Below are 72,089 nucleotides of genomic sequence, written 5' to 3'. Positions count from 1 at the left end.
ATCCCACAAAATAAGCTATATCATGTCTAGTACAACCAATGGCAGACTGGAGCCTGCCAAATATACTAGCATTCTCTGATTGTCTTACTTTGTCTCTATTATTCTTAAAAAGCTTTTAGGTCATAAGGTGTGCATCTAGGTTTACAATCAAAGTAATTATATTTCTTTAGAATCTTATCGATATAGTGAGATTGATCTAAAAAATTCCATTTTCAGACTTAGTTATCTAGATGCATGATGGCGTGCCGTCTAGTGTAGTGTTTTCTACGACAAAATGTGTATTATGATAAGTGCGTTACGACTATGGATGTGATCTTTCTAAATGCTCTATCTTTACTAGACGTCACTACTTAGGGGCAAGTGTACCCCGTCGTATCAAGTAATAATCCGGTTAAGACCGAGTATCGAATCCACGGGATTTATAACTACAAGTATTAGACGACTCGGTTTTATACGTTATCTAAGCGATGAATATTTTAGGTTGGTTTGAGGGATAACTACAAACTACTCCTAAACTATTGGTGAGACAGATTTATGTAACGGAAAACTCCACGGAATGATATGGGTGACGATAAGTTATAAGTATAATAAACAACAACTCCGAATATATTCGATTGATGATTTACTCTTGCAAAGACGACTACGTGTAGTTCGACCGACCCGTGAAGTGTTTAGACTACGTGGTTCCTAGTCAATGCGTGTCTAATGTTGGGGATCAGAAACTAGGGCCCGTAAGTTTCGTGGCTTGTCAATTCCTATGGTTTCCGGAGCGTCACTTCCAGTAAGGCAACACCTATATGAATCCCTAAAGATAGCCCGAATGGCGTCGAAAATCGCGTTCCCCTACACAATAATCAATTACGGGTATCAAAACAAGCAATAAACATCAATACGTATATAGAATCGGAAATTGCAAATCATATATTATAAATATGGAAAGCGTAAATGCGGAATACAACCAAGCCTAGTACATAGGAAGAGTACAAGCTAGTTAGCGAGTAGAGAGGGAAGAATAGGCCCTCGGGACTAGCTAACCGGACTCAAGGCCGTCTCTTAGGTCTCGGAGGTGGAACTCTCGAGCTTGGTGAACGAAGATGGAACGGAACTTTGACGGAATGACGGGTTAAACGAACAAGCTCTCAAGGTGATAGAGTTTTATTACATAAAAACTGGATGTAAAACTATTTATGAAAATCTTTCTATCAAAAAGTGTTCTCCCCCAAATGGGTGCTAACCACCCTTATTTATATACATCAAGCTAGGGGCAAAATTGTAACTTCACAAGGTACAAGCATGGAACAACATTATTTTTTTCAGAATTCCCATGATATGCCTCGCGTAGGGTGTAGCACGCCCCGCGTATTGGCGCATTTCTTCAATAATTTCCTGCATGTGGACCTAATCCAGATCTTGTTGTCTCAACCACGTCCCGCGTATGTTGATGTACATCGTGCGTATTTGAGCTTCTGGCTAAAAAGCGCTTGAATTACACCATGTACACCCTGCGTATCCTGAAACGCGCCTCGCGTAGACAGTTGACTTCGGGGGACAATGCAATCTGACGTTTATGATTGGGCCAATTATTGCTTTCTACGCCCCGCGTTGGTTGGGGTACGTCTCGCGTACCAGTGGTTAGATCCCACGTGGTGCCTGCGGATAAGGCAATCATTTCTGACTCCATGTCTTACGCCCTGCGTATGGGATGATATGCCTCGCGTAAGTGCATGATTTTTGCTCCTTGTTCGTACCTGAAATACAATTCTTGAGAGCCGAGTTGGCTTGACGTTTTATTTTCTAAATTCAAATCAAAAATAGGAAAAATTAACCGAAAGTACAGAATTTATTTTTATTTCGTTATTTTATTTAAAACACTCTATTTTTGTAATTAAACTTATTTATTTCATCTAAAACTAAACCGTAAATCACGCTAAAAGATAGGGGTAAAATACCCATATCAAACCTCCTCGGACTTTAAAGTTTTACTTGTCCTCAAGTAAAAGAAATCGAAAGACAAAGGATTGAAATTATTAAGAAACAAACCGTCGGTTGGTTTTACCAAGTGCGTGATTTCAAAGTTAAAGTTTTATGCAAAGTTTTTGGTAAGCACCTACGTAAACAATCGAGTGACCAAAACTTGTTTGAAACCTCCATGATCAAAATTAATAGGCAATATTAACGGGGGTCGATTATCTTTTGAGAACCCGATAGTACCTCACCAAGGGATTTCACTCTTACGCTCAAACTTTGGTAGGTCGGTGTTTTAGCACTCTTCTTTGCACTTACTCGAGATCACTTTGAGTTTGTATTTTTATCCGGGTTTTTCCTCCTATGTTATGGCTAAGGCAATATTAAAAATGAACCCGGAGGGGGGTTGTAATGTGGGTGGCTTTTTAGTGGTTAATTCTTTGGAAACTCGAGTTCAAATACCATTTTGATGATCGCACCGCGTTTTTATTTTGGCCTTAGTAAGTTTGTATAACTCGAAATTACTCGGGTGGAGCTTGAGAATGCCTTTTGCTCTTTATTGTGTTTTTTCTTTTTCTTTTTATTTTGAGAGCGGCACAAAAATGATTTCGAAGGCTTAAGGTGCTTATTTATCAAGGCTTTGGCTTATTTCGGGTGCGATTTGATTTTTGTTGGTATTTAAACAAGAGGAAAAAGGGTTAAATGTTAAGAAGGGTATTAACAAAGAAGTTGGTTAATAGGCTCAAGGGGGGATTCCTAGAGGTTAATGAAAACGAGAAAAATAAGTTCAGAAAAGAATTAGACTAATTGAGTTCGTTTTATCATCTATTGCCAATTTAACCAAAATAAGTGTACTAAACCCGGTATTAGGTGCAAACTCTATGAGTCGAGTGAGGTCAAAGCTCTCGAAAAAATGTGAAAGAAATAGAGTTCTCGTACGAACTCTTTTAGGCTCAAAAATACCTCACAAAAATTCGGGTTTAAATTGTGTACTATCGAGTCTTCGCTAAACTCTCAAACATCCCGTTTTTATTGCCTTTTTAAATTTCATTATGGAGATGACATGTGGGTTAGGACTCAATGCTTTTATTTAGTACGAACCTAGGCTTTGCATAAATTCTAGAACTTCAAAATTAAGACTAAAAATTCTTACTAAAACCGATCCTTTGTGTCGACGTCTTTTTATTTTAAGGACAAATAACAGAACTGTTAATCTATTTCCGAGGGGGGTAGTGTGTCGGAAAAATTTTAAGAATCGATAAATTAGTTCAATTATTTTGTTGTTTATTTGATTTTTATTTTTGTTTTTGTTAGTGCAAAACAAACTGAAAGTGCGGGGTTGCACGACCCTCCGCGTTATTAAAATGACGTCTATTCCAAGGACGTCGCAAAAGAGAAGAAAAACAAAAACAAAAATAAAAGAGAATTAAAATTAGACCCTTGTAGGTCAGGTCCTACGCGAGGCGTGCCCAGGGGGGCGCCCCGCGTAGGAGGTGCATTGTTAGCTCGTTTTGGGTCAGAGACTCAAATACGCGGGGCTCAGTAAGAGGGGCGCCCCGCGTGTTTGAGTTTCTGAGTTTTTAATGGCAGAAAAATGACTGGCACGCGGGGCGTACCAGGGGGTACGCCCTGCGTGAATGTTATTGATAGGGGCACAGAATAGAGGAAAAAGAACACAAAAAAGAACGGAACATAAAGGTAAATTAGATATATATTAAAACAGAAAGGAGAGTACAATAAAAAGATAAAAAGGCAACAAAAATAACAAATGTCATACCTAAAACAAAACGAACTAAAATAAACACGAAAAAAGAAAATACAAAACAAAGGAAAACATAAAGGAGTGGAAACTATGGTGGAGGCGGAGGAGGATTTCCATGGATGTTGAAGTGGGTGTAGAAGGCGTTAGTGAAGGCGTCGAAGCTGGCCCTATCCGCTTGCCTTTGGGCCTCGGAGGCGTCGAGGCGAGCGTCGAGGGAATCGAATCGGGAGTCGAAGTGGGCCCGATCACGACGTTGGTTGCCCTCCAAAATATCCAACCGGGCATAAAGGGAGTTGAAGTCGTGGAGGGGTGGTGGACTGAAATTGAGGCCCATATCCGAATCCGAGCTTTCTTCTTCGTTGGAGTGGGCCGCCCCTGAAGTTTCACCCGGGCCGGAGGTTGAACGCTTGAGAGACTTAAAGGCGTTCTTTTCCACGGGCCGAGGCAAAAGGCTCGGGAGACGAGCAAGGGCGGCTTCGCCGAGAGTGGTGAGGGCAAAGATGGTGATGAGGTGGCAAACCTGAGCTTGGCCCGCTTTCGGATGGGCGTGGAGTGGAGGTAGATGGCCACATGGAAGGAGAGGTCATAAGTGAGCCCGTTGGCACAACAGTAGAGGGCCAACAGTTCATGCTTGTTGACCTTGGTGGACTCGAACTTCCCCAAGAAGTAGAATGAGATGAAGCGGTGGAGAAGTTGGAGGATAGGGTCGCGGATGCAAGCCGGACGGAGGTTGGAGACGTCGTAATCTTCGGACCCAGTGATGGAGGTCCAAAAGTCTTGGGCGGAGACACCATCGGGCCAATGGGCGATGCCTGCCTCCGCTTGGTGAGTGAAATGGCTGCGGAGCCATTGAATGTCAATGGAGAAGGGGTGGTTGTGAAGGCGGAAGTTGAAGAGGGCGGCTCCGGGGACCCCATTGGAGGTGAGGGTGGTGAAGAACTCCACCACTAGTGATGGGTACACCCGCCGGTGCGTAGAATAGAGATCGTACCAACCGAGGGTGTGGAGGCGAGCTTCGAAGGGATCGCCGAGATCATAATGATCAATCCGAGATGTACGGGAGCTCCTTGACCGTGGCCACGCAAAGATTTTCGTAATTTTGGGCCTCCTCCTCGGTTAGGAGATGAAAAGGAGCCCGGTATTGGCGGGTGAGTGGTGGAGTTCCCTCCCGTTCGGGTGATGGTGGTTGTTTATTTTGGGTGGAGCGGGAGGAGAGAGCACGAGTGGCCCATGGGGGACGCTCATTGGCGCTTCGTTTGCGTGCCATGGTGGTAGTGGGTGATTTAGAAAGAGTAGAAGAAGAGTTGGGGAAGTAGGAGTAAGTTGTGGGGAAGAGAAAGAAGGAGAAGAGGGAGTATTTATAGGAGAGGGATGGGAATCCAAGTAAAACTCGGATTCCCAGTGGGGTACGCGAGGCGTGAGGGGGCCACGCCACGCATATCCCACCTTCTGAAGCTATTTGATGCAAAAAGACCCCTATACGCGAGGCGTGTCCGATAATGCGTCGCGCGTAGAGGGCAGAAATTGAAACAGTTTTTTCGATTTTTAAGGGGCTTTTCCATTTTTTTATGATTTTAATGTGGTGTTTTATGATTTTATTAATGAGTTTGTAATGGTTTATTATTTTTAAGTGTAATAAAGAGGGTAGTTTAATGGGATTAATGAAGAAGGAAGGTGAAAAGTTTTGAATTTGAAATGGGGCGAGGTGATTGGATGTGAGAGGAGGTGGAGTGTGGAAGTGGGAAAGATATATGGGGAAGAGGGAAGAGTGATGGGAGAGGTGGTGGAAAAAACTGTCATGGGGAGTTGTAATTCACAACTCCCCAAGGATACGCGAGGCGTGCCCTGGGAGGCGCCTCGCGTATCCCATAACGCAGCATTTATTTTAAGAGGAGCCATGGTCGGTGTTTTACGTGGGGCGTGGTAGGGTATACGCCCCGCGTAACATGCTCTTTTTCTGTGAGAAAAAGGGCAGATACGCGGACGCGCGGGGCGTAGAGGTGTATGCGCCCCGCGTGGCTTTAAAGAAAAAGAGATGAAATTTTTATTTTTCTTTTGGATTCAACATGGGATTTGTTTTTCTTTTTGATTTTTATTTAAAAGAAGTGACATGAGTCGGTGGGAAAACGAAATGCGGAAAATAAAAGTTGGGAAAGAAAACTCCCTTATTCGAGCTTGGGTTGCCTCCCAAGAAGCGCTACTTTATAGTCGGTGAGCTCGACTTAGAATTTCCTCCTAGGTGTATGCTTCCACTCGCGTTAGAAATGCAAATTCTTGAATAAACAATCCGTACCTACAAAACGGGTTGTTAGTTTCAAAGAAATTTAATGAAAACCAAAAGCTATATTTAAAGAAATTATTGAAGAGTTTAGTTTGCTCCCTTTTTGACTCCCTTGGTAGTTCAAAAAGAGTGAAATATTCCGAGATAGAAGGAACCTCAAACTCTTCTAGTTTTGGATTCATTTCCATGGGCCCGCACACAACCGGCTCATCGATTAGGATTTCCGGTTCCCCGTAGTTGAGACAGTCTACATAATTTGGGGACTCCTCTTGAGAAAGCTCGATTAACTCGAGCTCTACATCTGGATTGGTGTCTCTAATTGATTCGTCCGCGGTTGAATCGAGAGGAGACTTCAATCTGGCAATTAGATTTCCCAAATCCCTACAATACGTCTCAGTGTTAGATAATCTTTCATGAATGTCTTTAAGCATAGAGATTACCACATCGAATTGCGAGGTTGGGTGTTGGTGCGAACATTCGTCCTCCATGTGGTCATCCCACATATGACGAATATGAGGCATCATACCATGGAAAAAATCATTAGTAACAACAAGAAACAAAATAAATTATTCACAAAAAGAAAGTAATATCTACAAATGCTTAGACTAACAATAAAACGCTTTTGTCTAATATTATAAGAAATTATAAATCACCAGCAATGGCGCCAAAAACTTGATGGCGTGCCGTCTAGTGTAGTGTTTTCTACGACAAAATGTGTATTATGATAAGTGCGTTACGACTATGGATGTGATCTTTCTAAATGCTCTATCTTTACTAGACGTCACTACTTAGGGGCAAGTGTACCCCGTCGTATCAAGTAATAATCCGGTTAAGACCGGGTATCGAATCCACGGGATTTATAACTACAAGTATTAGACGACTCGGTTTTATACGTTATCTAAGCGATGAATATTTTAGGTTGGTTTGAGGGATAACTACAAACTACTCCTAAACTATTAGTGAGACAGATTTATGTAACGGAAAACTCCACGGAATGATATGGGTGACGATAAGTTATAAATATAATAAACAACAACTCCGAATATATTCGATTAATGATTTACTCTTGCAAAGATGACTACGTGTAGTTCGACCGACCCGTGAAGTGTTTAGACTACGTGGTTCCTAGTCAAGGCGTGTCTAATGTTGGGGATCAGAAACTAAGGCCCGTAAGTTCCGTGGCTTGTCAATTCCTACGGTTTTCGGAGCGTCACTTCTGGTAAGGCAACACCTATAAGAATCCCTAAAGATAGCCCGAATGGCGTCGAAAATCGCATTCCCCTACACAATAATCAATTACGGGTATCAAAACAAGCAATAAACATCAATACGTATATAGAAACGGAAATTGCAAATCATATATTATAAATATGGAAAGCGTAAATGCGGAATACAACCAAGCCTAGTACATAGGAAGAGTACAAGCTAGTTAGCGAGTAGAGAGGGAAGAATCGGCCATCGGGACTAGCTAACCGGACTCAAGGCCGTCTCTTAGGTCTCGGAGGTGGAACTCTCGAGCTTGGTGGACGAGGATGGAACGGAACTTTGATGGAATGACGGGTTAAACGAACAAGCTCTCAAGGTGATAGAGTTTTATTACATAAAAACTGGATGTAAAACTATTTATGAAAATCTTTCTATCAAAAAGTGTTCTCCCCCCAAATGGGTGCTAACCACCCTTATTTATATACATCAAGCTAGGAGTAAAATTGTAACTTCACAAGGTACAAGCATGGAACAACATCATTTTCTTCAGAATTCCCATGATACGCCTCGCGTAGGGTGTAGCACGCCCCGTATATTGGCCCATTTCTTCAATAATTTCCTGCATGTGGACCTAATCCGGATCTTGTTGTCTCAACCATGCCCCGCGTATATTGATGTACGCCGTGTGTATTTGAGCTTCTGGCTAAAAAGCGCTTGAATTACACCATGTACGCCCTGCGTATCCTGAAACGCGCCTCGCGTAGACAGTTGACTTCGGGGGACAATGCAGTCTGATGTTTATGATTGGGCCAATTATTGCTTTCTACGCCCCGCGTAGGTTGGGGTACGCCTCGCGTACCAGCGGTTAGATCCCACGTGGTGCCTGCGGATAAGGCAATCATTTCTGACTCCATGTTTTACGCCCTGCGTATGGGATGATACGCCTCGCGTAAGTGCATGATTTTTGCTCCTTGTTCGTACCTGAAATACAATTCTTGAGAGCCGAGTTAGCTTGACGTTTTATTTCCTAAATTCAAATCAAAAATAGGGAAAATTAACCGAAAGTACAGAATTTATTTTTATTTCGTTATTTTATTTAAAACACTCTATTTTTGCAATTAAACTTATTTATTTCATCTAAAAACTAAACCGTAAATCACGCTAAAAGATATGGGTAAAATACCCCTATCAATGCACACCTTATGATCTGTAAACCTGGATGCACACCTTATGACCCTAAAAACATTTTAAGAACACTAGAGACCCTAAAAGCATTTTAAGAACACTAGATGTCAAGTATGACACTTTCTTCTCCTAGATCTTTCATGTCAAAGTTATCACATAGCAGAGATTTCATAGCATTCACAACGTGAATATTAGATCCAAAAACCAGCAAGTCATCAACGTATATACATATAATAGTGCAAACACCACTTCATATTTATAGTAAATGAATTCATTATTTTCATTCACTTTGAAACCATGTGAAATAACTAGATTGTCAAATTTTTCATAGCATTGTTTAGGTGTTTGTTTGAAATCATACAATGACTTGTCTAATTTACACACTCTATGGGGATGATCAGGAATTACAAAGCCCTCTCCTCACACTATACCATTTTTTATTTTAATGTTTACGTATGTAAAATTATCGGCTCGAACTTGTTGACATTATAACGAGCTGAGCCTGACAAATCAAAACTCATCTCGGCTCGATTATAGCCTTAGTCAAGAAAACTAATGGTGGAATGAGAAAAAAGTGTTTGGGGTACAATCGAAGCATCCTCTACACCCTCTTTCCAATCAGGATGGTTGGGGTCTCCATTTTTTTTTATAAATAAGAAAGGAAACAACAAAAAACGAAAAAAAACTAAGGCGGAACCATTCTTGGAAAGCCAGCTCCCACGAGATCATCCAGCAGCAGCCTTCGAATATCAAACGGCGGGAGCAAAAGATGAGTAACACCTGGTTCAAGAGCTTCAATCCTTTCAATTCTTTATGAGCTTCTATATCTGTTTGAATATTTTTTTTTTATAAAGGGTTAAGGTGTAAAAATACTCCTAACATTTTGGATCACGGTCAATTTTACTTTTAACGTTTGAAATTGTGCAATTTTACCCCTAGTATTGGAAGCCAATAGCAAATTTACCCCTAATGTTGATAAATTGGGTCAATTTTAGACACTATTATAAATCACAGATATTTTTGTTTCTTATTCTATACCAATTGCATAACAATTCGTTCTAAAAAATGATTTCATATTTTTTATAATTTAATAATAGAATTTGAGATTAATATTTATAAATTTGGTGAATTTTTTAATTTTTTTTGTCTAATTCGTACAAAAAGACAATATATATATATATATATTTTTATTTTTTTCACATCCCAATATATGTTTGTGATTTGTTACTGATAAAATGACACACATGTGAAATTTGATGACAAGATTCATGACTGAGAACACAGTTTGATGAATTATTTCTCAAATTAACCCAATTTATCAACGTTAGGGGTAAAATTGTTCTTGGCTTCCAACGTTAAGGGAAAATTGCACAATTTTAGATGTTAGAGGTAAAATTTCTCCTGGCTCAAAACATTAAGGGTATTTTACGCCTTAACCCTTTTATAAATTTTGTCATACTCTTACCACTTTTTTAATTTTTTATGACAAAAGTATATAATTTTTTAAATCATGTGTTACTTTTGCTTGGAGACATTACCAAACCAAATCCATTTTATCCATATCCTTGAATGTAGTTGTAGTATAATGTCAATAAAAAAATCTATACATGTTAATGCAACGAGTATGATTGGAGGTAGTCTATAAGTGACCAATAAATAAGAAAAAAAAAATCATTTGGAATTGGATTTAAAACTCTATAGGATGACATATAAGATAAGATCATGGTGTATATTGATATTAAGGAATAGGGTAAATTACACCTATGGTCACTGAACTTTACCTATTTAACATTGTGACCACTCAACCTCAATTCTTAACAGTATGGCTACTGAACTTTACACTTTTTAACATTGGTGGCCACTCAATGCCTCAAAACGACCGCTGATGGTCTGGAAAAAAAAAATCAAAGAGTTAATCATATTGTATGAAACTTTAATTCTTGAAAATTTTCGTTTTGGAGTCATTTAGGTATTGTTTGGTTAGGAGCGAGAGTGAATTTTTAGAGAGACAAAGACCCAAAAAAGGTGATTTTGGAAAATAACAATTGTGGTTTCATGGTAAATGTCGTTCTGAACAACTTTAATTCTTGAATATTTTCATTTTGAGGTCGTTAACAATCATTTTGAGGACTTGGTTAAAGTTGAGTGGCCACCAGTGTCAAAAAGTGTAAAGTTTAGTGATCATACCGTTAAGAATTGAAGTTCAGTGGCCACAATGTTATAGTTCAGTGGTCATTGGTGTAATTTACCCTTAAGGAATATATTACAACTAGACATCCCAAACCTATCACATGCAATAACAAGTTTATACAAATACAATAATACATTCTACTTTTTATTTATTTGGATTAAAATACTATTTTATTTGTCCTATCTATAAATGTTGATTGTTTTTTTTATATTTAACTTATCTAGAGGCATATTTGTTTCAGCTTTTCGGATGAGCGTTTAGCGTTTCACTCCAAACCGCAGGAAATATAGCGTTTGGTTAGATTTATATAACCGCAACGTTTAGCATTTTCTCCTGCAGTGTTTTAGAACTTTTTATAAACAATTGTTTATAGTTATTTGTTATTGACAAAATTATCCTTTTTATTTTCACAAAATATATTTCTTCTTTAACATTATTTATATTTCTACAATATAATTACAGGAAGAACAATGTTTTGTTGTGTTCAATAATTTTTTTATTTTTTTTATAGATTATTTTTATTAATTTGTGTCACATTTTTTATTTGATAATAGGATAAGGTGCAAAAATTTTCCTAACGTTTATAGCTAGGAGCAATTTACCCTTAACGTCTAAAATGGTGCAATTATACTTTCTAATGTTGGCAGTCAAGAGCAATTTTACCCCTAGTTCATCAAATTGTCTTCTTGGTCATGAATATTCTCATCTACACTTCACATATGCATCATTTTATCATCATAGTAACAGATCACAAACATAAAAAAAAAAAATTGTTGATTAATTTAAAACATGTCCATATTAGACATTTTAAATCCGAACAGCAACAGTTCAATATAATTTTACCAAACACTAATAATTAAATAGCTAATAACGAACAGCTAACAACAACAACTAACAGTTTACTGCAACTGCAAACAGCTAACAGTAATCGTAACAGTTATTAGCTAACAGCTGAACCAAACATACCCTAAATGTTGATTTTCCCCTCATCTATTTATATTATTTGATCGTATTTATTTTTTCACCTATCAAACTCACCAATTGCGTAATTTGATTGTGTCCTCCACCTCCAGAGTTCTGACCACCCAATAACGTTTGAATCTGAAGAAGAAGAAAAAACTCATTTTTTTTTTCAATTATATTGGAAATTGCATCAACTAGTAAACATTGGGTTAAATTTAACTATTTTATACGCGAAGTCTAAATTTACTCTCCCTTAAAAGCCATAATGCTAAATTTGTACCATATCCAATGAAAAAAACTTATTTTCGATTAATAAAGTTCGAAACTAATGGAGTGTTTGGTTGCTCCTTTTCATGTTCATGTTTGCCTTTTCATTTCAAAAGGAAGAGTTTTAGGTGTTTGGTTAGTGACATCCTGTTTGCCTTTTACACCCGAAAAGCGGTCTTTTACAAAAGTAGAAAATCTCTGCTTTTTGGAAAAGTAGTTTTTTCCAATAGCAAACAACAAACCGTAACAGCAACAACAAACAGCAACAGCAACAACAAATAGTAAACCGTAACAGCAACAACAAACGGTAGGTAAAACAAACGGTCCCTAAACCTTTAGTAAACGTTAAACTTAAAATTATATTATTTTATAGTGATTTTATTTTTCTTGCTTAATAATTATAATAAGCTATCTCTTTGAATAGATTAGACATTGTGGGTTAGTTTTGCTTGGAGAAATTGTGAAGCCAACCCATTCTATCCAAATGATAGTTGTATGATGATAACGTGAGTTTCATGCAAAGATTCTTCCATGGTGGGGTTAACAGTTTTAACAGAATTGACATAACATTATTATAATTAATATTATAAATCTTTTATTCAGATACAAAGCGATTTGATTGGTTACAGATGTGCCAAGAATCTCTAAGTTAGCCTAACTGTTTTTTTTTCTTTATTTAAATAAAAAGGACCCAGTTCCACATCATCATTCTATATCCATATAGTTTTCTGATAACATATATCCAAATACTTGCATGGCAGATGATTATTCTTGGATATATCTACCTGTCATACTCATTCTTATTTTTTCATTAACTAATATCAACTTTTTATTTAAAAAATGTTATCCTTCCTCAAATAATAATAAGAATTTTTGTGATATTGATAATTAAGATTTTTGAAAAATTACGTACTATTTTATTAAAGAGGCAAAAAAAAAACCCCCAAAAAAAATACTATTGAGATATTGAGTTCTTTTAAAAATGATATTTTAGGAATCAACAATATTACAAGAAAAGTTAAATGGATTAGCTTTTTATCTATTAATAACATGATTTACTTATATGTACCGATTATAAGAGTTAATTGGTGATTTTGCTTCAAAACGTGCGAGTAAATCTATTTTTACTTTATTTTTTATAATTAAATTCTAAAATATTATATTTTTGTTTTATTAGTAGCAGTGCGGGAGAAGTTGGATCGGTGCCTGTGTACGGACCTGTGGGCAATGCTTTTCCCTAACTTCAGCAGCTTCAACGCTATTGCGCCTTCGTCTGATCATTCACCGATTTTTCTTCTTACTAAGTCGGACATACCGAGGGACCATAAACAGTTTCGGTTTGAGCAAAAGTGGTTGAGAGAGGCTGATATCAGAGATGTTGTGGGATCGGCTTAGGTTTCGGCTGGTGGTGAGTCTGTTACTGGTAAATTACACTATCTAGCTGCGGAATTGGGCCAGTGGGGCAGAATTAAGAGAAGGGAAGAGAGGAAAGCTATTGCTACACTTCAATCACGCCTACAGATGCTAAGGGGTTGTACCGAAAGTAGGGAGGCTGATCTGTACGAAGCTACAAGATCAGAATTGGTGAGAGGGCTGCTTAAAGAGGAGGATTACTGGAGACAACGGCCAAAAGTTCTATGGTTACAGGAGGGGGACAACAATACACGGTTTTATCATTCCTTTGCAAATGGGAGACGTAAGCAAAATTGTATCGTCAGGTTAAAGGATGAAGCAGGGGACTGGAAGTATGACAGTGCAGACATTGGTGAGTTAGCTCAAAACTATTTTTGTAATCTGTTTTCGGAAAGCAGTGGCGACTGGGGACCTGTAGTGGATTGCATTTCGACTCGCGTTACTGGAGATGTCAACAGACAGTTGTTAAGACCTTTTAGTAAAGAAGAGTTCAGAAAGGCCTTATTTGAGATGCATCCCCAAAAAGCTCCTGGGCCGGACGGTTTTAATCCTGGCTTTTACCAATAATTCTGGGATTTAATCGGGGATGATATCTTCAGAGCTGGGACCTCATGGCTTGATCAAGGTATGTTACCTCCTGGGCTAAATAACACTATTATTTCTCTAATCCCAAAATGTGAGAATCCGGTTGACATGACTCAATTAAGACCAATTGCACTTTGTAATGTTATTTACAAGATTCTGGCTAAGGTTTTGGCCAATAGGTTGAAGTCTATCTTGCCATCTTTAATCTCTGATGTTCAATCTGCGTTTGCCAATAATGTGTTAATCGCGTTTGAAATGATCCATAGCATTACTAGTAACTATGTTAAGAAGAAGGGTAATGTGGCTTTATAAGTAGATATGAGCAAGGCCTATGACAGGGTAGACTGGAATTACCTTCAGGCCGTAATGCGAAAAATGGGGTTTGATGACAAGTGGGTCAGTCTAATTATGTTGTGTGTGAACTCTGTTGAATATATGGTCAAAGTTAATGATAGGCTGGTTGGCCCTATCATTCCGAAGAGGGGACTGAGCCAAGGAGACCCGTTGTCCCCCTATCTCTTCCTCATCTGTGTGGAAGGGTTGACGGCCCTGTTAAATAGCGCTGAAAGTAGAGGTGAGGTTCACGGGTGTAGAGTCACCAGAGGGGCACCGTTTGTGTCCCACTTATTATTTGTTGATGACGCCCTACTTTTCTGTCAAGCTTCTATCTCGGAAGCTCGGACTCTAAAAGACTTGCTCCATACCTATGAAAAAGCTTCTGGCCAAGCAGTGAACTTTGAAAAGTCTGGTATTATGTTTAGTAGAAATGTTGCTCATGAATTGGCCGAGGGAATCTCAGCGATACTTGGGGTGAATAAGGCTTTGAATACTGGTAAATATCTGGGGCTGCCTTCACTGGTTGGTAGGATAAAAAAAGCAATTTTTGCACATTTTAAAGACAGACTATGGACACGTCTGCAACGTTGGAGAGGGAAAGGCATTTCAAAGGCTGGGAAAGCCACTTTGATTAGAGCAGCAGGTCAGGCTATTCCTATGTACTTCATGAGCGTGTTTCTTCTTCCTGTCTCTACTGCTGACGAATTGCAGAAAATGCTGAATTCTTTCTGGTGGGGAAATAAGAAGTCTGGAGAGAGAGGTCTGAACTGGATGGCCTGGGAGAGATTGTGCGCACCTAAGTTGTTTGGAGGTCTCGATTTTAGAAATTTCACGGCATTTAATCTTGCAATGCTAGGAAAACAGGGATGGCGGTTATTCTCTAATCCATCTTCACTGGTCAGTAAAATTTACAAAGCCAAATATTACCCAAAAGGGGATTTCCTAGGAGCCGTGTTAGGGCATTTACCCAGCTTCATATGGCGAAGTTTGTGGAGTTCACAGTTAGTGATTAGAGAAGGCGTTAGATGGAAAGTGGGAGATGGTACCCAAATTAATGTCTGGAATGACAGGTGGTTGCGAGAAGGGTCGAATGGTTTTATCCAAACACCAAGGATCGAGGGTCTGGAGAATCTGAAAGTCTGTGACCTGTTTATTCCAAATTCACGAGATTGGGATATTGAGTTGTTGGAGGAATTATTCGAAAACAGGGATATACAAGCGATGAATAGTATTCCCCCACGGTTGGTCAGTGCTAAGGATTGTATATTATGGCAAGCACACCCTTCGGGGAGATATACGGTTAAGAGCGCATACCGAGTGGCGGTTGGGATGGAAGGTGGGGAAAGACACCACGTGGAGGGGGCGTGGAAAGCGTTGTGGATGGCTGATGTTCCGTTTAAGGTCAGATATTTTGGCTGGCAGGTTGCTCGGGGCTGTTTGCCACCTCGTGTGAACCTTCAAAGACGTGGGATTCAGGTCCCGACGGAGTGTGTGGTCTGTAATGGACAATGGGAAGATGATTGGCACCTCTTTATCGAGTGCCGAGAGGCGAGGAGGGTTTGGCAGCTTGCGGGCTGGTTGGAAAAAGTGGTGGAGATAGCGGATTCTTCAACTAATCTAGCTGAATGGTTTTGCAGGTACCTATTATCTCACTCTAGTTCAGTGGCGGAAGGCTTTTTGGTTCGCCTTTGGAGCTTATGGTGGGCTAGGAACGCTCAGGTATGGGATCACGAGACAACTACGGTGGAACAGGTTACTTCTGTTGCTATCAACTGTCATGGGGACTCGAAAAAAGCCCAGTTGTTACGCCGGGAAGCAGGAAATGCAGCGGGAGAGCCCCGTGCTTGCATCTAGTGGCACAGACCGAACCATAATAGGTTATCCTGCTGTACTGATGTAACGACATTCGAATACAGCAGAATGGTAGGCATCGGAGCGGCAGTACGGGATTCTGAGGGGCGTTTTATCTATAGACGAGCGGAGGCAATTAATTCGGCTGCCCCGGACGATTCGGAGTTCGGTGACTTACTAAATGCGATGAAATGGTTTGGCGAACAGGACATTCAAGGTGTTACATTCGAAACAGATGCAAAAACTATCGTCGACGCGATTAGTTCGGCTGCCCCGGACGATTCGGAGTTCGGTGACTTAATTGCACAATGTCGTGCAATCCTGATTACAAATGACACTTACTCTGTCAAGTGGATACGGAGACAAGCTAACGGGTTGGCTTATGCAATTGCAAGGTCTTCTCACTTCATGACTTGTCCCTCATTCTTTCATTCTTTATCGAGTTTTGCTTCTAATGATTTGTTGAACTATTGCCGTATGTCGGCCCATTAATTCATTCATTCTTTATTGGTTCAAAAAAAAATTAGTAGCAGTGCGATGAAGTCGAGAGAGGCGAGAGAGGTGAGATGTGCGATTGGGGACCAGCGAGATCGGAAAAGTGAGGGGGAGCAGAGGGAGCAGTCGAGGTCGGGTGGAGGACCGGTGATGGAGGCAGCGGTGCGGTCGGCCCTTGCGGCGGAGGAGGCGAGGTTTTCCTTAGCTGGGGCAAGGGTTTTGGATCCGATCGGGAGGCAGGGATTTGTTGCGAGTTCTGGTGAGGCGGCTACCGACAGCGCAAGGGAAGGGAGGGTGCAATCTGTGGAGGAGGGTTCGGGCGGCGGTCTGTTGGTGGGGGCGCCGGCTAGGGTAGACTGTTTAGGGGGCATTATGAACACGGCGATAGGTATGGCTATGCCGCCTGTGGCTGGTTCTGCCGTCTTTAATGGCATCAGCTCTGGCGGTGTTGCCGGTGTGGGTATAGGGGATGGGGTCGGGTTGTCCGACCAATCGGATTTGGTTTTATGTAATGTGTATAAGGCTTCCGTGGGGATCCCTACGGAGGCAATTAATTTATCGTTGGACTCCCGTTTTGCTCCTAAATTAAGGGGTAGGGAAAAAATGATTAATGGGGTGCAAGGAGGTGCGCTTCCGGGTAATATGAAGATGTCTTGGAAAGATACTATATTGGGTGTTGTGGAGGAGGATAATTCCCTAAACGGAGGGGGGGAGGAGGAAGACTTGGAGGGGTTTTTATCTGAATCGGACATGGAGGATGAGGAGCAAGATGATCCTTTGTGTCATGTGATTCGTTTGTCCTTGGCTGACAAACGTTCCCTCCGCTCTAAATGGAAATTTTCCTTAATTGTAACGGTCCTAGGTAAAAAAATTGGATTTAGTTACTTTGCTCAGAGAATCCGGTCTCAGTGGGCTAAAAAAGGGAAAATCAATAGCACTGATTTGGAGAATGACTACTATGTAATTAAGTTTACACAGACTGAGGATTGTGAAGCGGTCATTAATGGGGGCCCCTACATTATCTCTAATCATGTTCTTGCCATAAGACCTTGGGTCCCTAACTTTAATCCTAAGGATTGCTCGGTGAATAGGATTTTGACTTGGGTAAGATTCCCGGGTCTCCCGATTGAGTATTACAATGAAATATTTCTAAAGAAAATTGCTGGGCTTGTTGGAAAAGTTCACCATGTGGATAAAACCACTATTGGAGCTGAAAGAGGCAAATTTTCTAGAGTATGTATTGATATCGACCTAGCGAAACCTCTTCTGTCTAAATTCTGTCTTCAACATACAATCTATTATATTGAGTATGAAGGGATCCATAATATCTGTTATGAATGTGGGATGTTTGGTCATACGTATGAAGGATGCCCTAAAAGGAAGAAGGTAACTGTAGAGTTAGGGGAAACTGTCAAGGCTAGGGAGGAGGATATCCAAATGGATGTGAGGAATTTCGGCCCTTGGATGGTGGCAAAGCGTTCTGGGAGACGAAGGACTCGCGCTCCTGTGACCCATAATCTCCCTCCTGACATTATGAATGAGCAGATCCTGATCCAGAATGATTATGGAAAGAAGGAGATTTCCAATCCTAAGGTATGTGTGGCTACTGACATTCCTTTGGAGGTATGTGCTGGATCTAGATTTGGAGTTCTTCCTGTGGAGGGTGATCAAGACCCTGGTCCTACTAATGATCAATTAGAGTTGGAAATGCCAGACTTAGAACCTGCAGATCCTATAGAGAACAATGTGGAGACGTTTAACCCTTTGTTTGAGTCCAAAGAAGTGTCCCAGATTTGTCCTCAGATTCAAGTTCCTCAAAGTTCAGAGTTGATAAAGAGGTTAGTTTTTATAAACTCAGTATTGATGCTAGAAATGGGAAAACCATGAGGGTCAATAAGATGAATATGAAGAAACTCAAGGGTAGTCATAAGAATAGCCAAAATGCTAATAGCATCTTGGAGAAAAGGGGGTCTGCAGGTACTGCTTCTAGGCTCTTAGGAGCCCCAAATAAATACCTTGTTTAGTTTGGTTGGGCCTGTGTTTGCTGTCCTCTTTGATGGATTTGTTTGTATGGAATGTTAGAGGAGCGGCAAGCAATACGACCCGTATCCATGTTAAGGATTTGATTAAGCAGTTCAACCCGTCTTGTTTTGTTTTACTGGAAACTAAGATCAGTGGAGCTAAAGCAGATGAGGTGGTTAAATTATTTAGAAGTTGGAGGTGTGTTAGGTCTGAGGCTACGGGCCGTGCTGGTGGTATTTGGCTTTTTTGGAAGCCTGATCTGGTTCAGTTTGATATTGTAAAGATGGATAAACAATTTATTCATAGTAAGGTTACTTACCCTGGGAATAAATCCCTCTTTATCACTATTGTGTATGCTGATCCTATTCTGGCTAATCGTAATCGTCTTTGAGAGGTTTTGTTTTCTTTAAGTACAAGTATGGTGGATGCCTGGTTTGTTGCCGGAGATTTTAACGATATTGCTTTCATGAGTGATCAAAGAGGGGGAGGGAATCACTATATCAATAGGTGTCTTAATCATAAGAACAATATGGATTTGTGTGGTCTAACTGACCTTGGTGCTGTTGGTCACAAGTTTACTTGGAAACGTAATAGTACCTTTGTTCGGTTGGACAAAGCCTATGCTAATATTGTTGCTCAAAGCAGGTTTCCTGAGGCGGCGGTGTTGAATCTCCCCTTCCGTCATTCTGATCATTGTCCTATCCTTGTCAGGCTGCTGAGAGGCCCTCGTCCGAGAGGGGAAAGACATTTTAGGTATCTTGTGAAGGAAAATAGACAAGCATAGGCGCAACGGAATAATAAAATTTTATCTATTTTATCTATTTCCCTTTTTCAAGATCTGTTAATTGTTATTTCATATAAAGAGGGATAGAAAGTAATACCTTTGGTGAAGAACTATCTACGGTTGCAAACGAAGTGCCCACAACTCTTAATCCGTGTATCACGAACAACAAAAGAAACAACACAGAAAAGATAACTAATCAGTAATCAACCTTAATAATAGCAATCGCAATGATTGCCTCTAACAGAAATCGATACGAGATCAAAGAGAGAGTAAGAAATAATGTAGATTAGCCGAGATGAAGACGGAACGGTTCCTCCTCCTTTATTATTGTGTTGGCCGAATTTATGGGGTTAGGGAGTCTATTTATAGACTTCTCTAAACCCTAATCCCAGTTGTGTTAGGTAATTAAATAATTGGAATCTTATTCGGAATATGATTCCTAATTAGATAATTAAATAAACACTTTACTATTATCTAAATAATAACTAATTATATCTAGATAATTATTATTAATCAAATTAATAATTAATTAATGTTAGGGATAATTAATTAGAGTTTCAATCACATAAAAACTTCTAATTAATATTATCAGATAATCCTTTAATTTAATTCACAACCATAATCAAATTATAATTATTAATCAAATTAATTTATCCCTAATTAATCTACAAATTTCGGCCCATATATATAGTGTCTCACTAATTACATTTTCGTCCTCCGATTCCAAGTCCCATATGCGACCCATTAGGTTCTTTATTGCCACTAGCCGTATATATCCGTTGAAATTATTCATCACGATTAATTCCAATATATATATAACGGAATACCGTCGCGAGCTGTTACTAGCAGAACCTATGATATTCCCCCAGAGCAATTAAGAAGTCAGGTTGATAACTGCCGTTAACCTTTCTGCATTGGGTACAGTATAATACGATCCTTCATCAACTATATCATGTCGGTCAATTGCTTATAACCATGGAACGTGTCAAGGTTACATATAACGAAGAGTCCGGTTTTACTTGTACAGGTTGAATTCACCCTAAAAGATAAGTTAAGTGAAATGTTCATTTCTACTCTTAACTCTATCACCTTGCAAGGATTTCAGTCAATTCACCACAAGCGGCCATTTGGATATATCTCCCACTTATCGGGAGTGACGAATGCTCAATCTGACATTAACTATTCTGCAATTACTTTGTGTGATACCCAACCCTGCTCTCACACACCCCAGGCTCTCACTTGTTGGATCGTGCTCGCACAGAATCAAAGTATCAGACTCCATAATCTAGAATCACTAATTAACGAATGTTTGAGTCTGAGGATTAGTTATACCTACTAATACCAATGAGATGAACAGTTGACACATTAGATAAATCAATCCATTCTGTTATCTCAAGTCGGGTCCCAATCCTAATGAACTCCTTCACCGGATCCATGTAACTGTCTAGATATCTGAATATCTAAAGCTTGTGAGATCAGCTTTCTGTCTCGACAGAAAACACTGTTACATGCAAGTCTCAACAGTAATATGCCAACCCCTATAACATATTACTTGACTTGGGTTTACTTTAAGTCTATTGGTCTATTATAAAGTACAGTCTCACTTCATGCTTGTATGAACACTTTATAACTACTTAAATAAACTTAGGATTACTTTCTTTATGAAAGATTTGTGCCTTTATATATAGTTACATTTTAATGCTATATATCTGATTAAACAAATGGTTAAATAAACAATTTATTCATTAATATTTATATCCTAAAACAATTGTCTTTAGGACACTAAACTCCAACATCTTGTGGCTTGGGAATCTCACCCTGAGTTTAAGAACTTTGTCCATGATAATTGGAAACCCCATTCTAATGTTTTAATGGCTGCAGAGGGTTTTAGAAGTAATGTGGTGAGCTAGAACAAGAACATCTTTGGCCATATTATCAAGAGGAAGCAAAAAATTCTGAGTAGGATGGAAGGCATTCAACGTATCTTGGAAGTCAGGTTTGACCATAGTTTGAGTTGTCTTCTTAGATCCCTCCAGAATGAGTTGGAAGCCGTCCTTAAACAAGAGGAGTTACTTTGGTTTCAGAAATCAAGGAAAGCGTGGATTAGAGATGGCGATCGTAATACGAGGTACTTCCATCTTTCTACTATAATCAGAAGGCAGAGAAATCAGATTGATGCTATCAAAGATCCTAATGGCAATTGGGTTTATGAGGATGAAGATATCCGTCTCCTGGCCCTCAATTTCTACAAGGAGTTATTTAAAGAAGATCCGGTGGACTTGGATGGAGCTCTGTCTAGGTCTACTTTTTCGGAGGTTAGTGAGGATAAGACTATTGAAGCTTTTCACCCTGTTGATCAGAAAGAGATTAACCAGGCGGTTTTTAGCATAGGAGCTACTAAAGCTCCGAGGATTGATGGGCTCCTGGCCGGATTTTATCATAAGCATTGGGATACTGTTAAAGAGGGAGTCTACAATTTTATAAAAGGGGTTTTTGATGGGTCGGAGGATATTAGGCTTGTGAATAAAACTCTTTTGGTCCTGATTCCTAAGGTGGAGAAGCCTTCCTCTTTCTTACATATAAGACCTATTAGTCTGTGTAATGTGATTTATAAGGTGGTTACCAAGATCGTGGCTAATAGACTTAGGTGTATTCTCCCTGAGATTATTAGCCAAAATCAAGGCAGCTTTGTCCCAGGGAGACAGATGATGGACAATATTGTTATCGCTCAGGAGATGGTTCACTCAATGAAAATCAGAAAGGGAAAGCGTGGTATTATGGCTCTGAAAGTGGATCTTGAAAAAGCTTATGATCAGATTAACTGGAGCTTTCTTTTTGATTGTCTGGAGAAAGCTGGGATCCTGGATAATTAGAGGAATTTAATTGAGGCTTGTATTTCTTCTCCTGTCTTCCAAGTTTTGATTAATGGGGATTTGTCTGAGGAGTTTACTCCTTCCCGGGGTATTGATAGGGGTCAAAAAACCCCTATCTTTGGGTACAGTTTTAGGACGGTTTTTAGCGTTATTTCATGAATAAGCGAGCAATTCTCGCATTTATATGTTTTTGTGTGAGTTAGTTAGAGATTGGATATGTTATGTTTACTTTTCGTTGTTTAGGCTCGTTTTCTGGTTATTTTAGGCAAATATGGCCAAATTGGCATGTACATTAAATTTCCATTATCTTTGATAGCTAATTGATCCGCCAAAAGTCGCACCAAACGGAGTGTTTACTCAAAATGAGCGAATGGCGGGTCAATTTAGCCTCGGAACTAATGTTGTTTGGAGTTTTTGTGCATGTGCAGGCTAAAACAGGAACGAGTTCGGGTGGAAGTTGCATTTCGGGACATCCAACAGTCGCGTAAGGCGTTTCGGGCACTCCTGCTCGTCGAATTGGCCTTTTTGGGGCCGGATCAGCGAGCTGGCCCTTAGGGGCCAGCTCGGGCGAGCTAGAGGCTAGCTCGCGACGAGCTGCCCTGCGCAGGCCAGCTCGGCGAGCTACCCTGCGGGAATCAGTCAAAAGACTGATTCCTGGTCCCACGAAGTCACGATTGACCCCACGACGTCCCACCTACAAAAGGATACGAATTAGGTCAGAAAGAGGGCCCGAACCGCGTCTATAAATAGGAATTTCCAATTGTAAATTAGATATCTTTCATTATTGTAATTACTTTAGCCTTCACCCTTGAAGAATCCTCTCCACCTCCTCCATCTCCTTCAACCTCCATTGAAGCACCTTCGAAGCTCCGTCCACCGAGGATTATTCAAGGTCCGTCCTTAAGACCTAGAAAGCCGGTTGCAGGGTAGACAGGTTCCCTGAAAGGGATTTTCTTATCTCATTTCATCTAATTATGTTTGTACCCTTTGATACAGTCTATGAATCCTAGGCTAATTGTATCTTGTGACAATATTCTTCGCCTTTAATAATATTTTAGCTCTTATTTTGTTCTATGATTATTTGTTTAATCTTTGTCTTACGCTTTATTCAATTGGTTTAACTCATTCAAAAGCCCCAAAATCTAGTAGGCACATATTGCGAGTTGAATCTGACCTAGTCAGAGCCTAGGAGATTGACGACCTCTTAGTTGATTAAGCCCAAATTGCTGAGCCTTAGACCTAGTTTCGGCCTTACAAGGGAATCACGCACTAGGGACTTCAGGAGGGTAAGTAGGGTTAATCGCCTTGAATACAAGTGACTTAGATTAGGTTTTTAATCTATTGACCTAATAACCTATCTTCATTATTATCGTTCATACCATGTTCCTTCGAGTAATTGCATTAGTGAAAGATCACCTAGGAGTAGTTTAACTTAATTAGGAGTAGAGTAACTTAATTAGAATTAGATTAACTTAGCTAAGAGTAGTATAATTCAACTAGGAGTAGATTAACTTAAACAAAACCAACTCAAAACCCACACAGCCTAGATAACACCTAAGACCAAGTAGCTCGATACTTGCAGGAATAAATCTTGTGGATTTGATACCTGGACTTTCCAGATTTTATTACTTGATAACGATGGGGTACATTTATCCCTTAGTGAGCCTTCTTAACGGAGGCGCATCAGGTATCCGTCAAGGGGACCCTATGAGTCCTTTCTTATTTGTTATTGCTATGGAGAGGCTAACTCATCTTATCCAAGATGTTGTGAGTACTGGGAGGCTTCACCCGGTGTCCATTAATAAATTCTGTCCCCCGGTAACTCATCTGTTCTTTGCTGATGATGTGATGATCTTTGTTAAGGGGAGTGAGGAGCAAATTAACGTGATTATGGACATCCTTACTAACTTTTGTTCTGCTTCTGGTCAAAATCTTAACATCCATAAATCTAGGATGTTGTGCTCTAATAATATGGACCAAAGGGTCAGTAAGAAGATGAGTGAAATCTCTGGTATTCCTCTAACCAATGCTTTTGGGAACTATCTGGGGGTTCCTCTCCATAGTGATAGAGTTTCGAAAGCTTCCTTTAAAGAGATCTTCGATAAAACCAATAATAAATGTGCTAATTGGAAGGCTAATTCCCTTTCTCTTGCGGGGCGTCTTACCTTGATCCAATATGTGAACTGTGCGGCTCCCAATCAATTAATGCAAGCTTGTATGCTGCTGGAGCCTGTTCTTAATGGCCTTGATAAAATAAATCATCGGTTCCTATGGGGAAACTCGGAAGAGGGAAAGAAAGTTCATCTGGTTCCGTGGAAGGTAGTTTGTCATCCTAAAAATATGGGAGGGTTAGGGCTTAGACAAGCCAGGGACAATAATAAAGTTTTGTTAATGAAGCTTCTTTGGAGAATGTGGCAATCCCCATCGGCTCTTTGGGTTCGGTTATTGTGTGGGAAGTACAGAAAGGATAGGATCTTTGGAGGCCCTAAAGAGAGAGTTCTTAATTGTTCTTTCTTATGGAAAGGGGTTAATGCAGTGTTCTCATAATTTTGCTCTGGGATTGGTTGGTCAATGGGCAATGGCAGATCTATTAGTTTTTGGAATGACACCTGGCTTGGTAAGAAGCCTTTATTAGAGGTGTGTACTTCTCATCCGCCTCTAGGGATACGTAATTGGAGGATTGTTGATGTAGTAAACTCGAAGGGTGATTGGAATTGGTCGAGTTTTGAGGCTTACCTTGATCTGGAAACGCTCTTGAAGATTCAGGGAGTTAAAGTTAGCAGTAAAGAGGAAGATGGGGATAATCACTGTTGGTCCCTTACGAACAACAGGCTTACTCTTGCAAATCTGCGTTCGAGGTGTTCTACCTCAATTTGGACCCTCCTCCTCCAACCGCTTGGAAGAACATTTGGGCCTTAAAAGTTCCTCATCGCATCAGGAGTTTCCTGTGGCTTGGTGATAAAGATATGTTGTTTACGAATGTGGAAAGGAAAAGGCGCCACTTAGTGGAGGCTGATACTTGTAGCAGATGCAAAGCTCAAGCTGAAACTACATGCCAGGTCTTTAGAGATTGTGTGAAAAATAAAAATGTGTGGAGGGAAATTCTTCCGGCCCATTTGCTTCCTAATTTCTTGGCCTACTCTGACCGTGATTGGTTTATTGACGGAGTTAGGGGTGTGCTATTACCTAAACTGGAGCATGGGGCTATCCTCTTTGCCGTGGTCTGCCACCAGCTCTGGCATTGGAGGAATGTTGGTATTTTTGGAAAAGAAGCAATTACCATTCCTAATTTACTTGTTTTTTTCTCTAAAAAAATTAATACTATTATTAAAAGCTTCAAGGAGGATAATTGAATAGCTTATCTAGTTCTATCCAAAGGAATGTAGTTCACCTTTTGGGTTGGAGTAGACCTGGTGAAGGGATCGTGAAATTGAATACAGATGGCATGTGTCTTGTGGATGGCAGAATTGCAGCTGGAGGTGTTTTAAGAGACGCGGGTGTTGCCTGGGTGTCTGCCTTTGCTCAGAATCTAGGTATGGGCTCGTCCTTCACTGTGAAGCTCTAGGGGATCTTCTCTGGGCTTAAGCATGCCAAGAATCCGAGGTTGAAAATATTGCTTGTGGAATTAGACAATCCAGAAGCGGTTAAAATTATCTTTGAGAACAATACCTTGAGTTTGGGTAGCCAAAATTTAGTGAAAGGGATCAGAAGATTATGTTCCTCCTTCGACTCCATCAACTTTGGGCATGTCTTCAGGGAGCAGAACAAGGTTGCTGACCGCCTCGCTGCGGAGGGCCATGTGAGGATGTTGGGAATCTCTATTTTCGAGTAAATTATACCAATGGTACCTGAACTTTACCCTAATTCACACTTTGATATCTAGATTACATTTTGTCTCAAAAATATACCTGAAGTAACGATGACCGGACAATTAAGTATATTTTACCAGTTAATGGCCGGTCAATGCGATTTTGACGAGTAAATTACACTGATCGTACCTGAACTTTACCCGAATTCACATTTTGGTACCTAGATTTCATTTTGTCCAAAAAATACACTTCAAGTAAAGATGACTCAATATTTTAGTATATTTGACCGATCAGTCATTGATCAACCCAAGTTTGATCATTTTAAATTAAAAACTGAGACCAATCATACACTCAATTAACATCAAATTATAATACTGTCATTTAGCTCATAAATGACAATATTATAATTTTATGTTAATTGAGTGTATGGTGAGTCTCAATGTTTAGTTCATGTTACCCGGTCACTAACCGATCAAATGAACTAAACCTTTCAGTCACCTTTACTTGTGTTATGTTTTTAGGATAAAATAAAATCCAAGTACCGAAGTGTGAATTATGGTAAAGTTCGGGTACCATTAATATAATTAACTCATGAAACTCGCGTTGACCGGTCATAACCGGTAAAAATATACTAAATTGTCCGATCATCGTTACTTCAGGTATATTTTTGGGACAAAATGTTATCTAGGTACCAAAGTGTAAACTATGTAAAGTTCAGGTACCATTGGTGTAGTTTACCCCTCTATTTTCTCGTCTCCTCCGGGTTTCCTCTTATCTTTGCTTTCAGATGATCTTGTTGGGGTTAGCTTTCCTAGGCTAATCCCGGATTAGTTTGTGGTTTGTTTGTTTGTTTTTTCTTTTCTTTTCCTACAAAAAAAAATATTTTTATTTTATTAGTTTGACACTTTGCTTAAATTTTATACAGGACACTTAAAATCTCAAGACCAGCCTTGTTTGGTACCTACACAAGGTGTCTGTACATTGAGACTTATTGCATACCCATTTAATGATACTCACGTGATGTCCTGAACATACTTAAACTATAGAAAACACCTTTAAACTCATACTGCATTCAAACTAATTGTTGCTCGTACTATCAAGGTTTGTTAAAGGATTTAAGAGCCAGTTTGGTTTACCTGCTATTTGTTGTTTGCTGTTACGGTTTACTGTTGGAAAAACAGAGATTCCCTGTTGAAAAAAGATACTTTTCATGTATAAAAGGATAACAGTACTTTCCTAAACAAACACCTAAAACTTTTTTTTTTTAATATGAAGAGATAAACAGGAAGAGAAAATGAGGTAAACAAACATCTCTTTTTTTTTATCAAAGTGATACCCTCATATAAATAACAGTTGAATTCTTCTTTTCATAGCCTTTCTATATGCTTGTTTGGTTTTGGAACTGTTTTTTGTTTTTTTTAAGTTTAAACAAAAGATTAAAAAAAAGTGTTTTGGTAAAAATTCGAAACATCTATTTTTAATAGAAAAATCAACTAATATCTACTACATTAGTAACAATAAACAACAAACAATAAATATGAACAAGTGAAACAAACAGACCTATATGTTACTTTATTCCGAATATAATAAATATAAGTGTATTTTATTAAGATTAAGAAATAGTTGTTGATAACTATTTTAGAAAGAGTTAAGTTTTGTTTTTTTTATGCATACTTAGTTCAGCATATTAAGATTCTAATTAATAATTTTCAATAATAATGGCTCTCATTAATAGTTTTGTTTTTAATTTTTTTCGATGAAACTAATAGTTTTGTTTGTATTTCATATTTTGTCAAATTAATACGCTTTGAAGGATATCTTAAACTGTTGTTTTAGATTATCTTGTACAAATATAAAACTATCTTATTATATTATTTTATATTGGTTGATGTTCAATATTCTTAATTATTTGTTTTATTCTTCAAAAAGATTATTTGTTTTATACTCATATTTTATTGTAACTAAAATTATCATTTACATATCTTTTTATGGAATCTAGAGTACAATATCCCTTTGTTTCAATTGTTCTTATTTATTGTTTGTTATTACTAATAAACAGTAGATATTAATTGTTTTTTCTATAAAAAGTAGTTGTTTCGAAATTTTATCAAACACTTTTTTTATCTCTTATTAAGTATTAAAAGTGAAAAATGAAAACAAACATACAATAAATTCTCAATAAAAGGATAAGTAATGTCAAAAATTAATCATAAGAAACTCAATATAACAAACTAATGGATAAATAATTTATTAAATCTCAACATTTTAAAAAATTACACTAATAAGTAATTATATTAGTAAAAGTACATTAAAGAGATCCCAATTCAAGTTTCTCTCATTAAAAAGCATTCCAAGAATCTATTAATCAAACCTATAAAAAAAATCAGTTCATCATAGCTTTACACAGTATAATTAAATTATAAAGAAATTAGATCAACACAAAGGGATATTTTTTTTTTTTTTTTTTAGGGATAAGGTGCAAAAGCACCTCTACCATTTACATCTATGAGCAATTTTACTCGTAACGTCTAAAATTATGTAATTTTACTCTTAACATTGGTAGCTAAAGACAATTTTACCCATGACGTTGATAAGTTTGGTTAATTGGATAAATTATTCATCAAATTGTTTTCTCGGTCATGAATCTTGTCATCTACACAAATGAAACGTGAATTTTTTCTTATCACTCATTAACAACGCACGAACATATGATTAAACGTGAACTTTTAAAAAAAAATAAAAAGTATATTGTATTTTGTACGAGTTCGATAAAAAAAATACAAATATTTCACCGAATTTAAAAATATTAATCTTCATTTCTATTATTAAATCACAAACAATATGAAATCATTTTTTAGAAACAACTTACATGCAATTGGTGCAGAATAAGAATAATGAACAAAATATTTGTGTTTTATAATAATGTCTAAAATTAACCCAACTTCGCATGAGAATACTTGTTGTCCATTGAAGCTAAGTCTGAACGTTGCTCTTGACTGCCAATATTAAGGGTACAATTGCATCATTTTAAACGTTAATGGTAAAATTGCGCTTCTCTGTAAACGTTAAAGATATTTCTGCACATTATACCTTTTTATGGTTTTTTTTGTAAGAAGACGAGTTCGAATCTACAACCTACTATATATATTGATTTTTAGAGATGTACCATTTCGTAACGCCAGGGGTATGAAGATAATAATTAAAAAAAAATGAAAAATCATGGTTGGATGAGAAAAGAAGTGGAAAAACATATCTGGATTGAAAAAAGAGGGTCGTTTAAAAGGTATAAGAGATGAATATGGGGAAGATATTGATCAGTTAACTTAAGACATAACATTCTTATCCTTAAAACAAAAACAAATTATCCAAAAAGTCAGTCTGAGTGACTGACGTTGTTAGAATTAGATTGGATAGGCAGGCAGGCAGCCACATCCATTTTATTATTATATATAATAATTGAGAGTTTTCTTGTTTCTCTTAAATTGTTCTTCCTTTTACGGTTTTTTCAACAGATTTTGATGTCCCTCCCTTTATTATCATCTCATCTATATCAACTTCAATATCAATACCTTGTGGCTGTCGTTAGACGGTCCGTTCAGTTCAGCGGTTAGCTTATAATTGTTATGGTTGTAGTGCAATTAGATCTTCGTTGAGTATGTAAAAATATCTAATATGGACATATTTTAAATTAATCAATAAATATATTATAAAATAAAAATTATAGGGAAAATTACACAGAAATTCATGTTTTAAAAATAATTTACAACTATGTCAAGTCATAATTTTGGATTATGTCAAACTAGTAAAATCAGTACTTTTAATATATTTTAAGGATTAGAATTTACAAATTAAAAGTCTAGAATATATTTTATAGGGTTTATGATTTATGAATTGGAGTCTAAATTTTTTAAATTATGGTGTAAATCATAATATATAGAAAATAATGACATATTAAGAATTAAGTTTGGTGATATGACTTAGTTGTAATTTTGTATTTAATTATGATATTCATGTATTTGACCCAAAATTATAATACACAAATTAATAAATATAACTAAATAAAATTAAAAATAATAATTTATTGAACGGGATAAAACTTTATTTTTTCGGCAATAATATTATAAAGATTCGAATAACGTTAAATAAAATTGTATTTTATGAAAATAAAAATGATAATTTTATCAATATCAAATAAATACAAACAACTGTCATGAAAAGCTTAAAAAATTAGCTTTTCGTGAAAAACTTTAAAACACTACTATTTTTTATTTAAAAAAAAAGTTGTTGTTTTATAAACCTAACCAAATACCATATTTCATGTGTTTAAACTGGAACGCTAAATGTTGCTTCGAAAAGTTAAAACAAACACTCGTAAGTATCCACTAGTATGTTTAAGTTAATATTCGGGATCAGATAGAATAACATTAGATTTAGTTTATCCCAACTTATCTAAATCCACTATTTCTGAGGCAGGTTTGAAATTTACAAAAATATGATACACAGATTACAATTCATTTAACTAATATCAATTATTATTATTAAATTTATAAAATAAAAATATATAAAGTTATATATAATATTTATATTTAATTTTAAGTACAATTTTTATTTTTATTTGTAAAATAAAAATAAAAATAAACATCTATATTTAAAATTTAGCATTTTATTTTGGACTTTTTTTTCCATGAAAATTATAATTAGTTATAAAATTATAATTAAATTATATTACCAAAATTAATTTTAAATATGCCACTATTTTTTATATATTACAAATAAAATATAATTTTATGTACTAATTTATAAATTCTAAACCTTAATTCAAACTGTAAATAATATATTTTGAATCTTTAATTTATAAATAGTAATTTTTAAAATATATTAAAATAATAATTTTTTTAGTTTCATATTATTTAAATTATTAATTGATATAATTATGAATAATTTTTTAAATCTGAATTTCTACATAAATTTATGAATAACAAATTGAATTTTGGGCTTAATATTTTTAGATTAGGCCCATTAAACTGGGACTCACTTATGAACAGATCTAGCATTGATCCAGGCCCAATGGGTGATGTAGTTTGAATTTGTGAGAAAAGATTTAATGTTCAGTTCCATTAAATATAGGGTCAATTACATGAATATCATATTCAACTACAAAATTACAACTAAGTGATATCACCAAACTTAATTCTTAATATGTCATTATTTTCTATATATTATGATTTTACACCCTAATTTAAAAATTCTAGACTTCAATTCACAAATCATAAACCCTAAAAAATATATTCTAGACTCTTAATTTATAAATTCCAATCCTTAAAATATATTAAAAGTACTGATTTTACTAGTTTGACATAATCCAAAATTATGACTTGACATAGTTGTAAATAGTTTCTCAAAGATGAATTTCTGTGTAATTTTCCCTATATATTGGGTAAATTACACCAATGGCTATTGAACTTTACATATTTTAACACTATGGCTACTGAACTTTAATTCTTAACAGTATGACCACTGAACTTTACACTTTTTAATACCGGTAGCCGCTCAATGCTACAGGTGTAATAAAATGGGTTAAGTACATGAATATCACAATTACGTACAAAATTACAACTAAATCATATCACAAAACTTAATTCTTAATATGTCATTATTATTTATATATTATGATTTTACATCATAATTTAACAAATCTAGACTCCAATTCATAAATCATAAACTCTATAAAATATATTCTAGACTTCTTATTTATAAATTTTAATCTTTAAAATATATTAAAAGTACTGATTTTACTAGTTTGATATAATCCAAAATTGTGATTTGACATAGTTGTAAATAGTTTTTAAAAGATGAATTTATGTATAATTTTCCCTAATAAAATTATCTAAATTATCTAAAATTTTAAATTCTGGCCCAATAAGGAAATACAAAGGGCAAGGATTTGTATATGGGTAAATTACACGATAGTCAAGATTAACCAATTATTTACAAGTGTCTCAAACTATTAAACAAATTTATTTAAATATCACTTTTGGTAGTTATTTTTAAATCTGTATTTTTTTCTCTAACTGATTAACTGAAAATATGACAAAAACAAAAATAAAGTTATGATATTCTGATATTTTAAAATTAAAAATCATATAATGATAAATACATAAAAATGATTTTCATAGTTGTAAATAGTTTTTAAAAAATGAATTTCTGTGTAATTTTCCCTTTGTATAAAGCCTAGGAAGAGAAGAAGAAAAAAAGGCAAATTTGAAGAAGAAAAAAAGCCAAATTTGAACTCATGTTTTTCAGAAAGTGTAGTATGGGATGGTATAAACTTTAAGTTGGCCAGTAAAAAAAAAAAAAAAAAAAAAAAAAAGTGGATTGCTATTTATCGTTTCCAAATTACTTATCACCGTCCCCTCTTTTACACTTTTACCCTTTTCATTTTTTAAACTCAAAAACTGAAATTCTCTCAAATTTCTTTGAAATTCAAAAACCCGAACAACATTCATGGGACTTAAACACGGTAAAGAAAAAAGACTAATGGTTCCCAAGATAAGTATTTTTATTTGAAAATCGAATCGAAAACACGAGTTTCATCTCCGAATTCGGAGAAAAAATTCATCTAAAATGTGCTAAACGAGTGATTCACACCATTCCGCCTAGGTAGAAACAGATGAACTATCCGTTTCTGCCTAGGCGAAAATAGGTGGATCACCCGTGAAAATGTGCTAAACATGATCACATGCACCTTAATGAGCATGTAGAATTTGCTCATTCACCATTAAATCTAAGCTTATTAGAATTCTAAGGTGAGATTCAAAGCATCATGAAGCTTAGGTTTAATAAGCCTAAATCTAACGGTGGATGAGCAAATTCACTTCCTCATTAAGGTGCATGTGAAAATTCCTGATAAAGAGCATCTAGTAAAATTTTCGAAACAACTGTTTTTAGCCGAAAAATCAAATGATATCTACTATCAATCAACAAAAACAACAAACATTTGAACCAAACAGTCCTAAGTATTCATTTAATTATTTAGAGTTAGGATCGAAAAACAATTGTTTAAAACTATTTTAAAAAGAAAACAAACTAACATTTACCAATTATCAACAACAACGAAAACAAATAAATTATGAAGGCAAAAAGCATCCTGAGGCCCCTGATCTTTTATTGTTTGGTGCATTAAGCCCTCGATCTTTCATTTAGACACATTGAGCCCCTGATCTTTCATTGTTTGGTGCATTAAGTCCTCGATCTTTCATTTAGATACATTGAGCCCTTGATCTTTCATATATGAGTTTATTATGTCCTTTTGTAAATTAATTCATATATGGGTGTATTAAGGGCATGTTTGGTTCAACTGTTAGCTAGTAGATGTTGCTGTTGATGTTAGCTGTTGGGCAAAAAGCATCCTGAGGCTCTGATCTTTCATTGTTTGGTGCATTAAGCCATCGATCTTTCATTGTTTGGTGCATTAAGCCCTCGATCTTTCATTTAGACACATTGAGCCATTGATCTTTCATTGTTTGGTGCATTAAGCCCTCAATGTGTCTAAATGAAAGATCGAGGGCTTAATGCGCCAAACAATGAAAGATCAAGGGCTCAATGTGTTTAAATGAAAGATCGAAGGCTTAATGCACAAAACAATGAAATATCAGGGGCCTCGTGATGCTTTTTGCCAATTATGAATCAAACGACTTTAATCGTTTGAAGTTTGTTAAACGTACTGCAATGTTTAATATTTGGAGCAAACCCACTTGTTTATTCCATTGAAAGAGTTGGCTATTTAAAGACCTTACAAAACAGAATAAGAGAAAAGATAGCATACACGTAGGTAGCTAATCTAAACAGAATTAAACACAATAACAGCTAGCTTAAAAGTAGAACTACCCAAAAGACTAGGCAACTTATTAACAGCAAATAACAACTCCTAAAATAAAGGACTTTGACTCTAACAAACCCTCCCTTAAACTAAAGGGCTGCTTAGTTTACTTCTGGTGATTCACAAACTCCAAGTAAGCTTCTGATCTTCTTAAATCGCTCTAGCTTGAGTGGCTTAGTTAAAATATCTGCAACTTGATCATGTGAGCCACAATGAACTAAACGAACCGCTCCTTCATTGCATAAATCTCTTAGAAAGTGAAATCGAACTGCAATATGCTTGCTCCTTTTGTGCATCACTGGATTTTTGGACAATTTTATTGTTGAACTATTGTCACAAAATATAGTTGTGCACTCATCACCATCACATCCAAGTCTCTCAAGAACCATCTTCATCCACATTGCTTGACAAGCGCATACCGCTGCTGCTACATATTCAGCTTCCGTTGTCGATAATGTCACAATTGGTTGCTTCCTAGATGACCAAGCTACTGCCCCTGAACTCATCATGAAAGCATACCCTGAGGTGCTCTTCCTATCTTCTAAACACCCTGCATAGTCACTGTCAGTGTAGGCAGTCAGCACACTACTTCCCTTTTGCTGATATAGAATGCCGAATTTTGTAGTTCCCTTCACATATCTTAGTACTCTCTTTGCAGCCATAAGATGAAGCTCTGTAGGTTGAGACATGTACCTACTGATTAAGCTTACTGCATACATCAAATCAGGACGAGTTGACGTTAAATAAATTAGACTTCCAACTAGCTGCTTGTAGAGAGTGCTGTCCACAGCAACTCCATTCTCATCTTTTGTTATTTTAAAACCAGGAACCATAGGATTAGAAACAGCATTACACTCTTCCATTCGAAATCTTCTAAGAACATCTCCTGCATATTTCTTCTGACTAATGAATATCCCATTCTCCATTTGTTGCACCTCAATGCCAAGAAAGTACCTCATCTTCCCCAGGTCTGACATATCGAACTCCTTCATCATTGACTTTTTGAATTCTCCCATCATTGCTTCATCATTACCAGTATATATTAAATCATCAACATATAAACTCACAATCAAAAGTTTACCTTGAGTGGAAGTTTTTACAAACAAGGTTTGCTCACTAGAACTTTTCTCAAATCCCTCCCTTAAAAAATAAGCTTCGATGCGACTAAACCAAGCTCAAGGGGCCTGCTTTAGTCCATATAGGGCTTTTCTAAGCTTATATACTTTGTTGGGCTCGTCTTTTTTCTCAAATCCTCTTGGCTGCTCCACATATACGTCCTCCATTAACTCGTCGTGTAAGAAAGCTGATTTGACATCTAGTTGATATACCTTCCATCCTTTTTGAGCAGATAGTGCGAGAATGATTCTGACAGTATCCATTCGAGCCACCGGTGCGAATACTTCAGCATAGTCAATTCCATATCGCTGTACATACCCTTTTGCGACTAACCGTGCTTTAAACTTCTCCACCTCGCCATGTTCATTCAACTTTGTTTTGAAGACCCATTTGACTCCAATTCGTTTTGCACCTTCTGGTAAATCAGTGAGAATCCACGTTTCATTCTTCTCTATGCTTTTGATTTCAACCTCCATTGCCTTCCTCCAATTTTCACTTTTCACAGCTTCTTCAAAGCTCGTAGGGTCTGTACTTGCACCTTGGACGAAATTTAGATCAATTTCTTCATTTTCTGACAATCCTTCTCCACTCACGTACTCATTCATCCAAGTGGGAGGTCTCCTCATTCGTATTTCTGTATCAGAATTCGAGGAGAGACTAGAACTTGAGGGAGTTCTAGAACTTGATGGAGTTTCTGTTGTACTCCCATCTGCAATTTCAGCATCATTGACGTTGTCAGTTTCAGCAGTATCTTCTTCAGAAATATCATTATTTGCATCTTCCTCAATCACTTCCTCCTCGTTTTCTCCCCACTCGAAGTCAGTAAGTATCTGCTGCTCATAACTCTTGTCCCAGTCCCATCTTTTCTTTTCTTCGAACACTACATCTCGGCTGGTTGCCACCTTCTTCGCCACAAGATCATATATTTTGTATCCTTTTGATTCATCACTAATCCCCAACAAAACACCACTGATGCTCTTGCTCTCCAACTTGGTTCGTTTTGCATCTGGTACATGTATGTGACACACACATCCAAAAACTCTCAGATGTTCGACGGATGGCTTTACTCCACTCCAAACTTCTTCAGGTGTTGTGTCTTGTAGAGCTGCTGTAGGACACCGATTCAGAACATATACTGCCCACTTTACTGCTTCGGGCCAAAAGGACTTTGGAATGCCTTTCTCAGATAACATGCTTCTCACACAATTCATCATTGTGCGGTTTTTCCTCTCTGCGACTCCATTCTGTTGTGGAGTATACGCTGTTGTCAATTGCCTTTTAATTCCATTCTCCCTACAGAAATTATTGAACTCAGCGGATGTGAACTCTCCTCCTCTATCTGTTCGTAAACATTTGATAGCCATCCCTGTTTCTTTCTCAACAAATATTTTGAACAATTTGAACACAGCAAATGTATCTGACTTTACATGTAAAAAATATGACCAAGCTTTTCTGCTGTAATCATCAATCAAGCATAGCACATATTTTCGCTTACTATTAGAAACAGGAGAAATTGGACCACACAAGTCAGCATGAATAAGTTCTAACCTCTGAGTTGCTCTCCATGTGCTTCTTTTTGGGATAGGCTCTCTGTGTTGTTTTCCCTTCAAGCAGTCGACACATACTTCATCTGAGATTTTTAGTTGAGGTAGGCCATGAACCATTTCCTTACGCTGCAGAGTCTGAAGACTTGTGTTACTGATGTGCCTCAATCTGCAGTGCCATAGGTGAGTGAGGTCTTCAAGATCTGTCTTGAAACATACTTCTTGCTTTAGAGGAGAGAGCTTTGACAACATCTTTGCTACCAAAATAAACATCCGATTTGATGTCATTTTGGTTTGAATAATCAGACCCTTTACTGGATGAGAAATTTTGCACATCCCAGCTTCTATAAGAATAGAGAGACCTCTTTCTTGAAGTTGCCCAATGCTTAAAAGATTGTTTTTGAGCTCAGGTACACAAAACACATCACCAACAATGAAATTGACATCATCTATCTCCATTTTGATGCTGCCTTTGCCAGAAACTTTCATTCTGGTGTTGTTGTCCAGCCTCACAGTTTGTTGAGACACTTCCTCTAATTCAAAAAACAAATCCTTGTTTCCTCACATGTGATTGCTACATCCTGAATCCAGAAACCATATATCCTCTCTCTTTGCACCAATTCCATCAACATAAGCCATCAGCAGCATCTCCTCCTCTTCAAGTTCTGCATAATTTGATTGTTTTCCCCAGGTGGGACATTCGTATTGGAAGTGGCCAAAGTTGTGGCATCGATAACATTCGATACTAGCTTTGTTAAAAGACGATCTCCCTCTTCCTCGACCTCCTCTGATCGCGCCTCCTCTTCCTCTACCCCTTCCTCTTTCTGTCTTCTCTTCATGAGTCACCTTCATCAACACTTGTTCTTCGCCATCACCGTTCTTCATTCGTTGCTCATGAATAAGCAAACTGCTTTGGAGTTCATCAACTGTAAGTGTGTCGACGTTATTGGACTCCTCAATGGAGCAAAGGACATAGTTAAATTTCGACACTAGAGATCTGAGAATCTTCCCTGTAATATCCCTTTCTTGCACAGTCTCTCCACATGCTTTCATGCGTTTCGCAATGGAGAGAGTTCGTCCGAAATATGCATTTACAGACTCACCTTCCTTCATTCTGAGTGTTTCAAACTCAGTTTTTAATGTCTGCAATTGAGCTCTTTTCACCCTCGTGGAACCCTTGAATTTTTGCTTCATTGAATCCCAAATCTGTTTTGAAGTATCATCATTCAGAATTGTCTCCATGATCTCTCTATCGATGGCTTGATAGAGATAATTTTTGATTTTCTTATCTTTCAACTGCTGCTCCTCTATTATCTTCATCTGTGCTTCACTCCCCTGAGTGCCTGCTGGAACCGTGTCAATTCCATCCTCAATCAGGTTCCAATATTCCTTAGCACGAAGGAAGTTCTCCATTAGTTTGGCCCAGTGTTCGTAGTATCCATCAAATCTAGGAATCGCTGGCTGCACAAACTTTCCATTAGAACTGCTACTCTCAGCCATCTCTTCTCTTAGCAGATTCTATTTTTCTCTCTGGTGTTTTACTCTCGATTCAGAATCAGGCCTTGGTGCTCTTGGCTCTGATACCAAATGTTAAACGTACTACAATGTTTAATATTTGGAGCAAATCCACTTGTTTATTCCATTGAAAGAGTTGGCTATTTAAAGACCTTACAAAACAGAATAAGAGAAAAGATAGCATACACGTAGGTAGCTAATCTAAACAGAATTAAACACAATAACAGCTAGCTTAAAAGTAGAACTACCCAAAAGACTAGGCAACTTATTAACAGCAAATAACAACTCCTAAAATAAAGGACTTTGACTCTAACAAACTCGTTCGACTAAAAAATAAAAAACTAAAACAAATAAACCTTCATTTGGCAAATAGCCTCTTAAATTCTTCCTTTTTTTGTTTATTTTTATCCCTGTATTAATCTCTGTTATTACATGCTTTCAGGGTTTACAAAAAAGCAAATAACTTAATTCAAGCTACAATTTTACATATGAACATCATAAACTCCTACTCCCATGAATCTTGCATTTAATTTCAGCATCCTCCACAGATAATAACATTAACCCGAACGCAGAATCGCCACGAAAACAATCCGAAATTTTCAGCAAAAAAATGCCACAACCTGATGCATTTTGCAGGATATGTTATGAACTACAGTTTGCTCATCTTGACAGGTCCCATTTCTTTTGCCTTAGCCCTTAATACATGTTTCTGAATCTTCCCTGTAGCCGTCTTCGGTAACGGTCCGAACACTACAGATTTCGGAACCCAGTAAGCTGGCATCTTCGATCGCGAAAACTCTATGATATCTCGAGCCAAACTTCCTTCGTCCGATTTCTCAACTTGAGGCCTTAATGTCACAAAGGCACAAGGCGATTCCCCCCACCGGTCGTCGGGCCTAGCCACGACCGATACCTCGTATATTGCAGGATGCGTGTATAGTATATTCTCGACTTCGAGGCTACTTATGTTTTCGCCTCCGGAGATGATAATGTCCTTTGATCTATCCTTAATTTCTATGTAATGATCTGGATGCTTTACTGCAAGATCACCCGAGTGAAACCAACCGTTCGCGAAGGCTTCTTCGTTGGCTTTCGGGTTCTTTAAGTAGCCCTTCATCACGAGATTGCCTCTCATTACTATTTCACCTATGGTTGTTCCGTCTGCTGGAACTGGTTTCATAGTTTTGGGGTCAACAACGTCTAGCCCTTCCAAGCCGATGTATCGGACGCCTTGGCGTGCATTTAGGCGGGCTTGGACTATGGGGGTCTCGGAGTCCCACTCGGGCTTCCATGCACAAACTGTGGAGGGACCGTAAGTTTCGGAGAGACCATAGGTGTGAGTTACTCGGAAACCTTTTTCCGACATTGCGAAGAGCACCGGAGGAGGCGGAGCGGCACCCGCGGTCATTACGTGGACAATGCGGGGTAAGGGAAGTATTTTTTCCTCCTTTGAAGCATTCACTATGGTGTTGAGCACAACAGGAGCAGCGCAGAAGTGAGTGACTCCATTGTTTGCTATTGCTGAATACACTGCCTTGGCAGTTACCTGTAGAATCAAAAATAGTTAACTTCAATGCAAAGAGAGGGTAGGTCAAAGAAGCTACGGGTCACAATTCGTGTAAGTGTGTCGTTTTCATGTCGTGTCAATTATTGGGTTAGGGTCAAATGAGCTAACTCTAACCTAATCTAACAAAATTTCTCTCATTTGTGTCAACCCAATCAGGTTAGTATAGTTTACGTGTCGTGTTCACTATGGCTGTAATCGAGCTGACCCGAGCTTTGGTCTGCTCATGCTCGGCTTGTTAGAAAATTGATGAGCTTGAGCTCAACATCTTGCTCAGGAGCTTCTTGCGAGCTTATTCATGAGCTTTGCTCACGAGAAACTCATTAATTTTGTTCATAAACTTCGCTCGCGAACAACTCATTAATCATGTTCATTCCTTGTGTTTATTTGAAATTTCATTAATACAAAACTACAAAGTTTTGAAACCTACAAAACTGTTCATTTGTTTGCGGGTCACATGTAACTTTACTACCTCTGACATTTAAAAATAGAGGAGCATACAATAATACTTCTAAATATTTTTATCATTTTTTAGGTTAGCAGGTTAACTCTAACCATCCAAAAGTTCGATATAAAATTTATTTAATAAACCCTTAATCAACTTATATTATATTGGTTTTGTGCAGTGTTCATAGCTATTAGCTCATGTGTATTTTAGTATCTCTTTTAAGAATGACATGTAAATATATAGGAGGTTCGTGGGCCACAATTGCAAGGTGACATGTTTTTACAGGATATAATAATAGTTTTAAAAAATCGTGCCATTTTGTGGTTCGCAGGTCAACATACCCTTATTCATCTCAAGAATGTGGGCGTCAATTTCATGTCAATCCAAAAATGATCACTACCTGTTTAATAAAGGATGAATAATTTATTAGTACCCTACTTTTTACGTAACACACTGTTTTAGTCCCCTTATTTTGAAAAACACATTATAAAGTCTCTATCTTTTGCCAATATTAATCATTTGGTCATTTTGTCTTTTTTTTTAGATTGTTAACCGAATATATCTTAGCTTTTAGTACAACCGCAGTACAATAGAAAATGACCATATTAATCTGTTATGTTATGTCTGTCTTTTTATACTAAATATAATGGTTAAAAGTCTAAAAAAAATAGACAACATGACCAAAGGGTTCTGTTATGTTATGTCTGTCTTTTTATGCTAAATATAATGGTTAAAAGTCTAAAAAAATAGACAACATGACTAAAGGGTTAATATTGGTAAAAGATAGGGACCTTATAATGTGTTTTTCAAAATAGAAAGACTAAACAGCGTGTTAAGTAAAAAGTAAAAAGTAAAAAGTAGGAGACTAAAAAATTATTTACCCTTCAAGAAAAACACTAATCCACTCAATTTGTGCTGAGTTCATAATAGTATCATGTTTTCGGGCGGGCCATATACACAACTACCACCTCTAAAAGAACCTAATACCTATTATAGTTTATATACTTACATTTTACATTATAAAACTTTCTCTCGCATAATCTAACAAATGAGAATGGCACTCTTGGAGCAATATATCTAACCAATCAATTGATGTCATTTGAACAGTTTTATTTCTTAATACGAATCATCTCTTACTGGTATGCATTCTTCTTTTGATTGGTTAGGAGATTGCTCTGTGAAGGTGATAATTGTATATGTGGCCCGAAATCGATACTAACCCGATTGGATTGACACAATTATGACACGAAATATTTTGGTTGGATTAGAGTATATTCATTTGACACTAATCCGATAATTGACACGACACGAACACGGTAAACTTGCACGAATTACTGCCAAGCTCAATGAGTTACCTGTCTAAGGCAAATGCTAGTCCCACAAAGAGCAGCAAGAGCCCAAGTAAAACACCACCCATTGCAATGAAACATCGGCAGAGTCCACAAATATACAGCCCCCTCATTCATCCCCCAAATTAGGGGATTACTCAACGACATCAAATAGGCTCCCCGGTGGCTCAACACCACGCCTTTCGGGCTGGCTGTTGTGCCAGAAGTATAACCTAAACCAATGCTTTGCCACTCATCTTCCGGTGGCGTCCAAGCGAACTCGGGATCACCGGTTTCGAGGAACTTTTCGTATTCAATTGCCCCTCTAGCTAGAGCTTGTTTTAGACCCTGAGGATCACAGGCTTCATCGGCTATGACAATCAATAGCGGACGCTTAAAAGAGCTTCCGCTTGCTGCTAGAATTTTCAAAGCTTCATCTGCCAGTGGAAAGAACTCTTGATCCACCATTACTACTTCGGATTTCGAATGGCCGAGAAGGAAAGCAACAGTTGAAGCATTTAGACGTATGTTAACACAGTTTACAACGGCTCCAGCCATCGGAACTCCGAAATGTGCTTCATACATTGCAGGCACATTTGGTGCAATTACTGCTACCTGATAGAATGAAATCACAGATAATGTCAAGTTACTATATCAAAACTGAACAACTCGGCAATTCTAAGATAATTAGAAGAATTTGAAACCAAGAATTCGTTTCGAGTCAAACCATTGTGTTAGAGATACAAAAGAGTTCGCGTTTGGATATTAAAAGACACCAATGAAGTTTGGAAAACACACCACGAGAAGGTAACGAAAACGGATGAAAAGGTGACAATTTCAACAGAGCTAATGGGCCAGCACGACGAGCTTGCTCAAAGTGCTAGCAAAGCAATAGCTTTCGCTCGCCAACCCGTTGAGCATCTCTGTGAGCTCGGAGTTGCGGGAAAATTCAAAATTTTCCTTTTTAGTTTGAAGTTTTCTATTCCTATTATAATTGTAACTCCTAATTAGTACAGGATTGGGTTACTGAACAACCGATTGTAAACGGAGTAGGACGGTGATGGGAAATGCCTGTTCCCATATATGAATCAGACATAAACCTTTTCCTGTTCTCCTATATGAATCGGGAAAAAATCTTGCCCCTAAATTATTAGTGTTATAATCAGATTTATTAAATATTTAAAATATATATATAATTATAGGGATGATTTCAAAAATAATTTTTGTGGTTTCATTGATTTGTAGATAGGTGTCCGTGATTTTTTTGTTGCAAAAAGAGGACTAAAATTCCTCACCATTAGCAAAACCAATAAATTTTAGGCTCCCTTTATTTACCCGAAAATGCTGTGTTTTGAAAAATCTTGGGTAAGAAATTTTTTTCATTTGAGAATAATTAAGTTTGTTTAGTACCAAGTTAACCACGTTTTTTTTTTTTTTTTGCAAAATCACTTTTCCAACCTCAAATCATCAGCGTTCAGATTGACATTATCATCAATGTTCAACCTAAAAATCCTTCTTCTGTTGTCATTGACATCCTTCTTTTGTCATAGACACACACCCATAATGGGGATAGACGTTGACAACCCAATAACGTATCCCATATCCACACCGGGGAATCAACATCAACCGTCCATTTCAAGCACAAAAAGGGTATTTTTGAATTCAAATAGCTCCGATTGCATTACAGTTGACTAAAAATACTATGCATTGCATACTTCAAATTCAAATTTTCTGTAATCAATCGGTATTAATCAAACAAAAGTTTTCTTCTCGATTTACCAAAAAATAAAAAATAAGAAACAAATTTTGCATTCTTCGTAATTATTTAGACGGGGGGATTTTCTCGGAGAGTAAAGAGAAAGTAGAGAAATCGGAAAATACCGTGCTGCCGAAGCCGATGGATTGCCTGGAGAGAGCAGAAGCCAATCGGCGGCAACGCTGGTAAGTCTGAAGCCAAGTGTAGCGTAAAGATCCATGGACAACAGAGATTCTAGTTGGATGAACGATGGCGGCTCTATCGAGGAACCAGAGTGGCGTGAGAGCTGTGTAGTTGGCTGCGTTTTTGGGCAGATCATCTATGTCTCTCGCCATCTCCGACCACCACCAATCCAATCTACGAATCGTTTAGCTGCTGGACTGGAAAATGTTGAGGTCAAATACGAATGAAGGAGCTGACAAAAAAACTGATAACGTAACAGCTGATGGATGGTCTTTGAATTAAGGAATATAAAATAAAGGTTTTGACAATGTCCTGGCTTGTTTTTCCAAATAATATTAGCCACCTATACATCATCCGAATCGGAAGTAATACACCCGACGAATCAATTAATCTATATTCCAATAATTAATACCACGTGTATACATTTTTATACTCCCCAGAATATCAATGGGTTTTTTTGTTTCGCTGCTTTTGTTGTACACAAAAAATAAATAAATTATGTTATCGTATTATAAATTGTCACCCGAATATTATATTACACAGATAATATGTTGAATTTGACTGTAAATTACTAAACAAAAATACAAACCTTAGCAGTTAAAAGTTGTTGCCTATACAGACAGCCAGGAACGGATTCATGGGAGAGCTAGGGGCTTGAACACTCACTTGTCGCCGGAAAAATATATATGGGACTTTTATTTTATATAAAAACACTAAAAATATCAATTTAGCGTTCATAGATAACGAGAGACCACCGCAAATCCTGAATCCATCACTATATATAGCCGTCCCATTACAACCTGCTCTTCTTCACCGGTCCTAATTCTTTTGCCTTAGCCCTCAAAACATGCTTCTGAATCTTCCCAGTTGCAGTTTTTGGCAATGCTCCAAACACAACAGACTTTGGAACCCAGTAAGCAGGCATTTTCGACCGGCAAAACTTCATTATTTCGCCAGCCAGACGCGCTTCATCCGATTTCTCCACGCCTGGTTTCAATGTTATGAAAGCACATGGTGACTCTCCCCATCTCTCATCTTCTCTTGCTACTACAGACACTTCAAACACGGCAGGGTGAGTGTACAGAACGTTTTCTACCTCTACGCTACTGATATTTTCGCCTCCTGAGATTATAATGTCCTTGCTTCGATCCTTAATCTCTATGTATCCATCCGGATTCTTCACTGCAAGATCACCAGAATGAAACCATCCATTTGCAAAGGTTTCTTTATTAGCTTCTGGATTCTTTAAGTAGCCCTTCATTACCAAATTTCCTCGCATCACTATTTCGCCCATGGTCTTCCCGTCTGCAGGGACGGGTTTCATGGTTTTAGGGTCAACTACATCTAGGCCTTCCAAGCCAATATACCGGACGCCTTGGCGTGCGTTTAGGCGGGCTTGTTTAATGGGAGGAAGTGAATCCCACTCAGGCTTCCATGCACAAACTGTTGATGGACCGTAGGTTTCTGAGAGGCCATAGGTATGTGTAACACGAAAACCTTTCTCTTGCATTGCGAATAGGAGCGAAGGAGGCGGGGCGGCACCAGCTGTGTTTACGTGGACGACACGGGGTAAGGGAAGGATAGTATCTTCTTTCGAAGCATTTACTATGGTGTTGAGCACTATTGGTGCAGCACAGAAGTGAGTCACGCCTTGGTTCGCGATGGCCGAGTAGACTGTCTTAGCAGTGACCTATACAGAGCAGAAACTAAGATTCAGCGAATTAAATCAAAAATGGAAGATTCATAGTAATCAAAGAGTTTTTCCATAAGTAAACTGATCATATAGCAGATACAATACAAGTAAACACATTTCTGCTACAAGATTCAACGGCAAACATGCTACTGATATGAAACAGTACATTCACCATGCTTTTAACACAATCTGGAAGGATCACAACTTGAACCCAATAAACATAGCAGCCCAATATGATGTGAATATATTACTTGCCAAAAACCTGTTGCATGGACACTTGCTTTAGTAGCTTTTCTGCGTTTCGTGTCCATGTGCGTGATTATTTTTGTTTGAAAGTTATTTTATGAAGGTTATGTTTTTTAGCCGTTTTCATGTCCCGTGCAACATAGCCAAAAACCATCATCAAACTAACAGAACTCATTTGGTTACAGGATTCGGGTACTTCTAGTGATTTGGTAACAAAACCGAATTAGATAGGAGTAGTAGAAAATTCTTTCACATGCTTGAGCGTATTTTCAGATTAAGTGAAAGTTTGGTACTCCTTACTCCAAACAATAGATATAAAGTGTTTGATTAGAATTGAGAAACAAATGCTAATAGCTATAGCCAGAGTAAATTGTATTGGTGTCACTGAAGTTTGGAGTCAGTTTCACAAAGTCAATGAACTTCATTTTCTTTGAATAAAGTCATTGAATTTTTCCTTTCCTTTTTCCTTTTTTTCAATAAAGTCATTCCGGAAAAATTGAAATCACCAAAATAGTGATGTGACAACAACGTTGGAAGGATTTACTTTTACTTATGACATCACAGCCACATGTGTGGCAAAAGATAAAAATTACATTTCTTGGTTGTCAACGTTGCAGTTTCAAGCAGTTGACGTTAATACATGTAGTTTTCTTTTTGCTACCACGCGGCTGCCATGTCGTACATAAAGGTCAATCATTTCCTCCAACGTGTCTACAACACCACTATTCTGATGGGTTTTTTCTGTTTAATTTGCAAAAATGACTATCGGAAAAAAAAAAAAAAAAAGTTCAATGACTTTATTGAAATAAAATGAAGTTACTACCCCAAACTTCAGCGAGCATTAGTGCAATTTACCCCTACTAGCTAACAACAACAACAAACAGCAACAGCAAAAAAATAAACAACAGTTGAACCAAACAGGCCTTGAAAATTACCTGTCTCATGCATATGTTTGTTCCACAGAGAGCAGCAAGAGACCAAGTATAGCACCAGCCATTACAATGGAACATAGGCAAAGTCCAGAGATAAACAGCTCCTTCATTCAAACCCCATATCATAGCACAGCTCAAAGCCATGAGATACGCCCCTCGGTGGCTAAGAACTACCCCTTTCGGGCTAGCTGTTGTACCAGAAGTGTAGCCCAAAGCAATACTCTGCCACTCATCCTCCGGCGGTTTCCAAGCAAACTCGGGATCACCACTTTCCAGGAACTTTTCATATTCAATAGCCCCTTTTTCAAGAGCATGTTGCAGAGACTTTGGCTCACAATTCTCATCACCTATAACAATCAGGAGTTGAGGTTTGTACTGGCTGTTTTTTTCTGATAAAATTTTCAGAGCTTCCTCCGCTAAGTTAAAGAACTCTTGGTCTACCATTAAAACTGTGGTTTTTGAATGGCCTAGGAGGAAAGCTATGGTTTCTGCGTTTAAACGGATATTGACTGTGTTCAGCACTGCTCCGGCCATTGGAACTCCGAAATGAGCTTCGTATAAGGCAGGGATGTTTGGTGCAATTGTTGCTACCTGCAAGTTTTAACCATCATAGAGATTAGACCTATGTTGCACGGACATAGACACAGATACTCACATTGATACGGGAAACATTATTTCTAAAACATAACCTTCATAAAATAGCCTTCAAATGAAAACAGACACGGACAGGGACACGACACGCGGAAACACTACTAACGAGAAGTGTCCGTCCAATATATGATTAGACTAGTATGTTTCTGTAGATTCTGATGATTTCTGAGATGTAACTTTTGTTTAGAAACCTTATTTTAAACAATTCATTAAAAAATCTTAATGCGTCAAGACCGCTGAATGATGAAGGTGTTTCATCTCCTAAACTTGTTTAAAGTGACACAATTAGCCCCTTAAAAGCGGAGGTGGTAGAGCAAAATGGAGATTAAACAAGTTGAAGCATGTACCACTTTAAACAAGGTTAGGAGATAGATCGCTTTATGCAAGTTTAGGAACTCATTTTAATTAAGTTCAAGGGCTCATGAGAAAGTTTAGGAGTCGATCGGATTATTTGGCTAAGTACAGGGGCTCTAAAAAGTTACCACGAATAATGAAAATGGTGATAGGCAGAAATCAAAATTTTCAAATTCTCTCTTTTATGATAGAAAGCAACCACCTTTAGCATGTTCTTAGATTGTGAACAAACTAGTTATGGTATATTATGAACTCTTTTAGTGTAATAAGGCATAAATCATTAGATCGCACGAAACTTAGTAAAAAAAACCAATTGCCTTTTTAACTTTGGAGATACCTCATTAGTCACTTCATTTGCTTAAAATGACCTATAGTCCCTCTAAACTTGCTTAAAATGATCTATTGTCCTCCTAAACTTGCTTAAAAAAAATGATACGCACATCAACTTGTCCAAATCTTCTCTTAATCTGCTGCACTTAGGGATAAATCGTGTCACTTTAAGCTAGTTGAGAGAGCTAATGAGACATCCTTTAAATTCATAGGGTCAAAATGCTCTGAATGTATTAAAGCAATAATTAATCTCCAGATTTAATTGTGATGATCACAGAAGAAAAATATAATAGATACTAAAAATTATGGATTCCTATTTGCAATTTAAATTATTCAACATCAAGCTCCAATTCAAATAACAATTGATATCATGCAAAATGGCATCACATGGATGGCGTCAGTTCGACCTCTTTTTCAGCTCCACCCCTTTGGGATTAAAAGATACGTGCAAAGGAGCTTGCCCACTGTCAACGATTAGAGCTCCGACCTCCTTATGCGGAGGAACGAGGGACTCAGATATCCTCAACTCATAAGGATTCCTAATTAGAGAAGGGCTTAAACCTAAAAATCCTATATATAAGCAGGTATAGGCACAAAACATGGTACGTTAATTACTATCTCACAACTAACTAGTCTATATCCGATCTAAATCACAAACTATCGGAGCGGGTACACCGACTCCGGCCCTGTCTAGCCTATGTTGCTGTTTTACAGGTTAAATATGACGTTGGATTAGCAAGGCGATTTGGACACTAAGCAATATCAGGTAACCAATTATCAACAATTGATTAAAGTTTATGCTCAATACATCAAGGCTCCTTAATTTCTTAAAAAAAAACTGATCGGTCCCTAAACTTCAAGAGGTATTTTTGTTGACCAGTGAACTTGCTTAAAATGTCATATTAGCACCCTTAAATCCAAGTGGCATAAGGTTTGTGCATGTTTGCTTGCGTATCATTTAAGCAAGTTCGGAAACTAGATCATTGTAAATACTAATCTAAGTAAGTTTAAAGGATTAATAGATCATGATAGATTATTGTAAGCGAATTACTAACATTCTTAAAGTTCAGGGGCCAATCTGTTTTTCTTCCCAAGATTAGGGACCGTTTTTAGCCTAAATTTTAAATAACAAAAAAGAAAGTATCATTTTGCATTCAGCTAGAACAAAACTTCAAAATTGAATTAAAGAGAGACGATAAATAGTTACCGTGGAACCAGCGCCGATGTTGTGGTTGGAAAGAGCGGAGGCCAATCGGCGGCATCTTTGATAGGTCTGGCGCCAGGTGTAGTTGAGTGATCCATGGATCACCGCTTTTCTAGTCGGATGAACCGTAGCTGCTCTCTCCAGAAACCACAGCGGCGTCAAGGCCATGTAATTGGCTTCAAGCTTTGGTAAATCATCTATATCTCTCGCCATCTCTCTCTATCTCTATCTCTATCTCTCTCTCTCTAAACTTAAGAGTCTTTCTCTCTTTCTATGAATTGACGAGAGGAAAAATGTTTGTATCTGAGAATTTATAGCACAGAGAAGTCTAGAAATGGCGATCCACCACCCGACAACACTCAACGACTTGCTATTCAAAATGTGATGCGTTATATAGTTAGAGATGATAAGCATAAAATATTGGGGTATATGGTTAGAAATGTCACATTTGGAAATTAAAACCATGGGGTAGAGTTATAAAACAATATATTTTAATTATTAACTTATATGATTAAGTTTGGAGAGTCTATTTGTCATTGCATAGACAAATAAGATTAAAGAGAAGTCATTGTCCAAATAATCTGTTTGGATGCCTAAATCGGTTTATAAAAGAATTGGCGGATGATCACAACTAGTAAAATAAAATTGTTATATAAACATTGAACCGCAGAAGAAGGTTATGAATTGAGGAATGGGACGAGCTACGTGTCACCTATATGTGAATGTGTGTTCAAATATCGGGGTCTAATATTTCTCAAACCCATCAGGTTTGTTATTCTCGTGATCGAGCGTGATCATGGTAATGGCTGGATCATAGACTATGTCTAGTGAGACTTCTCGAATCAAGGTTTCTAATACGCATTCGTATTGCTCTACTTCTCTGAGGAGGCGACATGTATTCTCTTTCTCAAAGAGCTAGTTCATGTCTCTTAGGCGCTACGTGACAGAGTTATATTCGTCTGATATCAAATGCCCTCGGGTCTAATTTATCGTTCTTTAGAATGATAAAGTATTGGCTTCGGGAAGCATGGTACTTGTTGATTCCTGATAAGTTAGAGGAGACGCAAGCTCTTGACAGTTGATTTTGCCTTTGCTTAGTCTCCTTATTAATGTGACCGTCAGAGCGTGTTTTCCTATGCTTCTGAGCGTCTTTCCGATTGATAGAGGTTCACTTTTGTCTTGCCATGTGTCATCGTTTTTTGTTTTTTAGGAGAGCGTGTCAAGAGCATTTAGTGCTCTTTAATCATTGCTTGTTAATAACGATGGACGTTTGTCGATTTGTTTGACATTCGAGTAGTGTAAAAGGAGAAAGATATTGGGTGCATTTCTTTCATTCCTTATTCGTTTGTTTTATCTTCTGACTATTTATTGACCTTCTGGCGATTGTAAAGTTCTTTTAAGTGACGACTTTTTGAATTTCTCATATTGATCTCAAGGAGATCGTGGTTATTTTTTGATAATAGGTTTGTCTCTCCTTTCCCCTCTTTCATTGTCGGGTGAACATGTTAGGTATTTATGCCCTATATGTTGGGTTAGGGTGGCGATCTTCTTTTACGAGCAACGTTTTGGGAATTTTGGGAGGGAATTCCATCTTACGTTTCCCAGGCTTTTCCAAGTCCTTGAGTGGAGCTTTTGGCCTTTGCTAAAATTGTACTTGGCATAGGTTTTGGGATGACTAGGCTGCCTTTCGTCGTTTTTTGAAGTCCAAACTAAGGAATAAGGGGAAGGATGAGAATGAAGATCTGGTTGGCAACCTAGCCTTTCTTGCACCCCGTTGCTTATCATATCAAGAGTGGCGTCCTTTTCTTTCAATCCTCTTCGAGTAGCGTGCACGGAATCGGGAGTGAATCATCGTTGACGTTTTATGTTTTTTTCCATTTTTTGCTTTTAGTTTTCTTTTGTAAAGGATTTATGATTCCGGTGGAAGTAATTTTTTGTATTTTGATGAAAAGTAACTCTGTATTTTGATAGTAATTTTGTACTTTGATAAAAAAAAAAAAAGTAAGTATGTACTTTAACAAAAAGTAACTATAATTCAACTTGTTTTCTCTTGTCAATTCTATGACCGAATCGTTTCCGATTTTTGTTTCGATCCGTCCTATGATTTTGTTTCAATTGGATAGATGTATATGCGAGTCTCTAAGAGTTCGAAGTTGTTTTATGTGTTCAAGAGGGTTCTGTTAAATTCGTTTCGGTCAGAGATTGCGATTGAAATCCTTGTAGCATGCATAAAATTGATTGTTTATATAATCTAAGGAAACTTTAACTCACTATCCATCTTTTACTCAAAAAAATATAAATATAAAACTCAAAGATGTTTGTTTTAACTTTTCGTATGAGCGTTTAGTGGTTTTACTCCAACCGTTACAAATATAGTGTTCGGTTAAAATTGTAAAACCGCAACGATTAATTATTTTGAAGTAAACTACAACGGTTGACGAAAAGCACAAACTTAAAGCTTTTCACATAACATTGTTTTTAATTGTTTAGTTTTTAACAAAATTACCTTTCCAAAGGTTTTTTTCCAATTTTTTACATTAAGGATTTTCCTTTTTTTTTTAAAACAATTTGCATTATTTGACTTACCCAGAGATAATTTCAGGTTTTCTTTTTTGCATTAATCTATTCATTTAAAAAAATAGTTTCATTTTCTTTTTGACATTGAGATGAATCACGTATGCTCGACATAAAATTATATGATAGAGAATTAATCCCCAATTAATCCTCGACTAATCTCCAATTAATTCTCGAGGGTCTTATCCATCCCATCTCACTAGCGCCTAACATTTTCTACGACCTTGTTTTTTGATATTGAGATGAATCTCGTAAACTCGGTATAAAATTATATGGTAGAGAATTTTGAAAAAAAAAACATGTGTTTTATAATTAAATTTCGTTTTTTTATAATAATTATAGAATTATTATTTTATATTGATTATAATATCATCATATTAGTCTTTTCACGCCTTAACAACAAAAACCAGTGACGAAATCAGAACTCAAACTAAGCGGGGGCTTAAATATTTAATAATAAATTTTTATAATGTTAAAAATATTATATAACGTAAAATTCAATAATTTTTAACACAATAATTCGGGGGCTAATTTTAACCGTGCGGTTGACGGTAAATTTTCAAAGTCCATCCCACTAGGGTTGGACAAAAAAAATTTAGCCTCCAACGCTTTAAAAATGTAAAAATATTATCATTTTTTAGAAACTAACATTGAACTAATAGAAAATTAAACATGTTTACTTTTTTTTAATGGTAAAAACATAATAAAAATGAATATTAAATATGTTTATTTTTTTTAATGGTAAAGACATATTAAAAATGAATTCAAAAGTATTATCAAAATAAAAATAAATAATCCATTTAAATTAATTAATAATGGTAACATGTTTTTATAATTATTGAAAAATAAATAAAAAAAATTTAAATGAAAATGAGGTTGGAGGGAGTTGAAAATAAGACCTCTCAAATAGAAGTAAACATTTTTAACCATCCCATCTACCTTTAAACATTAAAATAATACTACATAGAATCAATATAATTCTTTTCAAAATATTATCAGATATTATTGCTTAAAAAAAATCTCAATTCTCCAGCGGTCTGCCGGGACTCGAATCCACCTCAATCCTCCTAGTTCCGCCCCTCATAAGAACTATTTACAGTTGAACCAAACATGTAATCACCAAACAATCAAGTATCCAAATTTGACTCTCTTTCTAACATTAGTAGAAAATTTGGTTGCAAATTGTGCAACGAATATATATAGACATGCACATGATCATTATTACCAAATGCAAAGTTTCTCTTTGGCTTAATACATCATTTGCCCCTCAATTTGTCCAAAATAGTTGATTGGCCCCTGAACTTTTAAAGTGTCTCGATAGCTCCCTGAACTTGCATAAAATATTGAATTAGCCCCCTGAACTTGCGTAAAATGTAATCAATTAATAATTCGGTTGTAAAAAAGTAAGTTAAATGCGGAAAATATGTTACACGTGCCTTAGAATGTTATTACATACTTCACAAAATATATTAAAACATGTTAAAAAAAATTTCTTACTTATTCAACTATAAAACATTTTCTTCTCTAATATTATAATCGCATACCTCGATCTTAGTCGTTTTACTTTTTTTTAAGATGTGTGCAACATATCTTCCGTATTTAACTTATTTTTTTACAACCGAATGATTAATTGATTATATTTTACTCAAGTTCAGGGGGCTAACTGAACATTTTATATAAGTTCAGGGGGCTATCGAAACCCTTTGAAAGTTTAGAAGGTCAATCAACCATTTTGGACAAATTCAGGAGCAAATGATTATTAAGCCTTTCTCTTTTGATGTGATAAAATAGATAGAGAATTTTGAAACGTATCCCAACTTAGACTAACTGCAAATGTGCTGACATCACACCAGTAAATAATATATTAATTAATTTTTTTCTTTTCTATTGAAAAGATAATGAAGTAATAATGATCTTGATAAATTGTTATTTAGTTTTATATTAATATTAAGTCATTAGGTGAACCTATAAGTCTAATTCAGTGAAGATAGATAAGTTGTTATTTTGTTTGGTTGATCTATTGGTATTTAATTCATTTGATCTGTATATGAAATTTGTATTTTTCAGTGTTTGAAAACAGTTTTAGATGCATGATGTGGTTATAGGAAACTGTAAAAAATATATAACTTCAAATGTAGATAAAATTAATAACACTTTTTAACATATTAAATGTTCGCAGCTTACTAGTCTCAATTTCTATCAAAAAAAAATATATGTTCACAACTTACTAATTTGGTAAGTAATGACTTAATGGGACAAAAAAATGATCAGAGGCTTGATGTATCTAAATAAAAGATCAAGAGTTTAATAAACTAAATCAGAGAATTGGATTTAGTTTATATTGGAGTCTCTGGCACCTCTACGGTAGATCGTCATATTTTGGATCAGTTATTGTTACCTTGGTGCTCGCCTCGTGCACCATCTGTTATTATGGTTCGTTGGAGTGCACCCTCCTTTTACTGGATTAAAGTAAATACTGACGGATCGGCTACTGGTGCTCCGGACGCTGCAGGAAGTGGGGGTATTTTTCGAAACTGTAAAGGTTTTCCTCTTGGTATGTTCTCTTTTCCGATCTCCTCGTCTTTTGCGTTTCTTGCTGACACTCTTGCTCGTCATGGTCTCACCGCTGATCATTTAGTATGGTAGGACACTGTCCCTAAGTTTTGTGTAATCTTTGTGTCAAATGACATATATACCCAATAATTATAATATATACTAATATCAAGATATAAATTCTAGAAATTTAGACACGGACGTGACATTTTAAACCTCCCTCAGTATAGGTTTATTTAATTTTTTGTTTTCTGGTTGCTTGTATAACTTTTTATTTTCTTGTTTTCTTTATTTTGGGCCCGGTTTGGTTTTGTCCTTTCCGGCCTCCATCTCTAATAAAAATAAAAAATAAAAAAAAAATAAAAGATCAGAGGCCTAAATGATGTTTTTTGCTGTTTAATCTTCTTATTTTGAAATACACATTATAAAGTCTCTATCTTTTGTCACCGTTAACATTTAGTCATTTTTTCTAACTTTTTTAGATTTTTAACCCCACTCATCTTAACTTTAAGGACAACCATAGTACAATATAAAATGATTCTGTTACTCTGTCATTTTCCGTATGTCTATTTATGCTGAATAAAATGGTAAAAAATCTAAAAAAACTGAAGGACCCAAAAGTTAACAACTACAAATAATAGAAACTTTATAACGTATTTTTTAAAATAAAAGAAATAAACAACTTATTAGGTAAGAATGGGATTATTTACCCTAAACTATAATATTAAATTAGTTTTTTTGAAGTTTAAAGTTTATTTTCTTCCGCTTCTTCCATTAGAAAGATCATTCTTAAACCGAGTCATTCTCGAGTCGAGTCTGTGTTTGGTTCTCTCGAACTCAATCGAGCTCACCTATTTTCAAGCCCACCCAGACTCGGTTCTTGTTCGACCTGCTAACACCCCTAATCACCATATATTACAAAGCTTAATTGAATCCATTCAAAGTATATATATCTTTTGTTACATTCATTCAAGTATATAAATCTCATCATTTACAAAGTATACCCCTTCCCCCCTTATTAAAATTCTTCCTTCAAACAGGAACAGATCTTTCAAACTCTCAAGAAGAAGCAGCAACAGCAGGTTTATTAAAAGGCAGTTGCTCAGCACAACTCAAAACTTCATGAGGTCCAGCTTCTTCTCTTCCAACACCAAGTAAATCAAGGTAATACAAATAATGAGAAACCATACTGTTCATAGATTCATCATCTCCTTTACCACAAACTCCATCTCCATATAAAACATTCATGGTGGCACCAAATCCAGGTACCCTTTTGGATAAAGTGTCATTCTTTGTTGGTTTCCATTTCCCTACAAATACATCATGAGCTGATGGGATACCCTTCTTTTCTGGGGTCATCCACTTCCAAATTGCAGCTTGGAAGGCTAATGTAGCATTGTTTTCTATGTATTCTGGGTGATTTAATAAGTCTATTTTTAGGGCTTCTCCTGTTTTTCCATAGTTGTAGTTCCTGTAAATTGAAGATAAGAAAAGATCATCATTAGATATTGGTTTGAGGTTTTAACAGTTCAGGGTTTCGAGTTGAGTCGCTTAAGCGGGATCCCAAATTCGAATTCTAGTGTAGGCATAAAATCAGTGATAGATTCAGAATTCACTCAAAGAGGTACTTAGTTTGAGCTTTTAACAGTTAAGGGTTTTGACTCCAGTTGCTTAAAAGATCTTAAATTCGAATTCTAGTGTAGGCATAAAATCATGATAAATTTGGAATTCACTTGGAGAGGTGCTTATTGTGATTTTATGGGTGTTAAATTGATATTTTTTAGTATTTTTATATAAAAAAATTAGTCTCGTTCACTGTTTCTATAGAATTTTCAATGCTTTCCTACAACCAATAGGTACTCAAACCTTCCAAGAGGATCCACCTAAAGGGTGTCTCATGAGTCTCAAATCGAGCGATCGGATAAATAAATGAATGAATCAAGAGCAATCAAGAGCAAATTTACCCTTATCGTTAGACATCATTAGAAAAATACATTTATTTTGTTTCCGTATTCTGTATTAGTTGGCAAGGGAAGGCTTGCCCCCAGTACACCCTTGTGGTGGGACCCCTCCCCGGACCCTCGCTCAGCGGGGACGCGTAGTGCGACTGTGCCGCCTTTTTTTATTATTATTCTGTATTAGTTGCATATTAGTTGGTTTAAAGAAAAAAAGAGATTTTGTTTTTTTTTTTTTAATTTCATAATAGAATTGGAGGTTAATATTTTAAATTAGATGAAATATTTGATTTTTAATTTTTCCAACTTGCACAAAATAGGGTATAAATTTTTGGTTTTTTTTCATATGTATATCTATATTTGTGGTTTGTGATCTAGTATCAATAAGTGATGAAATAAGTACATATGCATTGGAGATGAATGAGAAGATTCATGATTAAAAAGTTTGTTGAATGATTTTTCAAATTGATCCAAAGGGGTAAAATTGTTATTGGTCGCCTACGTTAGAGATAAAATAGCATCATTTTAGACGTTAAGAGCAAAATTACTCTTGAATGCCAACATTATGGGTAAAATTGCACCACTTTAAATATTAAGGATAAAATTGTTTTTTACTCCACATTATCCCTTAAACGATAAATTAAAGTTAAACTACAATTATGAAAAAAAAAAATCAAGAAACTAAAATCAATTCAAAGAAACTCAATGAATATAATTTTAAATAAAAAAAGAAAGTTAAATTCAACTATATCACAACAAAGTCCAAATAGTATAGTATTTTCTATAAGGATGGGCCAGACCTGGGCTTTGGTTTTTGAGACATATCTCAAAACTAACCTATTTGATATTTCATCTACATGGAGTTAGTTAAATGTAAATATGTATATCCAAATCCAAATCCAATCCGTGTAAACAAATCTAATTCGCATTACGATTTGAAACAAAGCATTGGTTCATTGTTATTATTGTAAGCCTTAATGCAACGTAATGAAATCTAATTGTTATTATTTGTAAGCCTTAATGCAAGGTAATGAAATCTAATTCACATTACGATTCGCATAACAACCACATTTTGTTACGTGAATTCGATTAATCGGTTCGAAATTGGTCAAACTAATCACCATATGTAATTCGAGTGATAAGAGGCCTTTCCTACTCAAGCCATCATTAATTGGTCATAAAATTCGCTTTCTTGTGTAAGAACTATAAGTATCTTTTATCAAAGTTTAGTCACAATTAAAACTTAAATTTTAGATTCTGAAAATGAAAATTATGATTTGTTTAAAAAAAGAAAAACATACCAATAGATTGGAATGGCACCCCTGCCATGGTAGGATGCACCAGGAGAACAAGGATAAGTCAACTTAAAATAATCATCACAATATGTTTGGCTTGGGCTCATCTCCTTGTTATAGCATAGTCCCCACGCCAATGGTCCTCCTGTTGCAACTCCATATCCACCTGTCATTCATATTTATAAATAATCAATTAAAAGTCCGTTTGTTTTCATTTTTTAGAACTGTTGGGTAAAAATTTCAAAACAACTACTTTTTAACAGAAAAACCAACTAATATCCGTTAGCTATCAGCATGATAAATGGTTCCTAAATGTGTTTCTTGTTTCGTTATCCTTTTTGTGGTCTTTTTACTCTGGTTAGTAGATATAGAATGTTTAATTATAAACGAGAAATAGTTGTTGATAATTATTTTTAAGGAAAATCAGCTAAACAAATTCTAAATTTTTGGATTAATATGAAATTCACATAAGACCAAATTGGTCAACTTATCTAATAAAAAACCAACTTAGTTTATGTTACAATATGTTGCACGGAAATGAAACCGAATATTGGATATCAAGAAATGATATTTGTAAGAAAAAAAAATTAGTGGGAGACATTTTTATAATTTTTTAAAAGTATAAGGATGCATTTGTATTTATATATATATAAGAAAAACCGGTTTTCTTTAAACAGCACTAAACGGTGTTTGGTTACTCCATTTTCTATTTCTGTTTGTTAGAGTTTTAGGTATTTGGTTAAACATCTCTTGTTTGCATTTTATAGCTGAAAAGTAGTTTTTTACAAATGCAGTGAATCTCTACTTTTTGAGAAAATAACTTTTTCTAACAGTAAAACGTAACAGTAACTAGCAGGTAAACTAAACGAGTCTTATATTACTCAACCATTTAAACAGCACTAATAAATAAGTTTCCTTATCAAAAATCAAGTCAGTTATCTTTTCAAAAATAAATAAATCAAGTCAGTCATGTTAATAAATGGACCAAACATTAAATAATGGATTAACATCAAAGAGGAAGCATGGGACCATATTGGTCCACTAATATAATAAAAGAATAAGAGACAATTTTGTCCCTAAGGTTATGAGAAAAATCAGTTTTGACTTTATTATATAAAATGTCTCAATTTTGCCCTACCTTGGAAAAGGAATTCCTTTGTTAGTTTATAGTATTATTTACTTAGAAAATGATAAAATTAAATTATATTTTCTATCATGAGGATTAAATTAAGCTAATTTTCAACACTGCCAAAATCGGACTATTTTATATGATAAAAGCAAAATTGATTTTCAAAATTAATCAACTAGCATGTTTTGATGGATTTAAATTTCATAAAACTCTTTCTTTTATAAAATTTTTATTTATTTCAATTTTATTTTCTAAACAATATGAATATTTTCAATGGACGATTTATCTTTTACCCTTTTAAAACTTTTTTTTCTAAAATTATTTTTTTAGTTGAATCTTAAAAAGATTAAATTTTAAATTAAATTTTAATTTATAAAAATTATAAGAATTTTGTAACTAAGAATGAAAAGATAAAAAATAATTTTTAATAAAATTAAAGTTGGATTTATAGAAAAAAATTTAAAGATGTTTACTTTTATTAGGTCGAACACTTTTTTTAGATTCAACACACTAAAACCACGAAGTTTTAGCGTATTGGAGTTTGATTTTTTTTTTTTTTTTTTTTTGCATTGACCCCATTTCCATAAAGTTAGCTCTATTAGAGCTAAAATATGCTTCCATGGGTGAATTTCAGACTATGCCACTCATTAAAGCGAATTAAGGATCAAAACGGTCCTGAAGTTGGCGGATGTGAATTTTCTACTGTTGCTGAGCAGTTTTTGGATATTAAACCAACCTTCGAGAAGGTAATTTTAATATGATCAATTTACTCTCTTTTACAATCAGTTTCGCTACAGCACCGGCAGCTCTAGCTAATTGTCCACCCTTTCTAAGTGTGATTTCTATGTTATGTATGGTCGTGTCTAAGGGCATATTAGTTGAAGTAGATTCTTCTTTTTTATCAATCAAAACCTTTTCCCAAATTGTACAAGCTTCTTCTAAAGCATACAACTTTCTGGGTGTAGATGATAATATCTATACAAATGAATCTTATATATCGTAAAACGAAATTATTACATGAGTGGGTATATAGAAATCCAATTTCCAAATCTGTTGAATCACTCATGTTATGCTCTTATGCTCTTCTACATTCTAGGTCTTCCTATTCCTTCATCTAGCTTATGTTCTTCATATAGCAACTCAGTTCCAAAGTTAACAATATTTGACAATTTTTTAAATATAGAAACTATTGTATTTAGACTAACTTGTAACTTCAGAACTAAATTTATATTTAGACTAAACCAACTGCACATACCATTTTAACCCTTAATTCGATTAATGTCGTTATAGTTGATTTGAACTTTAGTGTAAGAATAATCTAAAGTTAATTGTTTTTTTTTATGAACGTAAAGTTAATTATTTTTATGTCAAAAAAAACTAAATTTATACTATAGCATTAATAACACGAGAGATAAATGTAGTTTACCCATAATTAATGGCATTTTGATATTCAAAATCAATAAACTTTTATTTCACTTACACGAAGTTTTGCTGCCAACGTGGCCAAGAAAAGCCGCAACTTCCTTCTGCCCCATAAGTTTACCACCACTGGTACCAAAACCATGCGGCTGATACAAAGCAGCAGCAGTAATAAAAGACCGATAATCCCAAAACCCCGCCGCATGAGCCACCGGAGAATTCCTCTTCTCAAACAAATTCTCAAACTGATAAGTCTGAAAATAATCCGAAATCGTCTCATTACAACAATAAGCCGAAAACCCCTTACATTCCCATCCTTTATCACAAACCTTCTTCCCTTTCACTGTTTTCACGATCGCCTTTTCCGCAGATCCCGAATCGTCTCCATTTACTGTAATCGCTGCTAAAATTAACAACGGGAGAATGAATTTGGTAGCCATTAATTGGGCGAATGTGAGAGAATCGATGGGGTAATTAATGAAGATGAAATTGGGGTTTATAATTGAGTGAAAGAGGGGGTTGGTTGGAGATTGGTTTGGAAAGGAATGGAAAATGAAGGCCTACCTCCATTAGGAGAAAGAGGGTTTTCGAAGTTGAGATTGCAGCAGATTTTTGCTTTCTTCTTCTTTGATTTGAAGCAAAGGTATGCTTTCAAGGTTTAGAATTGGGCTGTTCAACAAATATGCAATGGGCCATTGAGGTGATTTTAGGCCCATGAGTGTTACATGAACTTGGGCTTGAATGGGCTTTGTTTACTTTACTATTGGAATATTTACATAAAAAAATCATTTTTTAAAAATTATCAAAAGTAATAATTTGGCAATGTTAGGTAAACAGGCTGGGCTTTAAGGATTTACATGTGTTTAATTTGGCAATGTTAGGTAAACAGGACTGAAAATTGTTAAAATTCTCAAATACTATAGTAAGTAGAATGTTCAAAGCTAAATATTTTCCTAGGGATGACTTACTTTCCTCTAAATTAGACAATAATCCTAGTATGGTTTGGAGAAGTATATGGGAGGGCTTAGCATACTGAGAAAATGGACTAGATGGGGGGTGAAAAATGGTAGATCCATTAGAGTTTGTTTGGGAGGATGCTTGGGTACCTAATTTAGAGGGCTTTTGCATAAATTCCTTTTTGGTCCCTGGATTGGAGAATTTGACAACAGCTGACCTGTTACTGGAGAATGGGAGAGGGTGGGATATGGAGAGATTGAATGGGTGCTTTAGTGAAACAGAAGTGCAAGCCATCAGTGATATTATTTTGCCATACAACGTTGGGGAAGATATGAGAATCTCGCATTGGTCAAAGGATATGTACTATAATGTGCATTCAGGCTACCTGGCTGGCATGGGTATGGCGGATGTTAATAACGCTCAGGAAGGTTGGAAGAGATTGTGGAGGTTGATGATTCCCCCTAAGCTGAAACAGTTTATTTGGCGAATTTGCTCGAGATGTATACCAACTAGAGCTCGTTTGGTCCAGAGAAGAGTCCTATTACAACCGAATGCCCTGTTTGTGTGGAGCAGGAGGAGACAGATAACCATTTATTTGTTGAGTGTTGTTTTGCAGGTGACATTTGGCGAATCGCATGTGTTCCTACTCTGCTTGTGGGCAATTCGAACCTGGCAGAGTGGCTCTTGCAAGCTTTATGTGGCTCAAACCAAGATATAATTGTCAGAATATGTTGTGCTTTGAAATCAATTTGGGACCACAGAAACAGAGTTCTTTGGCACATGAGGTGGTGGCCGGCAGATACTAGTTGGCGCACCAGCATGGAGACTGTTCAAGATTGGAAAGCATATCAACAAAGAGTGCCACCCAGACAACCCGTATCGGCCTCGTCGCACAACAGGGAGGGGCAGCTCCACCATGGCCTCCGCAACGTTCCGCCGACGGCACACGTTCCCGATTCTGACCAACAGCAAAGAGCGCCGATTAGCACTATTCGGACGTGGAATGTAGCTGAAACATAGTGTCACCCGGTTTCGAAAAGCAGCACCGTATCAGGAGCCCAAGAGATTTCGGCTAACAGATTTATGAGGCAACCGGTTTTGGTTCAGAAATGGAGGCCACCCAACCCTGGTTCTGTTAAATGTAACATCGAGGGGCAATTTTCAAAAAATTAAGGAGCAGCGGCATGGGCGCGGTAATCAGAGACGACATGGGAACCTTCCTACTCTATAGCAGCAGTTTTATCCCAGGTATCAAAGAACCTAACATTATTGAAGCTCTTGCTATTCGTACGAGTTTGATATGGCTTGTTAATATGGGATATATATCTGTTGAGTTCGAATCTGATGCTAAACTTGTGGCCGATGCTATTCTAGCTGGAAAACAAGATATCTTTGAGTTCGGAATGATTATACAGGACTGTCGAGTGTTGTTAGCATCCAACCCATATTTTAAATTAGCTTTTATTCCTCGTTTAGGGAACAGTGCAGCTCATTTGATAGCTAGGCTTGTCTGTTCCAATGCTAGCGATTTCTTTTCAACTGTTGTGCCGGAATGGCTTTTGAACACTATTGAAATGGACGCGAGTCCATCATCTATATGATATTCTCTTTTCTGGTTAAAAAAAAGTAATAATTTGAATTATATAAAACTAAGTAAATTATTATTTATAATATATTTTTAAGTATTAAGATTATAAATTAGGTATAAACATCACAAATGATAATAATATTTTGGCAAAAAGCATCATTAGGTGCTTGATCTTTTATTTTTTGGTTCATTAAACTTTGATTTTTTATTTGGATACATTAAGTCTCTGATCATTTATTTTTGAGAAGTTTACATATAAATTCACATCTCAAAAACTATCTAATACTATATCACGTCCTAATTTTCAATTATATCAAACTAATAAAATTATTATTTTTAATCTATTTTAAGAATTGGAGTTTATAAATTAAGAGTCTAGAATATATTGTCTAGGGTTTAGGATTTATGAATTCGAGTTTAGAATTTTCAAATTAGAGTATGAAAGCATACTTTATTTGTTATATATAAAAAATAATGACATGTTCAGAATTAAGTTTGATAATCTGATTTAATTGTAATTTTATAGTTAATTGTGATATTCATATAACTAACCCTTTATGTTTTGTCTCATTAATCCCTTGATGACCAAAAAAATAATAATTTTGAACATAAAATTCGATTAACATACTGTTATTCATTGTACCTGCATTCAAAATTTGTATTTTTTAACTATTTGAAAGCAGTTTTGGATATGTAATGTGTCTATAGAAAAACTATACAAACATTAATTCAAACTGTAAAAAATATTTTTTTTTTTAATAATTTCAAATACATATAAAGTTAATAACGTATTTTTAACAAAATTAGATGTTCACAACTTACTAATTTGGTCATCAAGGACTTAATGAGACCAAAAATAAATGATCAATGACTTAATATATCCAAATAAAAGATCAACTAGTTGTTGGCCCGTGCGATGCACGGATTCATCTTAATATATAAATATTAATAAAAATACAATCTAATAATTACAATTAATGACATAAATGTGTTATATAAATTAAATATTATTATTTCATTTTCACATTTACTTTAAATAATATTTTTATAGATAAATATAATAATAAAATAAAAACTAATATATTATATATTATATTATATTTTTTATCAGTAAAAAAGGAAGAAGTGACACCTCAGTTCCATCGTTACTGTTTTATATTATATATAGATATGTAGAGAATTAGAGAGATTTTAGGGATTAATTTAAATTCTGTAGAACTCTTAGATATAGTACGGATAAAATAATCTTTTTATAGATAAATATATATAATAAAATTAAAATTAATATATTAAATTTTTTATCACTAAAAAAGGAGGAAGTGACACCTCAGTTCCATCGTTACTGTTTTATATTATATATAGATATAGATGTGTAAAGAATTAGCGAGATTTTAGGGATTAATTTAAATTCTGTAGAACTCTTAGATATAGTAGGGATAAAATAATCTTTTTATAGATAAATATATATAATAAAATTAAAATTAATATATTAAATTTTTTATCACTAAAAAAGGAGGAAGTGACACCTCAGTTCCATCGTTATTGTTTTATATTATATATAGATGTGTAGAGAATTAGAGAGATTTTAGAGATTAATTTAAATTCTGTAGAACTCTTAGATATAGTACGGATAAAATAATCTTTTTATAGATAAATATATATAATAAAATTAAAATTAATATATTAAATTTTTTATCACTAAAAAATGAGGAAGTGACACCTCAGTTCCATCGTTACTGTTTTATATTATATATAGATGTGTAGAGAATTAGAGAGATTTTAGGGATTAATTTAAATTCTGTAGAACTCTTAGATATAATACAGATAAAATAATCTTTTTATAGATAAATATATATAATAAAATTAAAATTAATATATTAAATTTTTTATCACTAAAAAAGGAGGAAGTGACACCTCAGTTCCATCGTTACTGTTTTATATTATATATAGATGTGTAGAGAATTAGAGAGATTTTAGGGATTAATTTAAATTCTGTAGAACTCTTAGATATAGTACGGATAAAATAATCTTTTTATAGATAAATATATATAATAAAATTAAAATTAATATATTAAATTTTTTATCACTAAAAAAGGAGGAAGTGACACCTCAGTTCCATCGTTACTGTTTTATATTATATATAGATGAGGAAGTGACACCTCAGTTCCATCGTTACTGTTTTATATTATATATATATTGTAGAGAATTAGAGAGATTTTAGGGATTAATTTAAATTCTGTAGAACTCTTAGATATAATACAGATAAAATAATCTTTTTATAGATAAATATATATAATAAAATTAAAATTAATATATTAAATTTTTTATCACTAAAAAAGGAGGAAGTGACACCTCAGTTCCATCGTTACTGTTTTATATTATATATAGATGAGGAAGTGACACCTCAGTTCCATCGTTACTGTTTTATATTATATATAGATGTGTAGAAAATTAGAGAGATTTTAGGGATTAATTTAAATTCTATAGAACTCTTAGATATAATACAGATAAAATAATCTTTTTATAGATAAATATATATAATAAAATTAAAATTAATATATTAAATTTTTTATCACTAAAAAATGAGGAAGTGACACCTCAGTTCCATCGTTACTGTTTTATATTATATATAGATGAGGAAGTGACACCTCAGTTCCATCGTTACTGTTTTATATTATATATATATGTGTAGAGAATTAGAGAGATTTTAGGGATTAATTTAAATTCTGTAGAACTCTTAGATATAATACAAATAAAATAATATTTTTATAGATAAATATATATAATAAAATTAAAATTAATATATTAAATTTTTTATCACTAAAAAAGGAGGAAGTGACACCTCAGTTCCATCGTTACTGTTTTATATTATATATAGATGAGGAAGTGACACCTCAGTTCCATCGTTACTGTTTTATATTATATATAGATGTGTAGAGAATTAGAGAGATTTTAGAGATTAATTTAAATTCTGTAGAACTCTTAGATATAGTACGGATAAAATAATCTTTTTATAGATAAATATATATAATAAAATTAAAATTAATATATTAAATTTTTTATCACTAAAAAATGAGGAAGTGACACCTCAGTTCCATCGTTACTGTTTTATATTATATATAGATGTGTAGAGAATTAGAGAGATTTTAGGGATTAATTTAAATTCTGTAGAACTCTTAGATATAATACAGATAAAATAATCTTTTTATAGATAAATATATATAATAAAATTAAAATTAATATATTAAATTTTTTATCACTAAAAAAGGAGGAAGTGACACCTCAGTTCCATCGTTACTGTTTTATATTATATATAGATGTGTAGAGAATTAGAGAGATTTTAGGGATTAATTTAAATTCTGTAGAACTCTTAGATATAATACAGATAAAATAATCTTTTTATAGATAAATATATATAATAAAATTAAAATTAATATATTAAATTTTTTATCACTAAAAAAGGAGGAAGTGACACCTCAGTTCCATCGTTACTGTTTTATATTATATATAGATGACTTAATGAACCAAAAAATGAAAGATCAAGGGCCTAATGATGCTTTTTGTCTAATATTTTGGATTTAATCAAATTGATAATTTTTATTTGTATTATATCAGATAGGTTCATTTTTATTTTAAAATGTCATAAAATCAAAAGTAACCATCATCTTTTGACCTTTTTCAAAATGATTACTTATTGATAACTTCTCTAATGACAAAAGTTAACTTATGATTTAACATAACCATAAATTTTGTACGGAATGTGTTTTTCCCTGTAATTTCCTCTATAATAATTATAGGATATATTTTTTTAGGGTTTAGAATTTATGAATTCGGATCTATAATTTTTAAATTAGAGTATAAAACCATATTTTATTTGTGATATATAGAAAAGAAGGATGTATGTAGAATTAATTTTGTTAGTATTATCTAATTATGATTTTCCATGTAAAAAGCCTTTTACTATTAATGTTTTGTTTGAATGGAGTTGATCGAGAGTGGGTGTGGGAATTTCTGACACGAAAACACGATTTACGGAAACAAATCGACTAACATGAGATGATTGACACGAAAATCGTTTTTCTAACATTTATATAATATATAACCATATAAAATATATGAGATAATACAATTTTGACACGAAACATAAAATTGCCACCTCTGATCAAGAGTGAATAACGGAGGGAAGGACGAGAGTTTGGTGAGCAATAAAATGTGTCGCGGGATCTACTTAAATGAAGCATTCTCATTGGTTGGTAGTTCTAGATAGGATGTATATTTGGAACTATGAGAGCATTCTCCTCAAAGTGATCGTTCACCATCTCAAAATGGAAAAATTCAAGAATTAAAACTGATTCAAACCATATTTTCCGAAACCATCATTTTTTATTTTCTAAACCGTCATTTTTTTAGTATCTCTCTTTAAACAATCATTTTCTTTCTCTTGACAAAACAACATATAAATGACCTTAAAAAAATTAAGGACTAAAGTTGCTTAATGTAACAATCTGGTTCAAAGTTGGTGATGTCGGGGCAGAAGACCTAAACAACTAGTGGTCCTAAGGATGATGATAAGACATGAATGAATTAAATCACACGTCGAAAATAGAAAGGGAACAACGAAAGTATACTAATAAGGTGTGTTTTTAATACATGTCAACATATTTTAAAGTTGCGAGGCCTAATATGTTGGATTTGGCTAAAACATATAACATGGTATTGAATTAGGATGTTACAATTGGTTTCAGGACGAGCTCTTCATGTACGATTTTTTGGTTTGGGAATTAAGCATGCGAAAGTTGATGGACTTATAACGATTCATTCTAGAATGGGTGACGCTGGAGAATAATGTCTACGTAATAAGCAACCCTAAGGGATAATGAATGTGGCATGAATGAATTGAATCTCGCGTTAAAAATTGATAGGGATAAGCTGGAGTATATTAGTAATGTGTGTTTTTAATATATATGAACGCGTTCATAATCAAACGGACATATTTCTTTTCTTATTTTTCTTTGTTCTTATCTTGCTTGAGCTTCCTCTAAAAATCTTTTAATATGGCTCTTTCTCTTGCAATGACGACACTCAACTTTGGTATACTTGTTTGACCTTCCTTTGCTTTTGCCTCTTTTTTGGATCCTTTGGCATTGTTCCTTCTTCTATAACTCACAACCAGAACATATAATTCTGTCGCAAAGGATCTTTGGATTCTACACTTATCTCTTCATTTAACACTTCACTTTTGACAAATTTCATGCTAATTTTTTCATCCGGTACCGAATTTGAAAGTGAAATTCTTAAACTCTCTCACGACTCTAATAAGAAAGCCAATGTTAGTAGAGTAGTAAGCTCATTTTCAATTTTCAACCTTATACTGATAACTCATTCAAGTGATCCTCTAAAAAAAAGTACTTTCTCAATATTTCATTTGAAACAATTTGGTAGAATAAAATAATTTGATTCACCCTTAATTATGGGTTACCTAGAATTAATTCTTTCACTGTAAAAACAATAGGCGTAGAAAGATATTCCCAAGACAATTTTAAAAAGTTACAACAATTTGAAATAAATCCAAAATATTAGTGCTTAGATAATTATGCTGTTATTTTATCACTCTCCAAATTAATTGGATTATCCTTTTCTAAAACTCAAATCCCATAACCAGAGAAAAATTAGATTTCCGTTGTGTCACAAATTATGGTACTGTTGAAATAAAACATGTGGATCCCCATGTATGAGGGGCCATCGCACCTAACAGAAATGTATAAGAATATTTGATGATAAATATTATTATATATTAATCCCAATTTTTAGTGCAAGTTAAAATGTGAAGACATCACAATTATTTAATGTGTTAATTTTTATTAGTGTTTCATAAATTTTTGTTAGAGGATTTTTTTTTAAACTAATTGCCCATCGGTTTCACTTATTTTTTAATTATAAAGTCAGATGTTATGAAAAAATATATATAAAAAAATACTGTTTCAACTTTGTTTTATATAGTTTATATGCACATTTAAACATAAATTTTTTAATTAAAATATTTTGTATATTAAAATTCAAATCTAACTTAAATAAAAATATAATTTGAACTTGTTTTTTTTTTTTATGAAAATGCTTGTATATTCAAAAAAAAAAAAAAAGTCCAAATACAATCAGAAAAACTATAAGGAATAAAACCTTACAAAATCCACGAAGGGACGAAGACAACTACAAAGAGCAAGAAAAAACAATAAAAGATATAAAACACACAAAAAATAATGAACCATATATTTCTTGGAAATCCAAAACTGTAGAAAAGCAACTGCAATCTGATCTTCATCATTCAGACCCTTTCGAACATTCGGATCCGAGTCATTTCTTTTGTTGCAACCATATAGATCTATTGATCCATGTATAAAATAAATCATTTCCGTTTTTGCTAAATCCGAAAAAGGTATAAATAAAATTATAATTGGGAACAGATACAATTCAGACAAATAGAGAGATCCGGAAAATATATGAACACTGATTAGAAAGAAAATAACAAACAAACAAAAAACACAAAATCTAACCCGATGGGAGGAGGAAAAAGAAAGATAAATTTTCTTCTTCCTTCTCAAAGTAGATCAACAGGAACCGATGAGATTTTGATTTGAAAAAGGAAGAAGTAGAGAAATTTGCAGTTTTTTTTTTCTCTATTATTTGAACTTGTTAGTACGATCATTTAACATAGTGACATATCAAATATTATATATATTTCATCCATTTGACAATAAATGCCATTTTTCTTATATATATATATATAAATTAGATGTCATTCTGCCAAGGCCAAAAATAATTTGAGTGTTTTTTAAATACATATTATATTTCATATTAGCTAGCAGATTTTTCTAGGCAAAATAACTAGTTGCCTGCTTTGCTTTGAAATGAATTTGTAATTTAGTTATTAAAATTATTAATTAGGTTTTGAAATAAACAAAAAATCATCAATTTAGTTTTCATGTTAAGAAAAAACTATAAATTGAATCTTATTCAAAAATTATTCTATTAGCAGTTTCAGACTTTTTTTTTTCAAACTTATTTTGAGCCAACAATTATTATAGTTCATGTTAAAAAGTCACAGTTTTTTTATTTCAAAATAAGATGGAGACTCAATTGATAATTTTTACTTAATTGAATGATCTAATTAATAATTTTGAGTTTAAATTTCTAATTGATTTAAAAAAATTTAGTTTAAGAAGTTAAATGGGTGTTATGCTATTTTTCTACCATGAAATTAAGGAAGCAACATAATACTAAACCAAATAAATTTGTCAACTATGAAGAGAAATTATTAGAGGGATTGGTACTCCATATTCAAATTGAGAACTTTTCACCTAAAAATTAGGGTAAATAATTATAAGGTCCTTGTATTTTTACTTAACTCGCTAGTAGGTCCATCATGTTATTATAAAGTTCTTAGATTTTATTTTAATAAACTCTTTAGTCCCTTTATTTATTTTTATACATAAAAGTACAAAATTGCTCCTAATTATACAAATAAATAACTTCTCATTCTATTTTTCAAATTTAATCAAAATAGTTGTAATGAAGTTTGTGTAGTATATATATATCGGAATTTTTTTACTTGTGTATATTAATTATATAAAAAAATTATATTATTATTCTTTTAAAAAATCACTTTTATAATTTTATATAGTTATACTCCTATTTTGATAATTTTTACAATATTTGTTTTTTTTAGAAAATGCTTGTAATTTCATTAGATAAAAAATAAAGAAGTACAACAAACAAAATGTAAGGAATAAAACCTCACATGATTACAGACTAAAGCAACTATAATATCCACGGAAGGATGAAAATGTCTACAAAGAGCAAAAAGAACTCATAAAAGGCACAAAAAACACAAAACTACAATATATTTCTCGTTAATCCAAATCAGTAGAAAGACATATGCAATCCAAACTTCATCCTTTAGACCATTCTGAATATTCGGATCTGAGTCTTTTTTTTTTTTTTGCAACCACGTAGATTTGTGATCTACGGATAAGATAAATCATTTCCGCTCTTGCTAAAAATATATATTTATTGATCTACAATATTTGTTATTCATTTTTTTAATGAATAAGTTTTACACTACTAAATTAAAATTTATAGTTATATGGAAAATTAATAAAACAATTAACTAATAGTGGAAAGATTATTATTATAAAGGAAAAAAACATAAAATAGGAAAAATATATATTTTATTATTAAAGCATATAATAAAGGGTAATTTTAGTATTTTAAATTTTATTTACTCTTATTTGATCATTCACTCAAATATAAGGACTAAATAGTTGGTAAAAATAAAAATCAAAGGACTATATAATCATTTCTCAAAACACAAGGACTAACTAGTGTATTATGTAAAAACACAGGGACCTCATAATTATTTACCTCAAAAATTAATACTCCATCTTCCATAATACATGTCTTTTAAGATTAAGATACACGAATTATAAGAAATGTAATTAATTTAACAAGGAAAACTTTAGGGCTAATTACTAATCTAGCCCATTTGAAGAGGTTCATTAATATATTTGACCCACTTTGCCTCAATCTCATCAAATTAGATATTTTCATCCACTTTGGATAAAAATACTCTTATTTCAATTCACCTTCTTCCTTAGACTCTCAACGGCTTCTTCGTCATCCCAAACCGATGAAAGCGGCATTACCACCAAGTCTAGAGAGAGAAAAGACGGTGGTTATAGAGAGAGAAATAAGAGATTATAAAGCTCAATTATGAAAATGGTATCGTTTCAATTTTCCTCCATTTTTGCCGCATTTGTGACGAAATTTGTCGCATTAATGCGACAACAGTTATCGCATTTGCGACGCATTTCGTCACAAATGCGACAACTGTTGTCTCATTTATGACGAAACGCATTTGCGACAAAATTACTCATGTCGCAACTATGACAACTATTATCAATTTGTGATGAAATGCGATAAATTTTTTCACAAATGCGACAAAAAATGGAGGAAATTGAAACGATATCATTTTCTTCCACATAATTCTTCTTCTTCGCCGCTAAAAAAAATCAAACGATACCATTTTCTTCCACATAATTCTTCTTCTTCTTCCATATAATTAAATTGCCCTATTTAGACCCCTTTAGTTGAAACTAAGAAGAAGAAGAAGAAGCCCTATTTAGACCCCTTTAGAAGAAGAAGAAGAAGAAGAAGAAGAAGAAGAAGAAGAAGAAGAAGAAGAAGAAGAAGAAGAAGAAGAAGAAGAAGAAGAAGAAGAAGAAGAAGAAGAAGAAGAAGAAGAAGAAGAATGGAACTAGTGGTATATTTGTTCAAAATATACAACCCCTTCAAAAGTACAAATTTCAAAAAGCATGTGAAATCAAAAAAACACTGTGTTAACTAAGTTTTATGTTCTTTTCAAAAAAAAAAAACTAAGTTTTATGTTTTTTTCGTTTTCAGGGGTTAATGTGACAAAAAAAATCAAGAGATTAATGTATCTAAATAAAAGATTGAGGGCTTAATAAACCAAAAAATAAAAGATCAGTGGCTTTATAATACTTTTTGCAAAACAAAATACACGTGATTTGTTCAATTTACAGGGTTAAACCCAAAAATGGGTGTTTTATGGAAATTTATTTTCAATCGCATAATGGTTGGAAAATAATTCCCTTAAAGATGTTGTTTATAACTATGTGTTTACAAATAGTCTCATTACGATGGTGGGTCCGACGTAATGATATAAAAGATAAACAATTCTATTTTTGTCTTTTATACCATTACGATGCCTTAGACGTTTTAAGGAGCCTGATTTTAATTACAGAGTTAAAAACAACATATCCGTGTGAATTAATTTCCAACTATTACTAGGTTAGAAATAATTTCCTTAAACGG

At 35.0% G+C, this 72,089-nt stretch overlaps 3 protein-coding genes across 3 annotated transcripts; all 3 read right to left on the bottom strand.

Moving 5' to 3' along the window:
- Positions 1–38,378: 38,378 nt before the first annotated feature.
- Positions 38,379–43,671, bottom strand: LOC136220023 (acetate--CoA ligase CCL3-like). Its single transcript, XM_066007677.1, has 3 exons — positions 43,264–43,671; positions 41,410–41,997; positions 38,379–39,588 (listed from the first exon to the last, which is right to left on the bottom strand). Exons 1-3 carry the CDS (start codon positions 43,471–43,473, stop codon positions 38,692–38,694), a joined length of 1,695 nt encoding a protein of 564 aa, XP_065863749.1. The 5' UTR covers positions 43,474–43,671; the 3' UTR covers positions 38,379–38,691.
- A 138-nt stretch (positions 43,672–43,809) lies between these two features.
- On the bottom strand, positions 43,810–49,121 carry LOC136220022 (acetate--CoA ligase CCL3). Its single transcript, XM_066007676.1, has 3 exons — positions 48,735–49,121; positions 46,196–46,783; positions 43,810–45,011 (listed from the first exon to the last, which is right to left on the bottom strand). Exons 1-3 carry the CDS (start codon positions 48,942–48,944, stop codon positions 44,115–44,117), a joined length of 1,695 nt encoding a protein of 564 aa, XP_065863748.1. The 5' UTR covers positions 48,945–49,121; the 3' UTR covers positions 43,810–44,114.
- Positions 49,122–54,771: 5,650 nt separating this feature from the next.
- Positions 54,772–60,257, bottom strand: LOC136220021 (chitinase-like protein 2). Its single transcript, XM_066007675.1, has 3 exons — positions 59,718–60,257; positions 57,115–57,274; positions 54,772–55,329 (listed from the first exon to the last, which is right to left on the bottom strand). The coding sequence occupies exons 1-3, from the start codon at positions 60,094–60,096 to the stop codon at positions 54,918–54,920; spliced, it is 951 nt and encodes a 316-aa protein (XP_065863747.1). The 5' UTR covers positions 60,097–60,257; the 3' UTR covers positions 54,772–54,917.
- Between the last annotated feature and the right edge of the window lie 11,832 nt (positions 60,258–72,089).

The sequence above is a fragment of the Euphorbia lathyris genome, chromosome 2 (assembly GCF_963576675.1).
Source record: "Euphorbia lathyris chromosome 2, ddEupLath1.1, whole genome shotgun sequence".
Lineage (NCBI taxonomy): Eukaryota > Viridiplantae > Streptophyta > Magnoliopsida > Malpighiales > Euphorbiaceae > Euphorbia > Euphorbia lathyris.
This window is presented reverse-complemented; position numbering and strand designations above follow the sequence as displayed.

What these genes read in the sequence shown, in the direction of transcription:
- LOC136220021 (XM_066007675.1), bottom strand. Translation starts at nt 60,096, where the DNA reads ATGGCTACCAAATTCATTCTCCCGTTGTTAATTTTAGCAGCGATTACA. An exon ending in CGTTGGCAGCAAAACTTCGT is followed by an intron (nt 57,275 to 59,717) that starts GTAAGTGAAATA and finishes TATGAATGACAG; the next exon opens with GTGGATATGGAGTTGCAACA. An exon ending in GGTGCCATTCCAATCTATTG is followed by an intron (nt 55,330 to 57,114) that starts GTATGTTTTTCT and finishes TTCAATTTACAG; the next exon opens with GAACTACAACTATGGAAAAA.
- LOC136220023 (XM_066007677.1), bottom strand. Translation starts at nt 43,473, where the DNA reads ATGGCGAGAGACATAGATGATCTGCCCAAAAACGCAGCCAACTACACA. An exon ending in CCATCGGCTTCGGCAGCACG is followed by an intron (nt 41,998 to 43,263) that starts GTATTTTCCGAT and finishes TCATTCTATCAG; the next exon opens with GTAGCAGTAATTGCACCAAA. An exon ending in CTAGCATTTGCCTTAGACAG is followed by an intron (nt 39,589 to 41,409) that starts GTAACTCATTGA and finishes TTGATTCTACAG; the next exon opens with GTAACTGCCAAGGCAGTGTA.
- LOC136220022 (XM_066007676.1), bottom strand. Translation starts at nt 48,944, where the DNA reads ATGGCGAGAGATATAGATGATTTACCAAAGCTTGAAGCCAATTACATG. An exon ending in ACATCGGCGCTGGTTCCACG is followed by an intron (nt 46,784 to 48,734) that starts GTAACTATTTAT and finishes TAAAACTTGCAG; the next exon opens with GTAGCAACAATTGCACCAAA. An exon ending in CAAACATATGCATGAGACAG is followed by an intron (nt 45,012 to 46,195) that starts GTAATTTTCAAG and finishes TGCTCTGTATAG; the next exon opens with GTCACTGCTAAGACAGTCTA.